Source organism: Cavia porcellus, unplaced genomic scaffold, assembly GCF_034190915.1.
Source record: "Cavia porcellus strain 051 isolate PalLab524CR breed Dunkin Hartley unplaced genomic scaffold, mCavPor4.1 scaffold_9, whole genome shotgun sequence".
Lineage (NCBI taxonomy): Eukaryota > Metazoa > Chordata > Mammalia > Rodentia > Caviidae > Cavia > Cavia porcellus.
The window spans coordinates 57,331,868-57,403,956 of NW_026947492.1; the positions used below are offsets into that span (position 1 = coordinate 57,331,868).

General features: G+C 35.3%; 1 protein-coding gene and 3 pseudogenes across 1 annotated transcript; 1 reads left to right on the forward strand and 3 right to left on the reverse strand.

The window, feature by feature from the left end:
- Nucleotides 1-29,389: 29,389 nt before the first annotated feature.
- On the reverse strand, nucleotides 29,390-30,187 carry Cavporv1r-ps628 (vomeronasal 1 receptor cavPorV1R-ps628 pseudogene; annotated as a pseudogene).
- Cavporv1r-ps629 (vomeronasal 1 receptor cavPorV1R-ps629 pseudogene) lies at nucleotides 40,003-40,608 on the reverse strand (annotated as a pseudogene).
- A 6,957-nt stretch (nucleotides 40,609-47,565) lies between these two features.
- Cavporv1r608 (vomeronasal 1 receptor cavPorV1R608) lies at nucleotides 47,566-48,480 on the reverse strand. The gene has a single exon (NM_001167464.1). It carries the CDS (start codon nucleotides 48,478-48,480, stop codon nucleotides 47,566-47,568), a length of 915 nt encoding a protein of 304 aa, NP_001160936.1.
- Nucleotides 48,481-69,892: 21,412 nt separating this feature from the next.
- Cavporv1r-ps630 (vomeronasal 1 receptor cavPorV1R-ps630 pseudogene) lies at nucleotides 69,893-70,342 on the forward strand (annotated as a pseudogene).
- The last annotated feature ends 1,747 nt before the right edge of the window (nucleotides 70,343-72,089 follow it).

The window sequence follows — 72,089 nt, forward strand, 5'->3', positions numbered from 1 at the left end:
GAACTCATGCACCGTTTTTTGAAGTTCGTGATTCCAAATTTATATTTCCATTTTATGATTTTCATGAATTCTTGGTATTTCTTTAGTATTTGTTGTATTCTGCTGCTTTGTGGTTATTCACATATCTGAAGTGTTGGAGATCTAATTGTTTTCACTGTCTTTTATTAATACTAGTAAAATATTAAATGATTATAATAGTCACTTATACATATATAATTGACATCTAAGGCATTATTGATGTGAATTTTCTGTTGCTTCTCTCCTGCTGTTGTGAACTTAGATCACATATTTGAATCATGCAGCTGTTAAATTTGAAATCAAATAGTACTTGAGGGTAAAGTTGCATTAAAACTGCATGCAAGTTAGAGACTGCCTTTACTATGGCCTTTGTCACTCATCCTGCCACTCATTTCCCTCCTTAAAGACCTTCTTAAACTGGGCACAGTGTGGCATGCCTATAATACTTGCACTTAAGAGGCTGAGCCAAGAGAAGTGTTGTGAATTTTAGGCCACACCAGGCTCATCAGGGAGGGAAGGGCAATGTGAACTGCATAGTAAGACCCTGTCTCCCAAAAAGAAAACCAGCAATAACAAGAAAATTCAAAAAATGTATTTCATTAATAAAGACTCTCCATTCTGGTTTGACTATTGTCTCCTTTGGAAGTCCTGTAATGTTTACAATGCTTAAGTTTTATTGGTCTTGTTCTCTACTGTTTTGTTCAACTTTATAATATCTAATGAGATAGACAATTCTTTTTAAGGAAACAAGAGACATTGTTGATAACCATTGTTGATAACCTTGTACTCTGTTTTATATCATGTGCTATGTCTATCCTTGGTTTTGACTGACAGCTTTGTTTTGCCATATTTGACTTTATTCTCTCCCCCCCCCCAAAAAAAGTAATAAGAACTAAGGAGTAATAAAACCCAAAATGTGTAAATTTTGTTGTAAAAGACAGGGAAAAAAAGAGCTCTAAAGGATAAAACAGCAAGTGTGTTTATGGGTGTTAAATAGCTGACCATATTAATGTTTTTGTTTGGATCTTTGAACACAACTGTTTGCAGTCTCACTGTTTGAATGTCCACACTGTATGCTTTGATACTGTGATTTGAGCAACTATCTCTAAGATGATACTATGTAATCTATCAACTGATGATTTCTTACTTTTTTTTTGTAGTTCTGTATTACTTGTACCCTTACACCGCTTTGTTTTGTTTTGTTTTTTTCTCTTTTTCCTTTTAAATAAAATTTAAAAAAAAAATAAAGACTCTCCAGTTCCACCATCAAACAACTGCTGAATACTCAGGGAGCAAAAATTCTGTATGTTCATCTGTCAGGTCATTAAATATACTGTGTGTGTTACCTTCAACAGCCTCATAAGCACACAGATTTTGATTTGCTGAGTAACCCTTTTTAAATAATTCTTCACATTTGGAGTGGTAAATTACTATTATTTTGATAAGTACTTCTAGATACTTAAATGAATCTTTGTCTTAATTTATCCTGAACTTAAAGCAAGAGGTTTTAAGACAGACTTGTAGGGGTGGACTCTGGAGTTCTGAGGAGGCAAGTGGGCAGGTGCCATTGATTCCAGAGGCTGGGCTGCATGGCTTAAGTGCCCTATGCACTTTCTCCCCAGTCCAACTTATTTAGGATCCCCTGCTCTGTTCAGAGAGGGATCTTTGTGGTGTCCTGGTGCTCCAGACCAGCGTGGCACATCCTAGGCCAGCCTACAGCAACCTCCCCACACCCTGCAGTGCTTGGCAGACTCTGGAGTTCTGAGCAGACAAGCAGGCGGGTGCCATGGGTTCCAGAGGCTGGGCAGCCTGGTGTAAGTGCCCCATTCACTTTCCCCTGAGTTCAACTAGTTTGGGACCCTCGCTCAGCCCAGAAAGGGATCCTTGTAGCTTCCTTGGGCACCAGACCAGGGTGGCAGCCTCCTGGGAGGGACTGCAGTAGCTTCCCTGTGCCTAGCAGTACTTGACAGACTCTGGAGTTCTGAGCAGGCAAGTGGGCAGGTACCATTGTTTCCAGAAGATGGGTGGCCTGGTGTAAGTGCTCCATGTATTACCCACCCAGTCCAGCTAATTTGAGACCCTGCCCACTCAGCTTGGAGAGGGAACTTTGAGACTTCCCGGGGCACTGGTCCAGAGAAGTGGGTCATGGGTGGGGCTAGGGCAGCCTCCCCACTCCCAGTTGTGCTTGGAAATCTCTGGAGTTCTAGGTCACCAGGCACCATCAGTTCCACAGGCTGGGCTTGGGCCAGCCTGCCCCATTCCCAGAGACCCTCTCTCAATCCAGGGAGCTGGGTGGCCAGAGTCCCAGGAGCTGAGGGCATAGAAAAGCATCTCCAACACACCCTTGGTAAGACTTGGAATAACACTTGATACACTTGAAACACAAAAATATAGGAAAGTGACAAAACGAAAGACCAAATTACAATCTCAACCCTTCAGCTCATTCAAAGAAACTATAGGAGCAATGTACATAGAAGAAAATTTAAGCCAAAGACCTGAAATATTGGACATAATAGCAACTGAAATAAAGAAGCAACTCTGGGAAGCTTTAAAGGAATTCAAACTAGAAATAATCTCCCACATAAAAGAAGAAATGAAGGAGATACTGAACATATCTAAAGAAGATACAGTTAAACAACTGGAGGAACTAAATAAAAAGGTAGAATCCGGGGATGAGCAATATAAGAAACACACAGAATACATAAAGCAGATGCACAGCGATATACAGGAAATCAAAAATTCCATTGAAAGCTGTAAAAACCACCTCAATGAAAATAAAGATAGAATTTCAGGCCTCAGAGACAAGATTGCAGCTAGTGAACAGGAAAGGAAAGATCTTTTAAAAATAACAAGGAAACATGAAATAACCATTCAACAATGCAAGATGATGCAAAGAAAAACAACATAAGATTTATAGGGATTAATGAAAAAGAAGGAGACAACATAAAGCATGTCAAGAGGATATTTAGAGAAATAATAGCTGAAAATTTCCCAAACATGAGATCAGAAACCGACATCAGGGTCAGCAAAGCATATACAATTCCAAATAGCCATGACCAAAATAAAAGTACACCCAGACATATAATAATCACCATCTCAGAAATCCAACATAAGAACAGAATATTAAAAGCTGTCAGAGAGAAAAGACAGATCACTTATATAGGAAAACCGATCAGAATCACAGCAGGCTTCTCAGCACAAATAATGAAGTCAAGAAAACATGGAGTGAAGTATTCCCGATCCTAAAGGAAAATGATTTCCAGCCTAGACTGATGTATCCTGAAAAACTGTCCTTCAAAATGGATGGAGAAATATGATACTTCCATGACAAAGAACAGCTGAAGAACTTCCTGATCACCAAGCTAACCCTGCAAAGAATATTGAAAGACAAATTCAATACACTTGGGAAAAAACCACTAAGCAAAGCAGACAATGAAACAGAAAAGAAAGATAAAGATGCAACAGCAGAAAGAAAACATGTCAATAATAAACCAACATATAACAGTTATAACCAGTAATGTAAATGGTCTCAATGCACCAATTAAAAGAAACAAGCTGACAGAATGGATCAAGAAACAAAACCCAATCGTATGCTGTCTACAAGAAACACCTCTAATCCAAAAGATACTCACAGACTGAAAGTCAAAGGATAGAAAACAATGCTTCATGCAACAGGAATCCAAAAAAAAGTAGGAGTGGCTATTCTGTTTGCAGACAATGTGAACTTTAAACCAATAATGATCAGAAGAAATAAAGAAGGTCATTACATCCTGGTTTGGGCAAAAATTCAAGAGGAAGAGATAACTGTCTTAAATATATATGCACCAAATTCCAGAACATCCAGTTATATAAAAAAAGTATTAGAAAAATGAAAAATCAAATTATCAGTAACAAAATTGTAACAAGAGACTTTATCACACAATTGGCACCAAGCGACGGATCAACCAGACAGAAAATCAGCAAAGAAATAACAGAACTGAACCAAACCTGTGAACAAATGGACTTGATAGAGATATACAGCGTATTCTATTCAACAACATCAGAATTCACATTCTTCTCAGGAGTACGAGGGTCATTCTCGAAAATAGAACATATATTAGTTCACAGAACATATTTAAATAAATGCAAAAGAGTTGAAATTATCCCTTGCATATTATCAGATCATAGCACTATGAAATTAGAAATTAATGATAAAAGAATCTGCAAAAATCCCACAAACACGTGAAAACTGAATAACACACTCTTGAGTAATCAGTGGGTCACAGAGGAAATTAATGAAGAAATTAAACAATACTACAAGTAAACAAAAATGCAAATACAACTTACCAGAATCTGTGGGATGCAATGAAAGCTGTCCTCATAGGAAAATTTATTGCACTGAGTTCCCACATCAGAAAAACAGAACGAATACAAATAAATAACCTGTCGTTACACCTCAAACATCTAGAAAAAGAAGAGCAAGTCAAGCCCAAAGCCACAGAAGAGAAGAAATTATAAAAATCAGAGCAAAAATCAATGCAATAGAGACCAAGAAAACTTTCCAAAGAATCAATGAATCAAAGACTTGGTTCTTTTAAAGAATAAATAAAATTGATAAGCTTCTAGCCATCCTTATTTTAAAAAGGAAAAGAAAAGCTCAAAATCATGCAATAAGAAATGAAAAATGTAAAATCAGTACAGACTCAATAGAAACACAGAAGATCATTAACACCTATTTTGAAAACCTCTACTCTCAAAGGTTTGATAACACAGAAGAAATACACAGATTCCTAGAAACATATAATGCACCAAAAATAGGTCAAGAAGATGTAAAGCTGCTGAATAACCCACTCTACATTAAGGAAGTTGAAAATATAACTAAGCCCTTATCTACAAAGAAGAGAGCGGGCCCAGACAGATTCACTGCAGAATTCTACAAGAAATAGGACTACAAGAATACAAAGAAGACTTAATGTCAACGCTCCTCAAACTCTTAAATAAAATTGAAAGGGAAGCAGTCCTTCCTAAGTCATTCCTGGAAGCAAATATTATTCTAGTTCCAAAGCCTGAGAAAGATCCAAATAAAAAAGAGAACTACAGGCCAAACTCCCTAATGAACACAGACGCAAAAATCCTCAATAAAATATTGGCACAAAAGATGCAGCAAATCATCAAGAATATTATATACCATGACCAAGTGGGATTCATGCCAGGCATGCAGGATGGTACAAGATACGTAAATCAAAAAATGTAATCCACTATATCAATAAAAGCAAAAGTAAGAATCACATTACCATTTCTATAGATGGAGAAAAAGCCTTAGATAACATTCATTTATGATAAGAACTCTACAGAAAATTAGAATAGATGGTCTTTACCTCAATTTAATAAAAGCCATCTATGACAAACCAACAGCCACTATCATACTAAATGGCAAAAAATTAAAGGCCTTTACTTTAAAATCAGGTACAAGACAAGGATGTTCCTTATCACCACTCCTATTTAATGTAGTACTGGAAATACTAGCCAGAGCAATTAGACAAGAAATAAAAGGAGTAAAGATAGAAAAAGAAGAGGTTAAATTATTATTGTTTGCAGATGACATGATACTCTACTTAAAAGACCCCCAAAACTCCACTGAAAGATGTAGATATAATAAATTCAGAAATGTAGCTGGATACAAAACCAATACTCAAAAATTAATAGCATTCCTATACAATAACAACAAAATCACTGATAGAGAAATAAAAGAACCCACACCCTTCACACTAGCAACCAAAAAAAAATGAAATATTTAACAATTACTCCCATGAATGAAGTGAAACACCTATACAGGGAAAATTATAAAACACTGAAAAAGGAATTGAAGACAATCTCAGAAAAGGGAAAGACATCCCTTGTTTATGGATAGGAATAAATAATGTGAAAATGGCCATTCTACCAAAACTGTTATACATATTAAATGTAATTCCAATATAAAAGCATTGACATACCTCATAGATCTCAAGAAACCAATTTGAAAATTCATTTGTAGTGAGAAGAGACCTAGAATAGCAAAGACAGTTGTAAGCAGCAAAGGCAAGGCAAGAGGCTTAACAATCCCTGACTTGAAATTATACTACAAAGCAAATGTAGTGAAATAAGCATGATACTGGAATCAAAACAGTCTAAAATCAATGGAATATATTAGAAGATATAACCAAAATTACAAACACACTGAACTACCTTATCTTTGATAAAGGGGCCAAATATGTTCACTGGAAGAAGGACAATCTCTTTAATAAATGGTGTTGGAAAAACTGGCTATCCATAAGGTGAAAACTAAAACTAGACTCATGCCTATCACTAAGTACTAAATTAAAATCTAAATGGATCAAATATCTGAGTATTAAAACAGAAACACTAAATCTATTGGAAGACAAATTGGGTAAAAACCTTAAAGACATAGGAGTAGGTAGAGAATTCATGAATAGGACTCAAACTACACGGGAAATACTTCCTGGAATCAATAACTGGGATCACCACTTATTAAAAGGTTTCTGCATGTCAAAAGAAATCTTCATCATAGTGAAAAGAAAATCCAGAAACTGGGAAAAAGTCTTAGTGAACTGCCCCTCACAAAGGATTTTGTCTTAAACATATAAAGAATTTTTAAAAATCAGACCCCCTAATTTCAAAGATCCAATCCAAAAACGGGCATCTGAGATGAATACACACTTATCAAATGAAGAAATGCAAATGGCAAATAGATACATGAAAAAATGTTCAACATCATGAGAGAAATGCAAATCAAAACCACACTGAGATTCCATCTCACTCTTGAAAGCATGGCCAGCATCAAGCAAACTCTCAACAACAAATGCTGGAGAGGCTGTGGGGAAAAAGGAACTCTCCTGCTCGTTGGTGGGAGTGTAGACTGGTTCAACCATTGTGGAGGTCAGTCTGAAGATTTCAAAAAGCTGGGATTGGAAGTCCCATTTGTTCCAGCTATTCTACTTCTAGTCACATTCCCAGGATAACTTAAAACATCACACCACAGTGATATACGTGCACCGATGTTTATAGAAGCACAATTTGTAATAGCCAGGTCTTGAAAACAACCAAAGTGTCCATCAACTGAGGAATGAAAAAAAGTTGTGGTATTTTTATACAGTGGAGTACTACTCAGCTATAAAGGAGGATCACATTGAGATATTTATAAATAAATGGGCACAGCTTGAGACCGTACTCATAAGTGAAATAAATCAAACTCACATATAATGAATACCCAATAGTCTCCCTAGTGTAAGAAATGATACAAATGCATAAAAGTATGTGGTAATCATAATTCCCATTTATATGGTTTTGAAGCCTTATAAAGTTTTCACTCACTAATTGGAATGGTTTTATTCTGGGCTGTTAGATATTATTGTCTGTGATCATACAAACAGTTATTTTGAAACAAGACACCTTAACAGCTATTACTTATTTAGTATCATCTTGTTTTGAGGTCCCATCAAATTGTTGTTCTTCTGTCTCAATTGCTTTTATCATGTTGTATCTTATTAGATGTTATCATATATAATATAAACAAAATTTTTATAGGCAAGATGATTATATAGAAATCATTGTTCATTTTCTGTTAGCTGGTTCTAAATACCTTGTAATACTTTCATCCTCTTGAATGGTTTCACACTCTCTTGATACGTTTGATACTATAGTATAGAAAGTTATACTCCAATATTTCAAGGTAAGAGACACTATAGTAACTAATATTAAGTCGGGTTATCTTGTGATGAAACACTATCTTGCTTAAATTGTTCTGTTCTAATCCTTTATTGTTATGCTGTTATGTCCTCTTTTATCTCAATTTCTCCCCCTTTTAAAAATTTTTTTATTTTATTATTATTTTTAATTAAGGGAAAGATTTTAAAAACAGCTTGATATATTATAGTAGCTTTTTTGATTTCCTATTAACATGATTTGAAGCCCCATATTGCTCTCACCATCTTGTTTTGAGTTATTTTACTCTATTCTGTTCTGTTTGATGTTATCAATTTTGAGGGTATAGGCAACTACTTTGAAAGAAATAAGATTCACTATGATGCCCTCTCTGGTTTGACTGTTATATTCTTTTGAAGTTCAGTAATGTCTCCAATGTCTAGGTTTTATTGGTTTTTCTCTGTACTGATATTATAGCTGATGATATAGGCAATTCTTTTTAAGCTATCAAGGGACATTATGGTAACCATTGTGGATTAACTGATATTCTGTATTTACATCATGTACTATGTCCATCCTTTGTTCTGACCGACTCTGCTTTGTTTTGACGCATTTGGTTTTATTCTTTTCCAAAAAAAGTAATAAGAACTGTGGGAGTAATAAAACCCAAAATGTTTTAATGTTATTGTAAAAAAGAGAGGAAAAGAAAGTGCTCTTAAAGACACAACTCCAAGTGTGTTTAAGAGTGTAAGATAGATGACCATATTACTAAGTTTTTGTTGGATCATTGAACACAACTGTTCACAGTTTCACTGTTTGAATGTCCATTTTGTAATCTTAATTTTGTCACTTGATTAACTATTTCTAAGATGACAATATGTAATTTATTAACTAGTGGTTTCTTACTGTTTTTTTTTTTTTTTTTTTTTACTTCTGAATTACTTGTACCCTTTTACTGTTTTGTTTTGGGTTGTTTTGTTTTCTCTTTAAATAAAAAAAAAATAGAAGAAAAAAAAAGACTGACTTGTGGGACCATCTACATCAATACTACACACAGGACATACGTTTAGGAACAAGACCTTCAGAATTACATCACACAGATACTGCATCACACAAAGAATATATTTTGTGACAGTCCTGATTGTGGCATATATGCATTCTTTGTTGCTTCTAAAATTCTATGATGTCAAAAAAGTAACTAACAGTATTAGTTCTGATTTTGAAATGGAAATATCACCAAAACTTGATATTGAAGACATTATGCTATTTAAAAAGATGCAGAAATATTTACACTTACTGTCTCTTGTTGTCTTAGTTACATTTTAATGATAGACGAGACAAAATACCTGAGACTCGAAGTTAGGGAAGGAAAGATTTGTTTCCCACAGTTCTTGGAAGTTTTAGTCCTCCAAGGTATCATGTGTGGTGGGGGGCAGCCTTTCATGGCTGCTGCAAACGGCAAAAGCAAAAGCAAAGAGAGATACAACTTCCTGCCATTACACTGGCTCAGCCCCTGGGTAGGTAAAACACTCATCACCAATCACAAACCAATCACAAACGCTAGATTTGGTATTGTCTATGATTGTTTGAAGCTTGGTGTGGGGCCACAGCAACACAAATCACAACAGTTGTCTAGCCAAAAATACACAATTAAAGATTGAAATCATATTATACTGTACCTAATACTATCTACCTTCATATTGTACTGATACAAACAGATTTTTGTAACACTGTGTAAATTCAGCAAGAAAAATTGTTCAGATTTTTGTAACACTGTGTAAATTCAGCAAGAAAAATTGTTACCCTTACTAGATATAAAATATTAATTTATATTTTGATAAAAGCATGTTCACTTGTAAATTTCCAGAGAATTTTTGACTACACATAAAACCAACATTTGCAATGAACTGAGACAGAGATATTTTTGTTTCATGAACAGTTAAACAGATCACAAAATTAATATTTTTAAGACACTAAAGACATCAAATTTTTCATCCAAGTTTCATGTTCTTTTTCTCCATTTCTTTTTTCTCTTTTAAACATTTTTTCATTATTATGAAGGTAGTGAAATACAACAGAACAAGACAGAACAAAGCCAACTGAGACAGTGGAGTAAAACTGGTACAGGATATCACAACAGGTTACTGGGATAGCAGTAATAGGTGCTGTAGTATATCTCAATATCTTCACAATAGTTGTCCACTCAATCAGTTATAGCAAAATAAAACCAAATTCAGAACATTACAGAAGTTATCATAACAGAATATTGAATAGAGCAGTACAATTAATCAGAACAAAGCAAAATAGTAATAATGTTATTGCCTTCAAAGAGATGGTAGCAGGCAATCCCCCCCCCCCTATTTACTATATTGCATATGGCCAACATCCCAAGAGATGCTCAGACCTCTGGCTCCCATTTTTTTTACTTTTTTAAAATAAAGGAGATTAAAATAAAAGAGGACATAACAACACAGATAAGAACAGAAAAATTTAAGCAACACAATGTTTCACCACAAGATAACCTGACATGTTAATGGGGGAGGATGAGATGTTTGATTCTCAGCCAGTGTGTTGGTAGGCTCACTGCTGCTTACCAGGGAGGCAAGTGGGTTGCTTGGATTCCTAAGTTTCAATATGGTGTGGATCTCACAATATGATGGCTGATTCTCCCCATGGGGCCACTGCTGGCCCAAGCCACAGCTGCATACCAGGGAGGTGGGTTGGTGAGTTGGTTGCTTGGTTTCCCAGTACCCTAATTTCCAACATGGCATGGATCTTGGGAGACGCTGGCTGATTCTACTCCTGGGGTAGCAGCTGCTTGCCCGAGCCATGGTTATTTACCAGAGAGGCAAGCAGGTTGCTTGGTTCCTCACTGCCCTAAATTCTAACATGGCATGGATCTTGGGAAATGCTGGCCGCTTCTCTCCATTTCTTTTTCATAGGGTTCTTGTGGTATAAGTGAAATATAATACACTATATATGTATTAATTTCATATATATTTCAAATATCTTTGTACTGCATTTGTTTATAAGTGATATAATGAAAGTTATGTGAGTTCTGAATTAACAGTCTATATGGATATATATTCTGAAGAATAAAAACATTTCATAAAATTAAAGACACATCCCTTTCAAACTCTACTCCATCCAGCTCATACCTGTCTAGCACAGCACAGATAAAGAGAACAGGGGACAGGAGACAAACCCTCTTCCTCATGAGGATACTGTAGGATACCCTTCTATAATAGAGTTTTGTGGGTTGATAATGCTGAGAAGTCTCCTTGCCAACCTGAAGTCCTGAGTATAAATTCTCATTTAACACATTGAAAGCAGCAATCTTCTCTCTGAGAACCTGGAAATTAATACATAAACTAATAAATCAAATCAAAGTAACATACAATATGAGATCAGAGGTAGCTCCTCTGGAAATGACTCACTGGAAAAGAGGGAGGAGAAAATAGTTTGGTATATAGGAAAAGCTAAACCTAAACAGAAAAAGACATGGCAAAGTGAAATCTGTGCATTGATTTTTATCAAACTTTTGGAAGCACTCAAAACACACAGTGGAGTCTGTCGTAAGAAATGCAATAAGGATTGCAATATAGTCCATATTCCCAAAATATTCCATTCCTGGATCATCATGATCCAGGAATGGTTCCCTTGATCCATAGTTTTATTTCTGTGATTCCCAGCACTATGGGAAATCCTATGGTAGAAGTTACCACAAATGGTCCACAACTAGATTAAAAAAAAAAAAAAACTCAGGTCTACACACTGTATCCAGTGGCGGAATATATCTGATATCAACAGGAGGAGAACAAGTCTCTTCAAAAAATTAAGTTTAGATCCCTCTAGCCTTGTGGGGGAAATAAAAGGAGGCAGGGAAGAATCCTTTCTCTGCTGAAAGGCAGGGAAGAATCCTTTCTCTGCTGAAATTTAAGCACAATTAGCATGTTCCTCGGGGATCAAATGATTTATGCCCATCATTTAATGAGGTACCTTAAGTGTAAGAGGGGAAAACACCATTTCTTATACTGCCCCTATCAGTCAACATCACATCCTTCACCATCTTCAATCCTTCCTTATCTAAAAGAAGAAAATGAGAAACAGAACCTAGGTGTGAGAATCACCAGAACTGTGGCTTCCAGTAGCTCTGTGGGCCTATTAGTCAACAACCTCCAGTGTTTGTCTGGAGCTGACGTCTTGGATGAGAATAAGGGAAAGACTGCTGACACCTAAGTTGAAGACAAAATCATCACCAACTAGATGGTCAAACCTGAGTACACAGCATTTGTGAAAAGTACTTCCTGTGGAAAATTTCAGAACTATGAAATACATGAATTGAAGTCACCTAAACTCAAAATAAGAATGAAAATTATCTATTGTATATTTAACATATATCTCATGCTTATTCTTCATTCAGGTATCTTTTTTGTTTATTTTAAAAAGCAAAACAAAAAAAGATAAAAATAAAACAGAATTTCAAAAAATTATAAGAAAGTTACACTACTTAATATATTATATATTTTTTATTTTAAAAGTGCTTGTTCAGGTTACAAGATCTAGGAATAAATGATGATCAAACAGTGACAGCACAAACTATTCTTTTTGATGAACTAGCAGATTATTAGTATACTATGTACCTTCCATACGTATATATGTATACATTACATATATCTATGACTATATCATCTATATCTACCTACATACATGTGATATTTTTATTTATTCATTTTTCCTTAATAATTTAAAGGAAAGAAAGTATTCAGGTATATTTTTAATGCCTGGTAGTTGCATGCATTGAGAAAAATCAGAGGAAGATAACAATAATTCCAAAGTACAGAAATGTGGCACTTTGTCACATATATGAAGCTGTTATACAATCGGGTTTTTCTACTTCATCTAGACCAGTTTCATTTTCATTTAATATAGTAACTCTTTAATTTATTAGCATGAAAAGGAGTGCAGTGCACATTTATCAGTCGACAATAAATGCTGAATTAATCAGTGATGGCTTCCAAATCTAACAGCCATATATGCAAATCAGCACAGATTTTTTTCACTCATGAAAATGTTTCAAGCATATCAGTTATCAATGAAAGCACAAAAGGCATTTTAAAAAATGAGTATACAGGAAAAAATATAAGAAGAGGCAGAAAGGCCATCTCCCTCATCAAATTCTGGAAGATTCTATGTTTAAACAGTTTTTAAGAAGTCATGATGAATTTTTATTTTCATATTCTTTATTGTTACTGTCACTGTATTTCAAGAGTCTGGATCCATTGATAGGAGATTTGTAATAGATAGAGCACACAATTAAGTGCTAACATAAGTTGAAATTTGTTTTGTTCAACTTTATAATATCTATTGAGATAGACAATTCTTTTTACGGAAACAAGAGACATTGTTGATAACCATTGTTGATAACCTTGTACTCTGTTTTACATCATGTGCTATGTCTATCCTTGGTTTTGACTGACAGCTTTGTTTTGCCATATTTGACTTTATTCTCTCCCCCCCCCAAAAAGTAATAAGTACTAAGGAGTAATAAAACCCAAAAAGGTGTGAATTTTGTTGTAAAAAAGAGAGGGGAAAAAAGAGCTCTAAAAGATACAACAGCAAGTGTATTTAGGAGTGTTAAATAACTGACCATATTAATGTTTTTGGTTGGATCATTGAACACAACTGTTTGCAGTCTCACTGTTTGAATGTCCACTTTGTGTGCTTTGATACTGTGATTTGAGCAACTATCTCTAAGATGATAATATGTAATCTATTAATTGGTGATTTCTTACTGTTTTTTTTGTAGTTCTGTATTACTTGTACCCTTATACCGCTTTGTTTTGTTTTGTTTTTTCTCTTTTTCCTTTTAAATAAAATTTTAAAAAAAGAAATTTGTAAAATAGCACTTACACAAGAGAAGGCAGTAAGATAAAATGTTAGTACTTATTTTGTGCAAATGAAGTTAAGCATTCATTAAGTATTGGATGTTTTAAGCAGATAACCTTATTAACTATTGAAGAATTCAAAATGTTTTGAAAAATTTAAATATGCAGGTTATTTCTACAATTACAGACTTATTTATGAAGATGACAGAAAAAAATTGAGAAACTTTAATGAATAATCATTGATAGTTTTCTCTTCCACAAGGGAAGTAAATGCAAATTTAAATAATTTTAGTCAAAAGTGGCAAAATAATAAGCTCCTTGAAGATTAATCTAGGGAGTAAAATCACAGTGACTGAATTCAGAGATACTAGTACATAGTTGAAATTAGTTTAATATTTCATATGGAAAAAGTACATGAATTTATGAGTTTTTGAAGCAGAAAATATTCTAATAAATTAATTACACATTGTATCCTCTGAGCTCTATGGGGATTGGAGGTGAAGAGCTCATGTGAAGCCACCCAACTGCTCACACAGACATCTCTGGCCCCTTCCATAGCCTGCCTAGATCTTGCCCACCCAACTAACTCACATGCCTTGAATACAGAGGCAGTCACCTACTGGAATGTGTGAAAAAGTTCAGTGCACCTGAGAGCCAGCCTAGTTTCAAGTAAAATAATATTAAGTTATCTGAGCAGGCTTGTAATTTTTGTGTCAGTAGAGAGGTCAATAGATTTCACCAGGAAGGATAAAGCATGGGTATGGAGGGCCACCTGGATGACTTTTCTGAATAAAGAGCAATTATCTCCATTTTGGCTATACCTGGCCCTAACTCCAAGTTCTGATATATACAGAGCTGGCCAGCAAAAATTCTTTATCCCTTTAGTTAGCTCAAAGCAATGTAAGGTAGGTTTGGCTGATGTGCTCACACATAATCTTTAAAGCTAGGAAACAGTGGCTGTTTTCCCACCCCAATTCCCAAAAAGCATAGTTGAGCTGGATGGGAGTGAAAGCCACTACTCCATGCTGTCAGCTGGGATCCAGCCTTGAAGTAAGAGGCTATGGCTTTCCAGGGCAGATTAAGTTTACGCATCAGAACTGAAGCACAGGCACCAAAGCATTAGATGATACCTCTGTTGTGTTAGGTAGATTGCTCTTTCTACATATCCCTCTTCCTGCACATTGCAAGGGTGATCTCAGGCCTGGTCTAGCCCAGCTCATAGCAATCATGTTTTTCCTGCCATTCTCACTGTCACTCATTATCAAGCCTCTCCCTTCTTCATGAGTTAATAAAATCCCAGTATTACCCTTGGTCCAGGACTTAGTTCTCACCACTATCTTGGCTGGACTTAGGACACCTTCACTCCCCTTAACTATAAATATGTCTTAGTGTTTTTATTTTCACTATGGGTTGCTCTGAAGGTGGCAGGTTGAAATTAATATATTGAAATTTCAACAACTTTTCCATAGAATTACATGTATAAACTTCCCAGACTGAGATGAGTACTGGGAAAGTTTCTCTATATATGGGGTCTCCAGTGGACAATTTAGCAGTCTCTTATTTTATTTCACTGTTCATTAAACATAGCCATCCATTGAAAACTGTGCTCAAAATATTTTTTCTGAGTTCCCCTGGCACAAAAGTATGAGGGACAAAATGACTCTTAATCATGGAGACACTATCAATTCTTGCATTTTAATTCAAATTCAAATTATTCCAATTAATCAAATTAATCCAGTGAAGTTTTACTGTTTGCTCTGGAGTGAGACTTCTAGAGTCTCCTGTGAGTTCCCCTAAAGTCTCTTCTATGAAGAATGTGTCACAGATGACTGCTTTCCTAAATTATTCTCACCTGGCGTCTATGACATCCAGGAATAGGCTCTGTGAGTTTCAACTTCTCAATTCCAATCAGGGTGCTACGTTTAAATGTAAATATTAAAGAATAAAATGGAAAATTAAAGACAGGATTAGGAGATGAAGTCTGAGATAATCACAGTCTAACTGAACAAAAAGAAGCTGCAACAGAGCTCAAGTCATTCTCCATTGCTAATAGAAACTGAGTGATCAGTTCTCATTCTTGCTAAAATGACAGAAAAGTTGAGTAATTTTTCCAAATGAAGCTATGTGGAAACACGCTTCATTCTCAATTGCACATTAGGCAAAACTGTGTGTAGAATTGTGAGACATGGAACAAAATGAAACTTCATATCTGTAGAAAGTACGAAAGAAGATTTTTTTTAGGTGGAACCATTGATGTCTCAATTATAAGTGTAAGGTGCTAGAATTTTCAAACATTATCAATATGCTATCTATTAGTACATTTATAAAATGATAACATCTATGACATCTCTCAAAAAAGAAATTTAGAAGGCTTTCAAAATATTAAAACTAACTCATATAATATCAAAAACTTCAAAATTTTTAGAGAAGAGCTGGGGAGAGAAGGACACTTGTAGCAAAGTCTCAAGAAATTTCAAACAGGTAAACAGATGTCAGAAACCATGTAGTGGGTGGATAAAAAGTGTATTAAAGCTTCTGTTATTAAACAGGTACTATACATTCTAACAAATTAGCAATTAGAGCCAGAGAAAGCAAACAATATATGGAAAATACTGTGTAAAAATTTGACCACAATTGTCAAGCTTGATAAAATACATCAAGCAGGACTCTGAATGGATGCTTCATAAAACAGTGAAAGAAAATGATGACTAGCACAGCACAGCAAAATAGCTGACAAACTAAGAGAAAGGGAAACCTAGTAAGAGCAAGGTGGGAAAAAATGGCACAGTAAAGCAGATGGAAAACACTGAGCAAAGTCTTAAAAAAAAACAGTAAAGCCCAGCAAACAACTTATGAACTATCCAAAATTATTTTTATTTTTGTTAGTACATATTGGCAGTACACGATGATTACATTAATCATTTTGTTCCATAAATGTCTGTATCCTGTGAAAGTTTAAAGGTCAGAGTACAGCAGTGATAATTTTTAGATGGGTTAAAATGGGGAGTATTGATCACAGACAAAAATAAAAGATGTATAAGGACACAGAACAAAAACTTTGTCCAGATGCAGATAAGTTGTAAGTTATTGGAAACTAGATGTACTAGAAAAAATGAATAATCGTTTAAATGTGTGAGAAAATATCAAAAATGGCTTAAATGTGTGAGAAAATATCAAAACAGCACCTCCTTCCTGAAGTTTGTAATAGCCAGGAAACTTCTTAGATGAAAAAGAATAACAATGCATTGTGGGACATGGATTATATAATTAACAGACAGTTCAGAATACAAAAATCTCTTGAACATAGTTCTCCAACATTTAGGTATCAAAAGAACTATCAAAAGAACTTAAAATTTATCAATGATATGGGAAACAGTTTTCTGATGTTGGTTACCTAAAAACTATCTTAGATATTTACACTGAAAATTTCTTAGAATGTTTATATAGATACGTTAAACTATCATGGATTTTATATATATATATATATATATATATATATATAAATCTTGGTCACATGTTTAAAATGCTTTAATCAAAAATGCATTCAATGCACCTGACCAACTGAACTTCATGGCTTACGAACAACCTTATCCATGCATAACCATGTGACGGCTTAGATGATGTCACTTCTTGCTTCTGCCCACATCACTAGAGTACCTGCTTATTGATAAGCTGGAGAAATATCCGAATTTAAACACACAGCCTCCTAAATGCATACTGCTTTCACACCATTAAAAAGTCGAAAATTCTTTAAACTGATACATTATAAGGTGGTAACCTTTTCAATATAAATTAATTTTTAAATTTATAACCTTTAAAGCCATGTTAATAATAAATCGTTCCATTTTATGAGCTAAAAGTGATTCTGTGATGACATTTTTGCATTTCTTGCTACTCTCTTTTATGTCTGTCTTTAGGGAACAGAGTTGCAGTCCTTTAGTTCTTACTATATGCAATCTGTTAAAAAGTACTACAGTGGTTAATGAATGTGGAAAAATATGATAAACATTTAAGTGAGATAGGAGTGGCACTGGCCTCACCTTTCAGGTAGGCTGTACACAGATTTGTATGCAATAAATTTTGATAATCATGTGTCCCTTCCAGTAAGTCTCTGGTTGGGAAAGACCCACCAGGCAAAGGAATGAGACTAGGCAAGATAGATTGGAGAGCAAATGAAGTGAAGCATTTCACAATGACCAGAGAGTTTTTAAAAATCAGTTGGGCATATTAATAATTATTTTCAGTGTTAGATATACAGGATTACTCTTTGCCTTCTTTAATAAGCTGGCACACAACTTTCTTCCCTTTCTCAAGTGTCACACTGAGCATCCCCTTATTTTCTGCTTCTTCTCATTTTAGGAGCTCCAGGAATTGAGCACAAGGTCTCTGCTGGAAGCCTCAGTGTGCACAGCCCACATCAGCTTGGCAGGAGGGAAAGAGTGCTGGGAACTAGACTTGCACCAGGAGCTGCAACACCCACCAAACTAATGCAAATGCTGTGAGGATTCAGTCACAGACAAATTTATTCTAGTTCACTTAGCCTTTTAATGGCTTTGCTTTTCAGAATAAAATAATATCAAACAAATTTCATGTAAAATGACAATAGAATTTCAGTTTATTTTAAAAAACCAGGAAGGGGTCAAACCCTGGATTTTCAGTTTAACTGATGATAACATCTGCCTGATCATTGAAGCATCTGAGTTTGTGACCCTTGATGGCAGCACCCCATCAATTCCTGGATGGGTATTCCCAGAGCAGGCAAAGAGTTCCACAAAGGTAGGCAATGTCTCTTTCCTGCGATGTCCAGGGCTTACTGTCAAGCATATGAAAAAGGAAAACTGCATAAAAAAGTGAAAGCTTCCCAAAAAACAGGCAAAGGAAACTACATGTTCACTGTGATCACACAGCAAATAATCCTAAATTGCACCAGCAGTCTGTTGACAACACTGTGGAGAAATGTATGCTCTTAAACCTGCTGAAAACTGGTAAACAGAATAGCCTAGTGTCAGGGAATTGGTCCTTATTTCCTAGAATTTTAGGCGTTGTTAGCCTTTGTCCAAACAATAGTCCTTGCAAGATGGCACCTGAATAGATATCTCCAGGAATATAAAATGGACAGAAACCTAGAGCAACTCACTGTATCACTGTTTCTAAGAGCCAGTGCCAGGAAACAATCAAATATCCACCACATGTTCAGCCTTTCTACATCATGGATTATTAAAATCTTGTTGTGCATTCCATGAAGTGATTCACAGATTGTAGTATCAGGTTAAATTAGGACCGACAGGACATATACCACTCTATATTTTCTGTAAATAAGGGAAAAGAACATATCCTTGCCAATTATGACCACAAGAAATTTAGACAGCAGAACTGGAAGCTAATCAAATTACATGCCCACAAGTGGTAAATGGGAAAGACAAGATAGAACAGAGATTAAATTCAGACCAACAGTATTTTCCTATGGGTTTAAATTTGAACCCTATGAAAACTTTACACATTCAGAAACTAAAATTGAATGCAAAAAGCCAAAATTTGCATCCTCAAGTTGAGTAAAGAAAAGAGGAATATTCCACAATGACTCAATCATTAGGCCTCTCCTGTTCGGAAGCTAAATGATTTTACCCTTTATTCATTATGACTTTCTTTTAGACCAAGTTATACAAGCTTTTACCTGAAAGATCATGTTGATATTGACCTCATGGTTAGAGCAACAGGTAAGCACTCAGCAAAAGAAGCAGCCTGAACTCATTTTAAAGCTGTGACATAGACTTCGTAGGATACCACACAGTTATTGCCCACTTAAAACTGCAGATCACAAGGACAGGGGCCCATGAAGAATGAATATCATGCTGTGTTCACAGAAAATAATAATAATACTCACCAAAAATTTCTTGATAGGAAGATACACACATAGAAGGCTTGATAGTTCTTCCTAAATGACGTTTCCCAAAAAGACTTAGAGCTGAGCTAGGCTCTATCTTGCCAATATCATGCCAGGACTTCTACTCATCCTGCTTCTGGCTAATATGTGACTGCCAGTCTTTCAGTGCACCAGGCTGTCTCTGTAAGTGTCCCCCTGAACCAGGGTCTAACCCAATCCACTCCCCATGTCCATCTTCTCACCTCCCTTAAGGATTGGCATCTGGAACACATGGCTTGCAGAAAGCATAGACCTGTGCTGCCCCTGACCAGTTCCACGCCCATGGATTTCACAACCTGGTCAGTCACTGCCAACTCTGAGCCTGTTCTGCATTATGCTTCCCCTTTGTTTGAGATTGCAGAAATGTGGATCACCCAGTGGACCTGATCTTGGAAGAAGTCTAAGTCTGACGTTGATGGGTTTTTCTTTAAAGGTAATCTGTTTCTTTTCTCTGATGACTTTTAATATTCTGTTCTTGCAATGAATTTCTGGGATCTTGGTTATTATATGTCTGGGTGTAGCACTGTTTTGGTTGTAGGTGGCTGGATTTCTGTATGCCTCACATCTTAATATCATTTGTATTTCTTTGCATTTACCCTTGATTATTCACTCACATTTTTTATTATTAAGTTATAGGTCCTCTTGTGTCAACTTCTAGCCTTCATATTATGGCTCTGACAAGAGCCATACCTATGGCTCTGACAAGAGTGCTATAATATGGTTCCAACCAGCTCTGTGGAAAGTACCACTCATGCAAGTTGGGCCACTCCAGTGAGAGTGCATCTTGCTCCAGCCTTCCGTCCACATTTTTCTTTTCTTTCCTTTCCTTTTTCCTTTTCTTTCTTTTATTCTCTTTTTCTTTTTCCTTAGTTTCTTCCAGGGTCATGAGAATTCCTCTCTTTCATCTCGTCTTCTCCATGGTGAATTCTAGCATCTGAGCTGTTTCTCTCAGAGAGGTTCTGTACCTGGTTTCATATCAATCTGCCATCTTCGACAAATCCTAGAAATGCAATTTTCTAACATCTGTAGAGTACATAGTGAAAATCTTAGAACATTAAGTTGAAAATCATGAAATAAAAGATGGGAGAAAAATATCAGCATGACAAAAGCTAATACTTATTTTGTAGGAATGAGGCTAAACTCTCTGGATATGAAAATTAGCTGAACAAAAGTTATCATTAAATATGATTTGACTATGATACATAAACTGAACTACAGTAGTTAATTATTCAACAGTTTTAACTGCCTTACAAAGATAGAACAGCTAAAAATATCCAATGAAGAATCATAATGAAAGTTTCTCTTCAAAATAGTGTAAACATGAATATGAAAGATTTATTCTAAACTGTCAAGACAATGTGTTCCTTAAAATGGTAGTAAAGCGCCTTAATTTATAGAAAACAATACATATTTAAAATTAGCTTAGCATTTCATCTGAAAAAGTCTACTAATTTTATGTGTCATTAAATAAAAGCACTAAAATTTCCCATTGCACTGCAGAGTGAAACTCCTCCAAGCTGTATGATGTCTAGAGCTGAACCGTTCATCTGGGTTCATCAAACTTCTCAATCAGAGGCCTCATCAGTTGCCTGATTGCTCATCTAATTTCCACTCTTGGAGTACAGATCCACTTACCTACTGGAATGTGTGAGCATTTTGGTGAACCGGAGCATATCACCACAATTTAAGAGTAAGGCATCAGTAGTTCGTCTTTCAGTAGGCATCTAACTTTAGTATCTAAAGACAAGTTACAAGATCCCTCAGGAAAGGACAGAAACTTGCAGTCCCCAATGGAACATTTCATCTTTATTTTAGCTGTATTCTCCCCTGGACCATAGCCACCTGGGGAGAGTTGAGCTCACAACTTTTCTCCAAATCTCTCTAACATGTAAATGTGAAGAATTCTGGGTCATAATCATACAGAATATGAGGAAAATATTTTGGGAATATTGTATCCTAGTTTTACTGTAACTTAAGAAAATAACTTTACCATGAATTCCACTAAATTTTGCAATATGCTGGAGAAAGCAAGTGATACCCAGCTCTTCTTAGTTAAATTAATGAATAATTGAAAGAAAAAGCAATATAATAAATGCAGGAAAGTGAGAAACATTACAGGAGATGACATTGACAAGGTGAAATCAAATAAAAATGAATGCAAATAAGAAATGTTTGGAAAGCTTACAACATTTTTATATATTTAAATATTCCATGAGAAAAATTCTATCATGGGACTGTAACAATATTTTTGATGACACAGAAACTGAAGGCTGTGTTAAGTACTAATACAAAGAGCTGAAAGATGTAGAAACACACAAAGCAAAGTTTTCTGGAGTGTCTATGAGGTACGTGACTAAAACACAAATGTACAGCTGAAAAAAGAATGAAGATGATTATATATAAGAGAAAATGTCAAAAACATGTTTTTCTCCTATTTTAAAACTTCCTAAAACTCACAGGACTGGTTAGGACAAAACATGGCATAATTATAATACAATTCAAAGGACAAAAATAGAGTTAAGTATATACTTAAGTGGGTTTACCTTTAAATGTAACATAATTGAGGGCTCTAGGATAGGTTAAGGACACACATATTTTTATTCCTTGAGAGATATATTTTCAACTTTGTGGTTCAGTAGAATTTTATTGGGATAAGGACTCACTATGTAGCTCAAGGTGGACCTGAATCATTATGTAATCCAGGCTCACACTGAACTCATGACAATTCTGCCTCAGCCTTCCAAGTGCTGGGATTACAGGAATGTGCCACCACAGCTGGCCATCAGGAGAATTTTTGACACTTAACATTTACAGTAACATTAACCCATTTATATGTGCTATATCAAAATGTAGATGAAGTAAAAACTTCTGAAAATATTTATATAGGTACTTTTTAAATTATCATGGGTTTGTACATAAATAAACCAAGCATGAACCGACAATATTGGAAGTAAAAAAATGTACTCAGTCCCCCTGCTCTACTGAACTTCATTGCTTAAGAACAGGACATGCCAAAGAGCATCAGGTTATTGTCTCATGCTCTGTTGGCTGTTGGGAGCCATGGGTCACTGCACTGCCAAGCATCAGTACACAGTACCAGAGCCTGTGCATGTTGATATGCTGGAAAAGTCTAAATATAAAGTGTAATTTCTACTGAATGAATATTGCCTTCACATCATCATAATGTTGAAAACCTATACTGAAAGTTTGTAACTTGGAGACTATATGCATATTTATTGACTGTAAAACTATGAGGTTTGAAATTAAAATAATATTGGCATAAGTTATTCTATTTTTATAAATACAAACAAATTCTGTGGAATGATATATTTATGGTTTTATCAAACTCTTTTAAGTCTGACTTTAGACAATGGATTCATTAGTTCATTAGTTAGATTCATTTAGTTCTTACCACAAGTAATACATTACAAATATTATAATGGCTACAGTGTATGTAAAAATATGACCTCACGTGAATGTGCCATTGACAAATTGTGGTATTGTCCTAACTTTTAAGATATGCAGTTTACTATTTTCTGTGCAACACAACTTGAGGAGAAGAAGGTGCTTAAATGACAGTCTCTAGATGAAAAAATCACACCATACTAACATGAAAGATAATCCACCTGGCTTGGCTGGATAGAAGATAAAGTAGGATACTTCAAAATCATAATAGTGTCAAAGTAAATCAAGTGGGCATGTTAGTAAGCATATAAGTGTACAAAACAGTAAACACTTAAACTGACAATGAGAAAGAACATCAAAGGAATAAACTGACACATTCACATTCTTAAACCACAGTACTGGTAAATACAACAAACAGAAAAAAAAACCTAACTAAGGAAAGCAAGCTTTCAAATGACAGAGCAATCTCTGTGACTTGATAGTTATAAAACATTCAGCAGCCAGATGGGCAGATACACATCTTTTTAAGTACATACCAGAAATCAGTTTCCCCTCAAAACAAAAGCAAAACTACTCAAATTACATTCTAAAACTCCTTATAATTATACTGAAAACATAATCATGTAACAAGTGGATTTTTATCAAAATTTAAACTGTAAGGACAACACTTTCAGATAGTTTTTTTTCAAAAAAAAATCCAAAGACAGTGAGAAAATAATCTAAAAGTAAATGAAAACTGAGAATGTGTAGACAGGTATTGTTTATTGTGATAAAGTATCTAAGTAAACATATAATTCATAAATTCTTACCTTAAGAAACAGCAAGATTAAAAATAAATGCTTTACCCTTTGAAAGCATTTTTTTCTGGTCCCCATTCATGTGTTGAAGTTTTTACCTCCTATGTAATAGGGCTTGAAGATGGGAGGTATTTAGCTTAGATTACATACTTAATCAGAAGTGTGGTGACTCTGTTATGGGACTAATGATGATATAAGAAGAGAAGACAGAGATTTGGCTCTCAAAACTCACTAAGAAATGCAATGCAAAGATATAGTGAGGACCTGGTAGTTCACAAGCTAGGACATTAGCCCTGATCAGACATTGATTCTTTAGGCACCTTCCTCTTTGACTTCCAGCCTGTACAGCTGTGAGCAATAATGTCTGTTCCTTAAGCCTCCCATTCTATGATACTTTGTTAGTACCAAAGCTAAGAAACTCTACTTCCAGCTTATAAGACAGAAAAAGAAAACAAAATTGAATAAAAATAAGGAACAAATGTAAAAATTAAAAGTAAGCATCAACAAAATAAAAGGCAGTAAATCAAGAGACAAAATCAACAAAGTTTTATTGTGGCTCTTAAAATAAATTACTATAGTTGATAAACTTCTTGAAAAATGAGTGAAAAAATAAACAGAAAAACAAGAGACCCATATGAATAATAAGGTAAAACAATCAGGGCATGGAAAAGAAAATACTATGGACTGTTTTATGATATAAATAGAAAGTTTAGATATAGTGGATGCCAGGTGTCAAAAATGAAACTAATGTAAAACAAATACTTTTAGAAAACTAGAGGAAGGAGCATATTTCAAATCTTGTCATGAAGAAGGCAAACTTTTGTCAAAGGTTCAAACTGTTATAAGGTGAGGACATTATAGTCCTGTGTTATCCATGAACATAGAAGCAATGCTCATGAATCCAATATTAATATAATGAATCCAGCATCATGTTAAAAATCATTATATGTAAGATTAATCCCAGAAATGTATGCATGGTCTATATGAGAAAATTAACATAAAGCAAAACAAAAGCATAATAAAGAAAATATATGATCTTAAGAGATGCATGAAACATTTTAGTTAAAGTGTTTGTAATTTTAAGAATACAAGCTCTGATGATTGTCTTACTTTTCTTCTTGCTGAGAGACAACAGTGCATACTTAAAAGTTAAAAGGGCAAAAGTTTATTAAGACTTACAGTTTGTAAAGGTTTCAGTCCACAGTTGGCCAGCTCTAAGGCAGGGTGGCATGGCAGAGGGGCATCATAGAGGAGAAACGGTCTATGGCAAAAGAGGGCAGGCAGAAGACAGCAAAGAGTAAAGCAGTGAGCCATGGCTCTCCCTTATATTTTATCTGGACTTCCTGCCCTGCAGCACTCAAATCCAGGATGGGCCATCTTTAATCTTTAATTAATTTCAGCATTACTTCCTTAATTCTATCATCACACACCCTACATCTATCCACTTTTGAAAGGCTCCACCTATGAACACTTGAGGCCTTCCTGGGAGACGTAGATACAAACCATAACCACAATGAAATTACTTTGGACTCCGTTTCTTAGCAAATTTCAAGTTTCAAAATAATTTGTTTTTACTTGAACATTAATATTTCCTATAATAGCAATCCCAGCACTTGTATTCTGAGGCAGGAGGACTGCTACAAGTTTGAGACCAGCCTGGCTGCAGAGGTTGTTCAAGGCCAGCCTGAACTGCACAGTGAGACCCTTTCTTAAAAAGACCGAAAAATTTGCTATCATCAAATTTGGAACAAATGATGTCACCAGAACCCATGCATTTTAGAATTTTCTGCACTTTAACAGCTCTCCCTGTTTTCTCCACCCCTTGATTCCCGATAGTCAAACTTGTATTCTCCATTCAATAGATTCAGCATTTTAAAAAATATCTCACACAGAATTGGTTTCATGCATTATTGTCTTTCAGTGTCTGGATTACTTTACTTTATGTACCATAATAGAAGGGAGCCAGTGGCAGCCATGTGGAATGCTGGAGGAGAAATAAGAAACCAATTCACCCTTCCCATTAGCTGGCTAGAGCACAGGCTGCAAAACAAGAAACTCTCCCCAACCCCGTTTCCCATAAAAGCTGATTCAGAACAACACAGGCTGAGTTGATAGAAACTGAGGCACAAAACATCTTAATACTTGTTCATTTGATTGTTTTTACAGGAGGCCTAAAGCCTGTAGTCTTGAGCATCTACTGAGAGGTTAGCAATATGCAATATAGCAACTATGGCGTATTTCTTTCTGTGTCGTTTTTCCAATCCAGTATTTTTCTCATATGTTTTGTATTGTTCCATTTTATTGTTTTGTTGTATTCAAAGTTCTGTTTTGGTTGGTTTTGTTCTGTTTTGTTTGATTTTATTATGTTTGATGGTATGGGCAGCAATTTTGAAGATAACAAGAGACATTATGGTAGGCAGTGTTGATTTCCTATTATCCTGGATTGAAGTTCTGTATTGCTTTCACTATTTTTTGAATGACTTTATTCTGTTTTACTTGGTTTGGTTTTACTCTCTGTAAAATAAAATTTAAAAATTAACAATAAAAAGCCCCAATTAATGATGAGTATATTAACTTAATTAGGGTAATAATTTCAATGTATTTTTGATTAAATGTTATATTGTATACATGTGATCAACTCTTATTTTTTAATTATATTGGTCTAAATTTAATTATAAATAAATTCATACAATTATGTATTTTTCATATACATATAATTATAAATGCAAAACCAAACAAAGCAAAACATTTCTAATAAATTAGAAACAGGTGGGAAATTCTTTAATCTTGTAAAGGATATCTCTGTAGGTAAAGAAATGGAATATATCATTGTGTGTGCTGCCATAACAAAATCATGATGAATGGATAATCTACAAAGAAAGGAAATTTATTTTCTGAAGTTCTGGGCATTGGAATTCCAGATCAGTGCTTTGGCCTGATCTGCCAAAAGCATTCTTGTGGCCTATAGTCTCCTCAGAAATTGCATCAGTCAACTTGGGGAATGCTATGAGATACTGAGGGGCATATCTGTCACCTTTTATCTGTTGAACATACCTCACCAATTCTCTTGAGTGCATTCCTAGGAAGTGCATTCCTGAGATTTGGGTCATGTAAATGTGCAACTAGGGTCATTTCTATTGCCAAGTAGCTTTTCCAAAATGGATATATCAGGTGATACTGCTGCTAGAGGTGCTTCCAACTCCTGCCATTATTTTCAATCGTTTTTAAAATAAATTAAATAAAAACATTATAACTCTGTAGAGTAAACATACATTAATATTTTGTATATGTACATTTCAGCACCTTTAGTTACATTCTTCTGGTTGTGGGACCATCACAACCATCTATCACACAAGTGCATTCAGCTGACAAAACTGAAACTGTGTCCATTAAGTAGCAGTATGCCAGTTCTCCATAGTCATGCTCACTAGAATCCACCATTCTACTCCCTGTACCCATTTGACTACACTAACTATGTCATATAAGTGGAGGCATGTAGTAGTTTTTTTTGTTTTGTTTTGTTTTGTTTTGTTTTTTATGACTGGCTTCTTTATCTTTTTAGTCTTTTTGTTGTTATTAGTATGTTTTAAACATACAATTATTACAGTTATATTGGAGAGCTGGTATATATATATAAAAATATTAACAAATTTTACATTATCCTTCTGCTCCTCCATCCTCCTCCATCTCCTAGTTTCCTTATGATTCTATTGCCATAATGTTTTCACAGTTCATTGGTATTTTACCAGGTCAGAGAGTCTTTCCTGCTCTATACAATATTGGATTAAATGTATATAAAAATGCAATGTTTTGTTCATTTGTTCATCTTCTGAATGCCCAACTGGGTGGTTTCTATTTTTGGTGACTGGCCCTATGCCTGAGGATTCCACCAACCTCCAGGTGCCAGCTAAGCATGCTGGAGCTGCACTGAGGGCCCTTTCCACCTTCCCAGCACAGGGCACCTGTGGTTCCTAGCTACCTTTACCTTGTTGTTTTTGAAATTAAAATTTGTGCATCTTAAATTTTATTAGAAAATACTACTGGATATTTTATGATAACACACTCTTAGGTGATGTTCTCCTCTCCTCAATGTGGAGAGTTAAAAAATATAGTGGCATTGATTGATAATAACTGAATATACCTAATGATGATGAGAGAAGTAAAATAGAATATTTTGGGATATGTGAAATACTATTTATCACTTCCTTTACAGCACACACTGATGAGTGATTTTGACTTCACTAGACAATGTAATATATGTACCTTGAGTAGCCATAGAGCTAGTCATTGAATTATTTGTGATCATGTTCACTCTGGGAAGAATTATCTCATTCTAAAGAGTTGTATTGGGAAATCACCTAATTCTTATTTGGATCCAGACTCTTGAGACCAATGGCAATTCTCCTTTCCTGTTCATTAATACTGAAAACATGTGTAAATAATATTTCTGAAATCCCTGTGGATCAGGACAGTAAATGTTTAAATCTTCAGTAATGGATAAATTCTCTTAATTTGAACTAATGCACTGGCTTGAGAATTATTTCTCATGCTGTTGTTTTTAAGCTATTTAGGTTAAATAAAATACAGAGTTAAGCTACTTTTTAAGCAAATTAATTACTTAATTACATATGAATGGAAATATACAATACATAACTGATCCATGTTCACCTCGCTGAGATAATAAAAAGGATTTTTACATTTCTGATTGGAATCTCTAGGAATATAAGTGATTTTTCTCACTTGTCAAGGACAGGAAAGTGCACATATAAGAAAGTGAGAATTGATAGGACCTTTACATAAACCAGAATCTCAGAAGACTATAATTTATTTAACTGTCTATTATGCATCCTGATTTCAAGAAATTATAATAAGATACATAATTTTTATCCTGATGTATACACAAAAAGATTAAATGCAAGGAATAAGTTTGTTAATAGGACACAAATTTTACAATAGAATAATTTCAAATAAACAAAGGTGGAAACAATCTTGTGATCAAAACCATATGATGCATAACCAAAGTGTGTTTTTGGCACACAAAGGAATGTTATCCTCCTTAATAGGCAAAGATCTAGTGCATAGTTCAATATGGATGAATCATGTAGATATTATACTTAATTAAATAAGTCAGCCACAAAGGAACACATATTGACTGACCCTACTAAACAGAAGGCAAAACAGAATAATCGCGTGAACGGTATTCTCTTCTCATATAGAGAAATTACAAATATGTTTTTAAATAATTTGTTAAAGTAATAAAAATTCAGAGGCTGGGGATTTAGCTCAGCAGCATAAGCGCTTGCTTTGCAAGCGCATGGTCATGAGTTTGATCCCCGGTATGGATAAAAGAAAAAGTAATCAAAATTCTTTTATCCAGATTTCATGTTCTCTTTTACTAATAATGTTTGAAAGGAATAACTGAAATGAAACAAACTTTATACACATATGCACACATACACATTGATAAATACCAACATTTATAGATTCAGTGAAACTACAAACTTTTTTTACTGATTTTTAATGCATTTTAAGCTCCTTAGTATCCAGGACTATTTGTGGAAAGGCAGTAAAGTACCATCTCATTTAGAGTGTAAAAGCAAGTGAGAGTTCTAGCTCTTTATGTATAATTAGAAATATTCCCATTATCTTTAGTTATCCTGTTAAATTACCTAATATATACTTGTCATCATCATATATTGAGGGTAATATGTTTAAAATAAAAAACATAATACCACATATGCAAATGATTCCATATAATTTCATAACATTTGCTCCTCATCAAAAGAAATTTCCATCACTAAATAAATGAACATTAACTGTCTTTGAAAATGTGAATGCGAAACACTTAGTCCTTCTTTTTTCAGTAAAGATAAACACCAAAGGACTGATTGTGGCATAGCCATTGCCAACCAGCATCTGGATACAATGATGAATCTGGTTATGTTTCCAGAACACTCCAAAAGTGGAGGAGATAACACAGTCCAAAGCATAGGTGACAATAAAGACAATCATGAACAACAAAATCATCTTAGTGGCCTTTTGTTCTGGGGATGCCTTTGGAGATAAGTTGGTTCTGTAAGACACTGCATCTGTCTTTTGTGCAAGTTCAAAAAAATCACCATGTATACACTAGAGAGCCCCATTAGTCATATTACAGAAATTTCCTGGAAAATCATCAAGGAGAAAGTTATATACTTAACAAAGTAACTAATGGGCCAACAGGAGCAGGACTGAGTGACAAACATAAGGTTATGGGAAGTCACATTAGGGGTGGCAATAATGGAGAATAAGAAATGACCATTTATAAGCATTTTGAAGACCCATAAAAAGAGAAAGCACCACAGGTTCTGGTACAGGGAATTCTGTTTAACTTTGCCAGACAGGAGCTTCTGGGGCTGAGGGTGATGGTCTGGAGGACACTCAGTAGGCAGGTGGTACAAATGGACAGATCCCTCATTATCCTATGCAAGTATATAACAGATTTACATGTGATATCATCCCCTAATCCCTGAAATCCAAAAATGTCTATTGCTATAAAACCAATTACCAGCATTATAATGTGAATAAGGACTAAATGGCCAATGGTGAGATCAATGGGCTTGGGTCTGTGCTCCAGAAGAAATATGAAGACATAAAAGAGAAGCAGGACTGAGTCAGCTGTGATCCCAATGCTGACTTCAAAGAAGTACAGGTATTGTATGTTAATAAACCTGAAAAGTTTGCTTTTTTATTTGTACTCATGGAAAAATAAGCATATAGAAGATGTCTGAGGAGATAAGCACAGAAAATTGTCACAGATATTACCTCTTTCATCAATCTAAACCAACACGATGATTTATCAAATTACATGGATTCATCTTGATGTGTCATTTTCCCACTTTTGTAGTGCATTTCACCAACAATCTCCTGGACTTCTCATAATCCTATCCCCTGTCCCTCTTCTTATCAATTACGGATCTCACTGCTAGGCTCCCATATTAATAATAATAAAGTTGTAATATTTGTATGGTATTTTCATATCATTGTCTCACTTTTAGTTTTCAATGACATATTGTCATTTATGTCATTTATATTGTTATATTATTTATATTGTTATATTATTTATATTATTTATATTGTTATATTGTTATATTATTTATATTGTCATTTATGTCATTGAAAACTAAAAGTGAGACAATGATATGAAAATACCATACAAATATTACAATTTTATTATTATTAATATGGGAGCCTAGCAGTGAGATCCATAATTGATAAGAAGAGGGACAGGGGATAGGATTATGAGAAGTCCATTTGCCTCCATATTTGCATTCAAATATTCAACAAAGTTTCCAGGGTTTTATCTCTGCAGCATAAGTGCATTCCTGGAAAGTACAAGGTCACAAATTCCATCCCTGGTACCAAAAAAGGATTATTTTAAAAAAGAACCCCCCAAATATTCAATAAATTAAGGTGCCTTATGATGTGCCTATGAAATAGAATAAAATATTTTAATTTGGTTATTCAGCCATCTGTGAATTTTTTTGCTTACATACTGTTATAAAAGAGTCACAAAGAATCTTGTAATTCATATATCTACACATGGCATACAATTATGTCCTAAGCATCTATTTCATATGTCTTTGACGAGGAGGCTAAACATGTTCACTGGAAGAAAGATGGGTTATTTAATATATAGTGCTAGAAAAACTGTATTTTTAAATGCCAAAGAATAAAACCAGCACTATAAGTTTCCATATGCAATAAACTAAAATCAAAATGCATCAAAGTTTTAAACATGTAAAACAGAAAAACTACGTATGTTGGAGTGGAGAATAGGTGGAACACTTGAAGACGTAAGTGTAGGCAAAAATTTTATGAACAAAAATCATACTGCATGAGATATATTACAAAGAATGAACAACTTGGATCTCATCTTATTAAAAAGGTTTTGCACAGCAAAGTCACTACCAGAATAATAGGACATCCCAATCAGAAATTTTTGCTAGCTATTCCTCAGACAAAAGACTAATATCTAGAATAAAGAAGTAAAAAATCATATTTCCCCAAATTTAAAGACCTAATCCAAAATTAGGCATTCAAAATGAATGAACAACTCTCAGATGAAGAAGTATAAATGGCAAATAAATATATACAAAAATGTTAAACATCACAGGTCATTTGAGAGATGCAAAATAAAACAATGCTGAGATTCTACCTCACTCCAGAAAGAATGATAACTATCAAGTTACAAGATATATAAAAATCATGTTCCAAAATTAATATTAGTAGATATATAACAATATTTATATATTTTAAAAGAATGAGATAAAATAAAGTATGAATTCAACATTTGTCTTTTATGTGATTTTCTGAAATTCAGCCTACAGATTAATGTTGCTTTCAGTAGTTAAATGAAACAATATAACATTCTAAAAGAGTTCAAGGAAAATCTTCAAGCCTTCTACAAATTAATGAGATAGGAAGATATTGCTTTAAGATTATTCAGGAAAGTGTGTTGCTACAAATAAAATGGCTAAAGTATGGCAGGTGTGTGAAGATGCCACACGGTAACACAACATGTAAGGTACCATGGAATCAGTGCCCATTGTCTGAAACTGGTAAATCTTCCTTAGTTGAACTTCCTTCAGAGAACTAACCAAGGAACGTGATAAAATATGCAGTCATGATCTCCCACTTTTATTAGCTCTATGGAGAGATGACAAAAATATGGTGAATCATTCAATCATCTCCAAGATTTATGAATCACAAAAACCTGTTTGATAAACACATAATCCAAATAACTTTGTAGTATATTGTATATGCAGAATAAAAAATACTTATTTATGGCCATACTGCTTTATAAGAAAATATATTCTGGAAAATACAAACATCCCATGAAGCAAAGGTAAAGACAATCCTTTAGCACAGCAACTCCCAAATATGCCTCATCCTGCTCATACCTGCCTACCATAGCACAGCATAGTTAAAAAGAGCAGGGACACAGGCAGAAAGTCTGGGCATTAGGAGCATGACATAGGAGTCCTTCCTGTACATAACTCTTAGTAGTTACGGTGCTGAAGGCACTTGGCTGACCTAATATACCAAGGGCAAAAATGTCATTTTAACACTAGAGGGAACAAGCTTCATTTGAGAGATGCAGGTTAATAAATCCATGAACAAATCAAAAACACTTACATAAAGAGAGGCTTGAAATAGCTCATAATCAGATGGTCACACTGGAAAAGAGGAAGAGAAGACCAGTGGATAACACTAGGATAAACTATACATATATGAATGAAGAAGTGTCAAAAGGGAATCTGTGCATTGGAAAGCTCTCATGAGTCACAGACAAGCTTTTCTCAGGAGAAATGTAATATATTCCCACTAACACCATGGCTCAGGAAGGATTCATTTGAAATATGGTGCTGTTTATGCAAGTTCCAATGCCATACATGTTAATACAAAAGGTCATTCTAGGGAAGAATGCTAATCTGGGGCCTGCGTCACTGGTAGGAGAAACTGGGAATCAGTGGGAGGAGAAAAGGCCTCTTCAGCTACCTGCACTACAAGTCTGGTTGTTTCTGTCCTTGCTGGTAGACTAATTACAGAGTTTATAATCAAAGACAGAGAGGAAACGTCTCCTTTCTCAGCTGTAATATAAGCATATTCTGTAGTACTCAGGGATGAAATGATTTATTTTCAGCACTTACCAAGGTACCAGAAGTACCTTTCAGAAATCACTTTGCTTTCTCATTACTCTACCCTATAAGTTAACTTTACATAACTATCTTCAACATTGACCTTATCTATAAGTGAAGGCAAAAAGCAAAAAACAGGCTCAGAGGTGAAATTCACCATGCACAGAGCAGTAGGCTAGTTATGTATGGATATTGGTTAATATACATTATCAGTGAAAAGAATTGCTGCTGGAATGCTATAAAGAAAATGAGAGAATAACAATGGCACCTAAGGGGAAAACCATATAACCATCAACTATGCTGTCAGTCCCAGATACACAGCATTTTTCAAATGTACCAATTCCAGGAAATTAAAAATTATTTCAGGACTGTTTGGCTACTAAGGAAAACCACCTTTGCACAAAAAAAGAGTGAAAATTATCTACCTGTGTAAATTTGAATGATTATAAGTTATACTTTTGAGTTCTTGCTTATCCCTCAGTATTGACAAAATTAAAATGTTTGCATGGCTTTTGTGAAAAACAAAGAGAGAAGGGACTCACTATTCTATGTGAAGAAACAGAAAAATACTACAGGCACTTTGTTACAAGTACAAAGCTAGCATTTTTTTTTTTTTGTATTTTTCCTTTTTATCAGTACTGGGGATCGAACTCATGACTGCCTGCTTGCAAGGCAGGTGCTTGTGCCGCTGAGCTAAATCCCCGGCCCCCCAAAGCTAGCATTCTTTAAAAACAGAAAAATTCGTTTCCAAACGTTTTTCTGCTCTACACATTAAAGGAGATAAGAGTCAACTTTTATTCTTATGAACCAATTTTTAGTTTTACTTGTCATCACATATTTTGGGGTTGATTGCCAAATAAGAATTTTAATTGATGTGCTTGTGTTGCGAACATGATAAAATACTTAAGTCGTGGAGAGAAATCTAACACCTGCTTATCGAAATGCGGGCAGCTGATAGTGTCTTGTTCAAAAATTTCCCAAGAAATGGATCTCACATTATTAACAAAAGCTGAAAATATATTTTGTAAAAGTGGGTTCTCTGAGAAGTATGAAGAGAATTAACAGCCTCTTCATCAAATTCTACAGGAATATATTCTTATGCTTTTTAGAACTCCAGGTGAAATTTCTATTGTCATCCCCCTTTGGTTCCTCTGTTTTTAATATCTCTGTCACCCATATTTCATTATTCATGGAAATGAGATTTCCTAACAGCTAGAGCACATGATAAGATACTTAAAACATTAGGTTTAAATTTCTGAAATGAATGGTGGGAGAAAAAAAAACTAGCATGACAATATGTTAATACATATTTTATAGGAATAAGAATAGTCTCTCTGGATATGCAAACCCTTTGAACAAACAACTCATTAAATATTAAATCAACATCTTTTTTCTTAATTCAGCAAAAAATTTGCATACTTGTAATTGCCTTACTATTTCTGAAAAAGTCTACTAATTTCATGAGACATTAAATAAAAGTACTAAATACAGTCACAAGAAATTTCCCACTGCACTGAAGAGTGAACATTCTCTAAGCTGTATGATGGCTGGAGTTGAACTGTTCATCTGGGTCCACCAAATTCCTCATGCAGAGGCCTCACTGGCTTCTACTCACTCATATAATTATCTACTCTTCGACTACAGATCCACTTACCTACTAGAATGTGTGAGCAGTATAGAGCACCTGAACAGAGCCAACATAATTTTAAGAGTAAGGTGTCATTAGTTCATCTCCCAATAGACCTCTAACTTTAGTGTCTGAAGACAAGTGACAAGACCCCTCAGGGTGGGAAGAACGTTGCAGTCCCCAGTGGAACGTTTCATCATTCTTTTACCTGTATTCTCCACTGGACCATAGCCATCTGGTTAGAGTTTGGCTCACAAATTTTCTCCAAATCTCCCTGACATATTAATGTGAGTAATGATGTGTCATAGTCATGTAGAAGGTGAAGTAAATACTTGGAAAGTATTGTGCATAGCAGTCAAATATGAGAAAATGATTTCAACATGATAACACAGAGAAATAGAATGAACTCAGCATGATACACAGAAAAAGGAAATGATGCCCAACACATCTGAGTGAAACTGCTGAACAATTTAACAAAAAAAGCACAGTAAATGCAGAAAAAAGTGATATACTAGGAAAATCAAAATGAACGGAAACAAGAAACAATATTTATATACTTTAAAATATTTTTATGAATTTAAACATTTACAAAAATATATTTCCCCATAAGAGTATAATATTATTTTTGGAGAGATAGAAAGCAAAGGCATTAGTACTAATATTCAGACATGAAAGATATATAACCATGCTAACAATGGTTTCTAAAGCAAGCATGTAATGTGGTTAAATAACATAAATAAAATATGCACAGAAATAAAAAAGAATTAAAAGAGTTTTATGCATAAAATGCTAAAATCATATCTGTTTCGGTTAATTTTCTCTCTTGCTGAGACAAAATACCTGATCTCCAAAATTAAGGAAGGAAACATTTATTTAGCTCCAAATTTGTGGAGGTTTCAGTCCATACTCAGCTGACTTTAAGGCAGTGTGACAGAGCAACAACTCATGGCAGCTGAAAGACAAAAGCAGTAAAATCAAAAAGGATGAAGTACAAGAGAAGAGTCTTTCTGTCCTTTATATTTTATGTATGTTACCTGTCTTAGGGTGGGTGTAGCACTTACATTCATAAGCCCACATTGGTCCATGAATCAGTTCAGAAACTCTAGAAGCCTACTCATAATCATGTGGCTTTGGGGGGACATCCAGACCCAAACCATAACATTCTTCCCCTGGGCTTCCAAAGACTTGTGCACATCTTTTATCAAAAAGACATTTAGTCCATCTCTAAGAGTTGCCAAAATTCTAACAGTTTTAGCATTACTGAAAAGTCTCAAGTCTCTTCTCAGATCTAAGGCAAACTCTTGGTCATTAGATCTTGTGCAAATGAAAAGATAGTCAAACACTTTCAACTTTCAGTGGGACAAATAAACATTACCATTCCAAAACATACAACAGGGGAATACAAAGGAATTAGACCAAAACAAGTGCAAAATCCAGCAGGGCAAACATTAAGTCTGAAGTAACCAGCAGCAAGTTGTGAGCTCCAAAGTGTTTGTGAGCCTTTTCCCTTATGGCATTTCTGGTGGGTTGTAGCTTCCAAGACTTCTCTCTTAGGCCCACTCAATCCCTAGAGCCTTTCTTGGATGAATCACATTTGTGGCTTTTCCAAACTCCTGAGTTCTCTACTGCAACTACACACTCACAGATTTGGCTTCACATTCACAGCTTCACATATTACTTTTTCAGGGGCACACTGCCTGGCTTCCAGTCCTTTTTTTGAAATGTAGGTGGGATTCTTTTTACACTTAAAACTCTTGGATTCTGTATGCACCTAAACTCAGAGCCATATGAATGATGCCAAGATCTTCTGCCAGCTGGAACAGTAAGGAGGTTGTCTTTTTTCTTGGCTGTAGGGAGCAAGTGCCTGGATCACTGAGCACTCTGAACCCAACTCTAAGGAACAAATTCTCTATGTCATTGCTTTTTAAAAATCCAGTGTAAGCAACTACCACCTTTGAGAACATAGTGTGACTGCTGACATTCTGTAATGTGATATTTTGTGTCTTCCTGGACACTCATTGCTGCTATGGATGGCTGTGGCACTTTTCAGGGGAGCTCTGGTCCTTTTTTTGAGCTTCATTTCCAGGCCTCTGTGCAGATCCCTCAGCCTACTTGTACAGATTATTCATCCCATTGGCACAGATTTTCTAGCTATCACCACTGATCTTTGGGCGTTCCCAGTGCAGACCAATGAAACAGACTTTCATCAGATATTGTCATGGCTCTAGGTCTTGATCTGCCTGCATGCTACATATTGCCATTAGGTCCAGGCTCTCATCTAGATTCTTTGGGTCTTTAGTGTGTGGTTAGATTTCCTGCACTTTTTGTGTGACTTTTTGGGTGAATGTTATAAAATAATTCTATAAATTGGGTACTCTGTATTAAATTGTTTTTCTTACAAACTCTAGCTACAACAGTCCTTAAACTCCATGGAGCCACATATGTCAATTGACTATAAGCATGCATCAATTTTCACACATCTTGCCAGCGCTGTGCTAGACTGGGACTGCTGGCCAGGCATATGGTAGATAAAATCTCCAGCAAATCTCACTTCTGTGGTTTTGAATGCGTACTTGGCCCTGACACTACCTGTGACAAGATACCATAGTATATTTCCTCATCACTGGGATGAGAATGGTTTATTTTAGGTTATGTTTACAGTCCATGGTCACCTAGTTTCAAGGCAGAATGGCATGACAGAGGGGCATCATGGAGGAAAAACAACTCACTTTTTAGTGTGTGCATGTATGTCTACCATTCTGTTTTTTCAATCTTATTTGACTTTTTAATCTTAAAAAGGTAATCTTGTCCTTCAGTTGTCATTTGGTAATGTCCATTTCAGTAATTTTTTTCATGGCTATATTTCTGCCAAACCATTTATGTATATAACCCTTTGTAATTCATTTAGAATTAACATACATTACTACTTTATATTAACTATAAATACTTTGAAGTAAAACAAATTCATGTACATCATCATCAATATATTTTTATTACATTTCTATATGAAGAAGTGCTCATTAGACTAGGTTAAGTTACTTATCCTGTGTAGAGAGTGGCTGAAGCTAGAGATCAATCACACATGTGGAGCTAAATCTAGGCCAGCCTTGAGAATATGGAGAGACCAAAGTGAGCCATGCAAAAAAGCTGTTCCAGCTCTGGAATAGCAAGGTGCCCAAGCCAGCAAGGCAAACAAGTTTCTAGACAGAGGGGTTGAAATTGAAATCATCCTTCTGAATTTGCAAATAAATTTGCTACCTTGGTTGAGCAGTTCCTTTTCTCCCATCAGGAGAGAGAGCTCTCCTGTCTTCAGTTTTCATTTCTTTACTTTATATTCCCATCCTCTCACTGTCCTTTCTCCTGGAAACATCTAAGCAGTGCTGACATGCAGCTTATGGTCCCTGAACAGGGAACAGAATAATAATAAATAGTAGGTGAGAGAACACTTCGCATTGTGCTTCATAAGAGGGGAAAGTGTGTTGGTAATGGTCAATATTCATCACGGGAATGAATTGATGTTGACATCATCAGATGTTAAACTTGGGGCAAGAAATGGGTTCACTAGGGCCAAAGAGAAATATTGGCTTAAGAAAAGGAAAACAAAAAGCTTAAGAGAAGCCAAAGAGAGAAATAGGTTTAAGAAAAATGAATGAGAAAAATAAGCTTAGAACAACATAAGCATAATAATATATTGATTTAATCAGTCATTAAACATGGGACAAACAAATTTTCAAGAACTACAAGTGTTTATGGAACTGTTTGTTATATTTTTGATTTCTGAATTTACTTAATTTTGTGTACTTGCATTGAGGAGTGCTTCAATTGTTGTAAGTCTGTTGGGACAATCACAGAGGATATGACTTGGGGCATTATGTTAAAGTCAAGTCCTAAAAGGAAAAATGACAGACCAAGTTACCCTGATAATATAAACTGAGGCACAGGTAGCAATTTCTGACTTCTTAGTTCAGGGAAGATTGCTATATCAGATGTTGCAATTTCAATCCTTCATAAAACATAGTCATCTTTGAAGTTAATTGTTCAACAATTGACCTATAAAAATACAAATAAATGATATGAAAAGGCATTAGTAGCCCACAAAAAACAGGCTATACTGCCTGAGATGATTCAGATTCATATAGACACTGACTCCTCATAATGTGCAGTATGCAAACTTGGCAGCAGCTATCACTCAGGTTATACATCTGCAGCCTAGAAGAAAGGGAAAAACAGAGTTACTGGTTTCAGTTGTGAGGCTTAGAGGCATTTTGTCAAAAACTGCTCTGCTCCACCTGTAGGGGTAGCACATTCAATATCTGTTCCTTCAACAAAGGCTTCTACTATCTGTCCAAAGTGTAGAGGATGGCAACATTGGACAAATGAGTGTAAATCAAAAACTAATGTGGAAGACTGACCTGTTCCAAAAACCTTCCAGTGGGGCCTTCCATAGTCCTGCCAAACAGTAGGCAGGATCAGCTATGGCTCAGACAACTTCCCTGAGACTACACAGTTCTGCCTGGCAGAACAGGCTCCTGGTGGTAATGTAATGTTGATAAAATTAATACTGTTTTGTAAGAATTGTTAAACCTGTGTTGTGATGTTTAAGTCGTAAAATGATAAAAAAAAAAAAAAAACAAACCAGCCATGTCTTTGTATCTGGAAAGCGATTAAAAAGTGTGTCTGGTTACCAAGTCAACAAGAAATGGAATAGTTGATACATTATGTCAACTTGAGAAATTTAGAAGCTTGTCTGAGTGACTAGGTGGAACAGGACACAGTCCTCACTTTGTAAACATCATTATCATATGCAGCATTCCTTCTCTTGCACAGGATAAGGATACAGAGATAATGTGCATACTTCACCCCTTGGAGGAGAGTAACTTGCTTACAGCATAGTGGGGAAAAGGAGACTTATGCTTTCCCTCCTCTGCTTTTGCTGCTTTTGCTGTATTCCACTTCCATGAACTGTTACCTCCTCAGATGTCATTCAAAAGGTTTCTGTTTCCCATGCCACTTTCCTGCTCAAGAGGAATACTACAAATCCATTTAGAGTGCCGTGAGATCTATAAAGGATGTTTGCTGAAAAGTCATCAAAGAGAAAGTTATGCACTTCAGTAAGTCACCAATGACCCAAAGAGAGCAAGACTGAGTGACAATATATGAGACTATGTAAGATCACATTAGGGGCAGCAATTGTGAAGATTAAGAAATGACCACTTATAAGCAAACTGAAAAATCTATAAAAAGAAAAAGGAATGCAAGTTTTGATACAGAGATTTCCATTTGAACTTTTACAGACAGGAGCTTCTGGGGCTGAGGATAACAGTCTGGAGGACACTGAGCAGGCAGGTGCTGCAGACAGCAGGCCTCTCATTATTTAGTACAAATAGATAATAGGTTTACATGTGATACCACCCACCTAAATTATTTCACCCAAATGTGTCTATAGCTATGAAGCCCACAGTTAGAAACATGTGAACAAGAGCCAATGACCAAAAACCAAATCAGAAGGCTTTGACCTGTGCTCCAGAAGAAATATGAGAATGTGAAAAGGAAGCAAGATGGTGCTGGCTATGATCTCAATGCTGACTTCAAAATGGAAGCAAACAAAAATCACAAGTTGCATATCAATAAAACTGAAAAATCTGAGAAAATTTATGTAAATATCTCCCTTCACAATAGCATCTAAAAAATGAAATACTTAGAAATCAATGTAACTAAGTGTTTAAAAGACCTATATGCTGAAAATTATGCTACACTAAAAAAGAGATGAAAGAGGATATTAGAAAATGGAAGGATATTCTTTGCTCTTGGCTAGGAAGAACCAACAGTATTAAAATGGCTATACTCACCAAACTCTTATACAGATTTAATGCAATCCCAATCAAAATACAAATAACATTCCTTACAGATTTAGAGAAATAGCTGTGCATGACACCAGATATAATAAAATCAAACAAAACAAAATAAAACCTGAACTAACAAAACAATTAAAATGATACAGAACTTCAAGACAAGATTATAGGGAATTTAAAATGGCTACCACCTTCAAAAGGAGATTTCTCATAGATACTATACTACATATTTTTATCCTCTGAATAGATAACCAGACTAGTGGCTTTAGATATAGAAAGTCAATGAAACACTAAATACTACAAGCACTGAAAATTGTGTTTTACCTGGATAGCTATCATCACAGCCTACATTTCTTGGGATCAGCTGGTTGCTTACAATGTGTTGCGGGGGCCAGTGGGCTCTTCTTGTTTCCCAGTCCATACATCAGAAAGGGCTGGCATCTGTGCATGATGCAAGTGTGCAGAGAGGGGTTGCTTCCTGATGATTTTTTGTTCTCCTCCTTTGCAGTCCTGAATGTCACTGACTCATGGGAAAACGCTGGTGTCTACTTTGGATATGTTGGTATTGTTTGGATGGGTCTTTAAAGCTGTATTTCTTTCAGTCTCATTTCTTTGTGCCTCTGTTGTTCTACTGTCAAATAGTCTGCCTCTTCACTATCTCAGTTTGGTGTTGAGCCAATCAGGAAGATTTGCATTGTTTAATTTTACTTTTAAATGTTCCATTTGGGTAGATTTTATAATGTATTCCTCTATATTGAGAAATTCTATCTGGTTTTTTTCTACAAATTTTCCTTTATTCTTATGAACTATGACATGTGGTACAAAAATATGGATGTTAAAGTTTAAAACTATTACAACATAGCACACATTGCCATTATTCACCCTTAAAACACTCCTCATTGAATAGAACATAACCATCATCATTTCCATTTTTCTGAAGCAATTTTTAAGTCTCATTTCATATCTATTCTTGCATTTTCCTGATTGTTTCAATGTCCTGAGTCAATTCAATACAATAATTTTCATGGTCATTTTGAGTGTGAAAAAGCTGAAGTTGCATGTGCCCAATCTAGTGAATAGAATGGGTGAAGACATACAGTAATGTTTTTATATGTTTTTGCCTTTGTGTTGAATGGCACTCACAAAAGGATTTGATAAAACCTAAAGACACTCCTGAAAGAGGACAATCAGACTGACTTAGAAAGAGTTTGAAAAAATGGGGAAAATGTGTTTAAAATCATAGAAGTATTTGAGAAGGACTAATAACAATGTGTCTTTTGTAGTCATTAATTTTTAAATTTAAAAATTCACATTATATTTTCATCAAATCATAAAACCACTTACTTACAATAATTTAACTTCCAATATTGGACTTGGCATCTATTGATGGTCTTGATTCTTTAAAATAGATCTCATTGGAGGTTCTGGTAAAGATGACAGATAGATAACAGCAGGCTACAGAGACTCCCTGAGATAGCCAACTTAGATTCCAAAAATAATACAGCATGGGGAGTTCCGAACACAGGGAGATGGATCCTCCTGACCCAGGAACAAACTAAGCTGAGAGAAACCAATTAAACATGCAGTCCCAGTGCTACTACTGGAACAGCTAAAGGCTCAGTACTCCAGATGCAGTGCTTGAATTCACGCAGCTGAGAGTTACTGAGACTTACTTGTCTATAGGAATATGTTTTGTTCTGTCCTGCTTTGTTCTGTTTCTCCCTCTAATATAGAAAGGACAGAAATACTTGTTAAGACTCATGCTTGCATAAAACCTATAAACAGTTTAAGAGAACTGATCTTATGACACATGATGAAATAAACAAATATTTTGAAGGAAAAAAAGGCACTACCGTACCCAGTGCTGATTCTGAGTGTCATGATGTGAAATCCAGCAATACTATTATTCTTTGTTCAGAGTGATTTTAGTCTGCTTTGGTTTGTTTAATCTCAACATAAATGAAAATATGTATAAATGTGTGTGTGGCTCAGTGTATAGGATTGATAATCATATTACTGTTTTTAATTAGGTAGTTGAACAGAACTATTTGCAGTTTGAATTCTCATTTATATGTTCCAATTTTGTATCTTGAACAATTATTTGTAAGAGCACAATATGTAAACATCAACTACTGTTTATTTTTTCTTTGAAAATATTTATTATTTCTACCTATTTTCAGGTTTGTTTTGTATTTTTTAAATAAAATTAAAAAAAATAATAAAAAAAAGCAATAGATCTTATTTTCTAGGTTTCATATATGCTGGGTAATTTTAGTAGTTCCTTTTCACGGAAGAATCTCATTTCTCCATTGATTATGAAAGATAGTTTCTTGGGGGATATAAATCAAGGTTGGATGTTGTTTCAAGAGTTTCTTTTAGCACTTCAAGCTCTCCTTGACTTAAGTGTTGGTGCCAACAATTCTGCTGTAATTCCGATGAGCTTTCCTTTATACATGATTTTTTTTCTTTCCTCTAACAGCTTTTAATTTTCTGTTCTTGTGCTGAATTCCTGGAATTTTGATTATATGTGCTTTGGTGTAGATTTATTTGGTCATGGTTAATTTGAGTTCTTTATGTTTCACTCATATGTATGTCAAATTCTCTTTCCATGTTTGGGAAATTTTTCAGCATTACTTCTGTGAAAAGGATTTTTATGTTGTTTGTACTGTCTCCTGATTTCTCATTGACTTTGATCAATCTTGTATTGTTCTTTTTCATCATCTTCTAGCTGTTGGATTGACTTTTCATGTTCTTTGATAGTTTTAAGAAATCTTTCTGTCCATGGTTGCTAACTGAAATCCTGTGTTCTGGATTTGACATTTTATCCTTACTTAGTTCAATTGATTGCATATACTTTAATGAAAGTTTTAATCTCATGGGTATCTGTTTGAATCTGTTTCATGGCTTCCATTTCTTTCCTATGCTAGTCACTCATGGTTTCTATCATTTTCCTAAGATTCTGTAATTGTTTTTGTGTCCACTCTACATTCATTGAGCAGGTCATTAATTTTGCTCATCATCACTCTTTATTCAAGAGATCATTTCTGATATGATTTTGTCTGTGGCCTCATGCATCTGTTCTTTTTATAGCTACTGCCACCATTTCAGAAATTTCAGGTAAGTGGCTCCTGAGTTCCTCTACCTCATTGCCCTTGAGCTTCTCCTAGGTGGGCTGAAGGTCTGGAGTTGCATTTTACTTCTGTATCTTGTTATTTTATTTTATTTTATTTATTTTAGTTTTCTTTCTATGTCAATGCTTATAAATTGCTTATGGCAGGTAACTTAAGCCCTAGTAATTGAGGCTTCCTCAGGAAATATCTATTCCTCAAGATATCTTCTAAGTGTAGCTGGATCATGTTTTTGTGTTTTTCCTAAGATCATATCTTCCCAGTTTATAAGGGATTCGGAGTTGCTATCTGCTTAACTGAGCACCCAGGCCTTTGCTACTGGACTATGGTGATGATATGCCACCAGACAATCACAGTGTTGTCATACAATGGATAATGACAACCTGGCTAATGTAATACAACTAGCAATAATTATAACATCAAACAGTTTAGAGATGGACAAAATGTGCTATTAATTTCATATCTTTGACCATAGGAGCAAGACCTATAGTTATACAACAGAATCCAAAATAAACCAGGAAATTGCATGAGAGTAATTATTCTTTAGTAGAGTGATTTTACCCTATGGTGCAGAAACTTAAGAGGGATAGGGGAGAAAGCAGAGAAATAAATGAAGAGAAATGTAGTAGAGATAAGACTGGAAAACAAAGTATGACCACCAAGGATTTGGGACACCTAAGAAGAGAAGAGAGAATGAAGGAGAATGTAAAAGAATATCAACATGAACAAGAGAAACTAGAGACAATATTCACTTACTTGAAAATATCAATAAATCAAGAAAGACAGTTGAAAACAAAGAGAACAAAAACAAACAATTAAAAAAGCAATAAAAATAGAAACCTAAATAACAAAAAAAGATGGAAAAAATGAAAAGACAAACAAAGAGGAAAAATGTGCTCTGATGTCCACAGTTCTGTGGTAGAGTTCAAGTCAGATCCTGAATCCGTGGTGTGGAACCCCACCAAATCCAAAGTAGAATTAGGTTGCAGGGCCAACCCTGGCCTCTGGTTGTGGTGGCTGGGGCCTGCCCATATCTCCTACCCTGTTTGTCTTCATGTCCCTCTCCTGGTTGTTATGGTGCCCTCAGACAGGGATAGCCCGAGGTTGCTTCCAGTCTCATGTACAGTTGACTCCCCCTGTTCACTTCAACTGGTGCATCTCTATCTTCTCACACTACTTGTTGTAGGATGAGGGAGGGTGGCAAGGTGCTATCAGTCAGTTGTCTGCTTCTACTGCTGCTGTCCAGGCAGCCCAAGATTGATCTGTCCTGCTTTAATCTCCTCTCTAGCAGGAGAAATGCTGACCTCCCATCATCACTCTACCAAATTTAAGGCTGCTTAAATTTCATGAGTCTGCCTCCCTCTCTTGAGCCACTAGTCACAGGGCAGGACAGGACATGCTGTTTCACTTGCTATCTTCACTGCCACCACTGCCATCTCTAATCTTGCTGTGCCTAGAGGTTCCAGTTAGTTGCTATGCTACACGACAAAACAAAACAAACCAGAAGATGAAAACTGAAAGCCTGTTGGAAGAAGTTGCTTGGTTACTCATCCCTAAATGTGCTGGCAAAATTTATGGCCAGGTTGTAGTTGGAAGAAGTTTTTTGGTTACTCAACCTTAAGTGTGCTTGCAAAATTTGTGGCCAGGTTGTAGTGACCACTGTGTGGTGGAAAGCAAAAGCGGCCAGAGGCCTTATATTCCAAATCTGTTCTGTGTTATTTAAGTCAGCCACACTATTGCATTCCACCAGTTTTTTTTTTTTTTTTAATTTTCCAGAATGACAATTCCTGCTCCACATGCAGTTGGTAATCACACTGGCAGCCCTGTGGACTGTTCTGCCACTTTATAATGGTCTATGACTGTCTGTGTTTTGTTTTATCTACAAATATCTTACTTCAGATTGATTTTGGCCTCAAGATGTGTGTCCCTCCATTTCTTGCAATTACTTGTGCTTTTAGTTGATTTTCTCTGAGTAGCTCCAACATGGCTCCTCCTTTGTGTAGCCATGCTGAATCCTCTACACTGGGGGATTTGAATTCACATCTTAGGACTGTGTATTATATTGTGTTGTTAGTACTTCCCCAATAGTTAGGAGAATATTTTTGTTTTAGAAGGCACTCTTCATTATTTGTTTCACATAGTTGCTTCTTTTCCATCTTTTATTTGTGTTTGTTCAAGCCCAGTTATTTATTTAAATTTGGTGCATATGAATCTGGGTTAATACAGACACTTGAGTTGGTATATACTAAAAGACAGGCTTAGAGATCTTTTCTCTAGTTGAATGCTCTCTCTGGGGTTCCCTTCTAGACTGTAAAGATCTTTCTTATTATGCTCTTCCTTTTTCTCAATAGTAGTGATTTCTGTTACCAATGCGTAGTCAATTCATGAGAGAAAAATAATATACATGAGGGAAAAGTGGGAAACACACCTGTAAGATACAGCTGCATGTGTTCACTTTTTTCACAACGGTCTGTTTTTCTTTATTTTCCAGTTCTTGTGTATGTTCTTACTAAATACTCTGTTGCTTCTAACATGCTGCTATAACAAGGAGAATAAGTGTAATGATTTTACTTTGATTATTTTTCTATTTTTATTTTAAAAAGCAAAACAGAGAAAAGGGTAGAAATGATACAGAATTTCAAAAAAATAACTTTAAGAAATCATCACTAGTTTCATTTAATTTTTGAAAATGGAAAAAGCACCAAAACTTGATATTGAAAGCACAAGTTATAAAAAAGATACAAGAATAGTTATGATTATTAATTTTTTGCCTTTAACATAAAAGCAAACAATTGGAGATTTGAATGTATGTGATATTCTGTCACTACTTCCTTTTTATGTTACATATGTATTTTTTATCAGAGTATATAAATTTAGTAAAGGAATAGATAACAAAATTTAATAACATTCTGTTATTATGTTCTGATAATATTGAACCATATCTAGAGAATTCAGACAATAATAATTTTACATTGAGGTATATGTGGATTTTTTTACAAATCTAATTCTTTGAATTTTGAGTGAAGCTATGTGCATTCTCAGGACTCTAAAATACATCACAGACATACTATTTAATAAGCTACTAAAGTAATTAAATTGTTCATCAAGGTTTTATATTCTAGGTTTCAGTTTCTTTTTTAATAAAACTGTGAAATAAAAGTGCATTTGAAAACATACACACTGACAAATATTAACATAACACATATAACACACATAAAACTATAACCACAGTAAGCTGCAAAATGTTTAATCTGCATGTTCGAAATGTTTTCTTTCTCTTCTCCTCTTTAGGCTACTCTCAGACAATCAGTAATACATGTCCTGGTCCTCAGACTTTGATGACAAAAGGAAAATATTGTTTTTTATAAATATGGTTAAAATTACAAGCCTACTTTTTCACAAAGAAATAAATTCTCTGCTATATACTTCTCACTAGCACACATTAAAAGAAGACATGTACAGAAAAAGTGTAGTTTAAATGTATTCACATAACCTAATGAAAACTCAGAGTAGTTGCTCATCATTAAAGAAACTAAACATCATGGAATAAACCAATATTTAATATCCCTACATGGGTTTTATGAAGTTGATCACTCTTTTTGCAGTACTAATGAGTACCAAAGGACTAACTGTGGCATATCCATTGCCAACAAACATCTGAACAAAATGACGAATTGGGTCACGATCCGATAGCATTGCAGAGGTGGAGGCCAAAACACTGTCCAAAATGTACATGACGATAAAGAAACTCATGAGTAACAAAATAGTGTGGGTGGCTCTTCGTTCTGCAGATGCTTTTGGAGACAGGCTGGTGCTGTGAAGATGCTGGGACTGCCTTTTATGCCTATACAAGAGAAGCACCATGTACCCACTTGAAAGTGCCATGAAGCCTATAAAGGTCACGTGCTGGAAACTCAGAAGTGAGATAGATATGTATTTGAGTAAGTAACTACTGGGCAAAAGGGAGCAGGATTGAGTGACAAACATAAAACTGCGTGAGGTCATATTGGGAGTGGCAATAGTGGAGATTAAAAAACGAACACTGATGAGTATATTGAAGATCCATAAAAATAGAAAGCAACACAGATTCTGATGCAGGGATTTCTGTTTGAACTTTGCCAGACAGGAGCTTCTGGGGCTGAGGGTGATGGCCTGGAGGACACTTAGCATGCAGGTGGTACAGATAGAAAGACCCCTCATCAATCCATACAAATAGATAACACATTTACATGTGATGTCATCCCCTAAATACTGAAACTCAAAAATGTCCATGGCTATGAAAGCCACAGTTAGAAGCATTACTACATGAATCATGGCCAAGTGACAAATAGTCAGGTCAATGGGCTTGAGCTTGTGCTCCACAAGGATTGTGAGAACATGAAAGAGAAGTAGGGCAGTGTTGGCTATGATTCCAATGATGACTTCCAAGAGAAATATGTTTCGTATGTAGATAAACCTAGAAAGTTGGCTGATTTCATTCATCTTCATGGAGAAAGAAGCAAATAGTAGATATCTAAGAGAAAAAGCACAGAAAATACTTCATCACAAAAATTATCTCCATCATCTTCTCAACCAGCACTTTATCTTATTCAAAATATGTGGTTTTAGTTTGATGTATCCTTTTCTTACTCCCATATCCAAGCATACTTCACAAGCACACAGCTGAGCTTTTTCCCCTGACCCACCACTTCCCAATCACAGTTGCACTATGGGTCTGCTTACTGGAGCCCCACCTTGAAAATGTTATATTATAAAATGTACTTTCATATTTTGTCTTTCTATTTTGAAAGTCTGTTCTACTCTCTAATTTTTCTGCATCTGCTTTCACTTATTCAGCAAACACATATTTACTCATGTGTCATGCCCAGAAAAAACAATGAAACACTGTAATCTAATACTTGTATGTGTTTGAAATTTGAGGGTAACACACTGTATAAAATACATTTAGTAAATGACATATGCATATTTTCTAAACTTCTGTTTAGAAATTGCAAAGCATATTTTTATACAGTTCAAAGATATAACATTAATAGGTATCTAAAAGCATTTAAATACATTTTTAAATTACAAGGTGAAATAAATCAAAATATGAATTACAAATTGTCATTTAGTATAATTTCTTTGAAATTCAAGTTAAAGTTTAATTTATTTCAAGCAGTTTTGCCTATCATTTATGTAACCTTGTAAAATTGGTCAAGTTCTACTAACGTAGAACAGTGACACAATTTAAGATAGTCATGATCATCCTCTCATGTTAGCTCCCATAGAGCACTAAGAGAGATGGCAGAAAATAGCACCAATCATCCAAATGTCCATAGTATTATGGATCACACATTCTGTATTAGTGAAGCACAAACTTGAGACATCTTTCCACTGGTACAAAGAAAGCTAAATTGTGAGTTCTGTAATATTAACATAATATATTATAAGAAAATGTATCTGGAGAACATAAACATTTCATGAAAACAAGACAACAGTCCTTCTCTACCATATCCCCTCCCAGTATTTCCTTATTTGGCTCCCACCTACCTAGCACAGCACAGTTTACAAGATCAGGGGACAGGACAGGAACTTTCTTCATCAGGAGGATGATCTAGGACACCCTCCTGTAACACTCAGGATTAATGATGCTGAGAATTCTCCTGGCTGACCTAAAATATGAGCACAAAAATTTCATTTAACACACTGGAAGAAACAAGTTATTTTCTGAGAGGCTGCAGATTAATAAATAAATGGCTAAATCAGAGGAGGTAACCATTCAGAAGGAGACATGGGGAAAGAGAGAGGAGAGGCTTAATAGGGAGCATAGGGAAAAACTGAACATAAATAGAGAAATATATATCAAAGAGAAGGTTGTGCATTATTTTTGGCAAGTCACATTTGAGAACTCGCATAACTCTTAGTGAAACTGTCACACCCCTAGGGGAATTTAAGACTGTCCTGGTTACTGTAAACATCATGATCCAGGAATGATTTACTTGAAATGTTGTGCTATTGCTGCAATTTCCAGACCTCTAGACTCTCCTGTAGTATATTTCATAATCAAATGGCTAAACAAAGAGAAAACGGCCAGATTATATACCCCTGCCAGTGGCAGGAAAGATCAGATACCAATGGGAGGGCAGACCTTTGCAGAACATGGCACAAGTTTGGTGCCTCTGGTATTGTGGCTGAAATAGTTGCAGGGTACACAGGGAAAGCAAGGAGGACACATGTGCTTTCTCACCTACAATATGAGCAAAATCAGCATGTTCCTCATGGATGAAGTGGCTTTTGTCTATACTTTTTATATGAAAAGGGAAAACCTAGGTTTCTTATACTGTCCACCATAGGGCAACTTCATACCACTGTCTTCAAATTGTGCTTAACTATAAAGAAGGGAAAAGAAAAGACCCTGGGAGTGAGTCACCAGAAAAAATGAGAGTTTGTTAAGTTTGTGGCTATGCTGATCAAAATCTTCTCAATTTCACAGAGCCAGAGCTGGAAAAATAAGAGAATAACAGAGAAACAACTGACACCTCCGATGAAGACAGTCATCACCTTTAAATGGTTGACTAAAAGTACACAGCATTATCAAACAGGCCATTCTCAGGAGAAAAAAGAACAAAGTTTCATGGCTATATGAGTATATGAAAGTAGCACCCCCCCCCAATAAAACAAACAGATTTCACAAACTTAGAAGACACATGTTTAGCTCAGGTTGCTTGTTCATTCTTGGGCATTTACACTGATAAAATGTATCCATGTATTTTGGGAAAAATCAAGAGAAGATAATAAGTTACAGAGCAACAAACTAGGAAAATGTTAGAGGCCCTTTGCCACAAATGCAAAGCTGTCATTCCACAGAAATAGTAACTACTCTGCATGAGAAGGTTTTTCTGCTCAACTAAAAGGTGTAATGAAAGCCATATTGTACTCTTGGACCTGGTTTTTGCTTTTATTCATCAACTTATCCTTTTTAATTTTTTACCAAGGGAAGAAGGTTAGCTTACTTTTATGTATTGACAATAGATGCTTAAATAATCAGTGTTACAAAGAAGAATCTAACACTCACATATAGAGATCAAGGCAGCTCAAAATATTTTGTCTTAAATTATTCTACTCACAGAATTTCTAACATATCAATTATCAATGAAAGAAAAACACATTTTTTAAATGAATATGCATGCAGAAAATATGAAGAGACTCCAAAGCCATTCTCCTAACCAAATCCTCATAGATTATATACTTAGACTGCTTTTAGGAAGCAGGGAAAATTTCCATTGTCATCATCTTATTTTTTTTTACAGTGAATGTCATTTCAACACAGATTTCCTGGTCCACAGACAGTAAATTCTGTAACAATTGGAGCTCACAATTATGTGCCAACACAATTAAGTTGAAATTTGTGAATTAATAGAAGGTCAACAAAGGTCAGTATGACAGAATATAAAAGTAACTAGGAAAGTGGTTAAGCTGCCTTTATGAAACAGATGCACCATGCAAAGATCATTAAATATTCAATAATTTAAATTTTTCTTAATAAACTGAAGTATGGTAGTACTTATTTAATTGCAATTTTAACTTCCTTATAGAAATGACAGAAAAACATTGGATGAAGAATCATAGGGAAAGTTTGTCTTAAACTTTTTAGTATAGAGTTAAAGTTAAAATTTTTAGTCGAAAATCTTTCTGAGAATTCAGTCATTTAATTCATGGAAAAAATACAGACTTAAAATTAATTTAGTTTTATACATGGGAAAATCCCTTTAATTTTATGAATCAGTAAATCAAAACAATAAACACCCTAACAAGATACTTACATACTGCACTGCACAATGAACCATTCTCTGAGCTGTTGATGGCTATAGCCAGATGCCCCTTCTAAAACCACCAAACTCCACACAAAGAGACCTCCTCCTTCAATTTGCTGCCTAGGACCTTATTCACCCAACTTCTTATACATCCCTTAAATCCACAGGTACTTACCTACTGGGATGTGTGGAGGAGGTTGAGGATTTAAAACCAAGTCTAGTTTAAGCAAAAGATACCTTTAGCTCATTTCTCAGCAGCCTGTAATTTTAGTGTCAGTAGTTTGATGACATAATCCCATTGGGCAGAACAGAAGTATAGAGTCCTCATAAACATTTCATCTGTCTCTCAACTTTATTTTATTCTCTGCTGAGTATAGCCATCTGGGAAGAACTGTGCTCAAAATTTTTCTATAAGTTTCCCTAACACACAAATATGAGGGATACGATAGATCATAGTCATGGAGCCAATACTAATTCTCTCATTTTAAAAACAAATTCAAATTGGTACAAATCCAATGTATACTTATAATTCCTGTACTCTGGAGTGAGACTTCTGGATGCTCCTGTGAATTCACAGGGGTTCCAAGTGTCCTTTCCCAAAAATGTGTCTCAGGCACTTGCTTGCCTAGTCCTCAAAGTTAGGTTTACATCAGTAAGTTAAACTTAAATGTATACTTTTTAAGAATGGAAATTAAAGACAGAAATGGAAAGTGGAATCTGATATTATCTCAGGTAAGTTACACACAAATGAAATGGAGTTAGAGCCCAGTCAGTCTCCACTGCAGATACAAACTGGGTGATCCACATTCATCCTTACCAAGAAGTAAGATGAGGCTAGTACTTTCTCTGAATGAAGATACATTGAAATATACATCAGTATCAGCACGCTGTGGGCAAAACTATGTATAGAACTGTGATACATGGGACAAAATGAGACCATGTTATCTGTAGAAAATATAAAGAAACAGTGCTTTAGCTAGAACCACTGATGTCTCAATTATAGTGTCAGAAAATAGAACTTTAAAATATTATCAATATTATAACTATTAATACAGACATAAAAATGACAGTGTTTTCTATTTCTGTAGATAAATAAATTCATGAGAAGCCTTACAAAACACAAAAACTATGGAATATAAACAACTTAAAATTTGCATAGAGGTGCTGGGGAGTATGGGATGCTTGGAACAAAGTCCTCAGGTCAATGAATATCAGAAATCATGCAGTTGATGAGAAACAAAGTATTAAAAAGATATTACTTAAATAAGTTACTACACATTCTAATAAATCAGCAGTCACAGCTAGAGAAGCAATCAACATGAATAACTTACTGGAAAAACATTTGGGCCAAGTTGTCAAACTTGATAAAATACCAGAAAAAATCTGAAATATTTAAACATTTAATTTTCATTAGCATGTATTTATAGTGCACAATGAAGACATTTATCATTTTCTTCCATATGTTTCTGTATCTTGTGAAGGTATATTTTAAATATGAGACTGTGTCAGTGATATTTTTTATAGACAAAAGTGGAAGCCATTGATCATCCACAAAAATAAAATATGTAGTAGGACACAGAGCAAAAGCTTCCTGGAATGCAGGTAAATTGTATGTGACTAAAAATGGATATAGACAAATCAAATCAAATGATTTAAATACATGGGAAAATATAAAAGGGGTCTCCTTCTTAAGCTCATAATAGTCATGGCACTGCTTAAGTAAAAAAGGATAACAATCCATTGTGAGCCATGAAACTTACGTCTAAATAAAACATAGGTCATATTACAAAAGTAAGATAAAAATGATAAAATGACAAAAGCTTACATTTTACATATAACACAATATTAATTTAATTAACTTGGCTAAGATATGGACATATATTTTAATCTTGAGCATAGTTCTCCAGCTTTTATATGTAATGATAATTTATACCCTTAAAATTTATCAGTGCCATCAACTAAAATGTGCTGATATGAGCTATATCAAAATTTACTATATTTTAAAACTTTTCAGTATTCACACTGAAAACTTTTAAAAATATTTATACAGATACTTTAAATTACCTATATAAATATATGATATCATAATCACAAGCTGAAAATACTATAATCAAGAAAACATTTAACCCACCTGATGTACTGAATTTCAAAGATTAGGAACAGGATCCACCATAGAATATCAGGTTTTCGACTGCGTGACCGGGAGACTGCTGAGAAGCTGGGTCCCCCGGTACTTCCCAGCATCACTGGAGTATCAAGGTGCTGGTCTCCAAGTACATATTCTAAGAAATGATCCAAATTCAAACATGATCCCTTCTGAATTCATGTTGCTTTAATACTATTACAAAATTGAAAAATATTTAAACTGATGCATTACAAGTTTCAGTCATTTCAACATGGATTTTTAAAAATATAAAATTTAGAGATATGTTAACATATATAGGAGCTTGACAAGAAGGACACTGCAAGTGCAAGGCAGCACAAGGCTGCACTGGAGAAAGTCAAATGACTCAAGATCAAGGTAAAGAGGCTCAAAGCCTTTGGAATGAACAAAGCAAGACTAATTTGAACAGCTACCACTGGCCCAAAAGTTTGCTCAGAAGTGACTACAGACAAAGGAGAAAACACATGAGCATGCTACAGTGACTACATGAAGAGACAGAGGTAGTTTGGAAAGTGACCAAAGAAGTCAAGAAGGCTCTAAAACATCCCAAACATAAGGCAATACAGTCTCACAAACAGAAGAAAGAAGTAGAGTGACTAACACAGTTGACAGTGGCACATGCCTACACCAGGGTAGAAATGGAACTAAATGCACAAAAAACTACAATGGCACGTACAAGAGGAGATAACACAGTGGGAAAGACACAACAGTAGATATGCAAACATGAAAGAGCTACAACATTTGTGGCAGAGTTCAGAGGCAAAGATCTAAGCCAAGACCCAACAGGCAAGACAACAAGCACAACAGGCTACACATCAGAAAAGAGATCCACATGATGTGCCCAAAGTTAGAGACTGCTGAGCCCCAGTGTGGTAGGACTAATGATGAATGATAGGCTCTATGTACATAGACAGAAGAAGCAGAAACTTCAAATCCACAAGCACAACACTAAGTGTTTACAGAGCCAAATGCTAAAGAAGAGCCAACACAAGCATCAAGCAGAAACAAAATTTGCCCTGAACGTGAAGGCTAAAACTGAGATGACAAAAATTCCTCCCCAAAACAAAAAACAAAACAACATGCAAAAAACAAACAAACAAATCTAAAGGTTCTCTAGTCACTGGAGGAGTTACAACTACAAGCAAAGAAGTAGAGAGGCAAATATGACAGAGACAAAACCAACACACCAAGACAACCATAGAGACAATGCAATGTAACACAGAGGCAAAGCTATAAGGCAATCCTGTCTCCTTTTCAAAAAGACTACACAGTTAAATCATTCTTTTTTTTATTTAAAGAGAAAAAACAAAACTAAATGAAGCAAGACAGTAAGAGATTAGAAGCAACACAGAATTTCAAGAGAAAAAACATACAGTAAGAGTTCACTAGTTAATAGATCACACATTGTCAACTTACAAACAGCTGTCCATTTTACAAAATTAAAGCATACAAAGTGGAGATTAATACAGTGAGATTGCAATCAGTTCTGTTCAATGACCCAAGAAAAACTCAGCAATATGGTTTTCTTTCCTACACATTTAAATAAACTTGCAGTTATATCCTTGAGATCACTTTCCATCCTCTCTTTTTTACACTAACAATCGAGCATTTTAGTTTCCATTACTTCCACAGTTTTTTTAACCTTTTCTTTGAAGAGGAAAAGAAAAAAGATTGAAAAAAAAGGCTAAAAAAAAAAAAAAAAAAAAAAAGACGGACCAAAGAAAAACCCAATGTGACAAAGCAAAACAGAGTCATTTTAACTAAGGGAGAACTAAATTAAAAATAGTGCGATAGATTATAGTAACTTTTTTTTGTTTCCCTATTAACCTGATTTGAACCCCTGTAGTGTTCTACAGGAGAATGGACATAGCATAAAGTGAAAAAATAAATAAATAAATAAATAAATAAATAAAGGGGGCGGATTACTAGGTGATCAACAATGGTTACCATTATGCCTCTTGTTATCCTAAAAAGAGTAGCCTATATCAGCTAGTATAAAAGAATTGAACAAAACTGTACATAAAACCAATAAAACCACATTGGAGCACTTACAGGATTCCAAAGAAGATAATAGTCAAATAATAACAGGCATCATAGACTATCTGGTTGCCTTCTAAATGGTTGCCTATAAGCTCAAACTTGATACTATTAAGGGAAACAGAATTAATAAAATCAGTCAGAACAAGATATGGAGAACATTACAGGGGTTCAAATAAGGTTAATAGGGAAACAAAAAAGTTACTATAATCTACCGCACTATTTTCAATTTAGTTTTCCCTTAGTTAAAAGATACTAAGGAATAAATTAATTTAAAAAAAAAAAGGAAAGAAAAAGGGGGGAGACTGAGATAAAAAAAAAAGAACGTATCAATATAACAACACCGGTCAGAATCGAAAAATTTAACCATCTTTGTGTTTCACCCCCAGATAGCTTGACATTAATAGTAGTTATCATAGTGACTCTTTCCTTGAAATATTTGAGTCTAACTTCGTATACCATAGCATCAAATTTATCAAGACAGTGTGAGACCGTTCAAGAGAATGAAATTATTGCAGGGTATTTAGAACCAGCTAGCAGAAACCAAACATCAATTTCTATATTATGTCTTTGTCTATAAAAAACTTGCTTATACTCTCGCATACATTAAGATATAATAAGGTACCACATGTTAGAACCAATGGAAACAAATGAACAAAAACTTGATGGGCCTTCAAAATAGGATGATATTAATTCAGTGCTAGCTATTATGCTCTTATTCTCTTCAAAATAGTTATTTGTAGTATCACAGACAATAAAATAAAAACACCCAAATTAAAACCATTCCAAGTAATGAGTGAAAACATTATATGGCTTCAAACCAGTGTGACTGGGAATCATGATTACCACGTACTTTCATGTATTCTTATCGTTTCTTAAACTAGGGAAACTATTCGGTATTTATCCAGGTGAGTTTGATTTATTTCACTTATAAGTATGGTCTCGAGGTGCATCCATTTATTTATAAATGTCTCAATGTGATCATTCTTTATAGCTGAGTAGTACTCCATTGTATAAAAATACCACAACTTTTTTAGCCATTCCTCAGTTGATGGACACATAGGCTGTTTCCAAGATCTGGCTATTACAAATTGTGCTGCTATAAACATGGATGCATATATGTCACTGTGGTATGATGCTTTCAGTTCTTCTGGAATATGCCTAGGAGTGGAATAGCTGGGTCAAATGGTGCTACCAGTCCCAGCTTTCTGACAAATCTCCAGACTGACTTCCACAATGGTTGCACCAGTCTACACTCCCACCAACAGTGCAGGAGAGTTCCTTTTTCCCCACAGCCTCTCTAGCATTTGTTACTGGTGGTTTTCTTGATCTTGGCCATTCTTTCAGGAGTGAGATGAAATCTCAGTGTGGTTCTAATTTGCATTTCTCTAATGACTAGTGATGCTGAACATTTTTTCATATATCTATTTGCCGTTTGTATTTCTTCATCTGAATTGTTTATTCATCTCTGATGCCTATTTTTGGATGGGGTCTTTGAATTTTGGGTTTCTGATTTTTTTTTTTAATTCTTTGTATGTTTTAGACAGAAGTCCTTTGTCTGAGGGACAGTTCACTAGGATTTTTTCCCAGTTTGTGGGTTTTCTTTTCACTATATTAGAGATTTCTTTCAATGTACAGAAACTTTTTAATAAGATGTGATCCCAGTTATTGACTCTGGGAAGTATTTCCCGTGCAGTTGGAGTCTTGTTCATGAATTCTCTACCTACCCCTATGTCTACAAGGTTTTTACCCAATTTGTCTTCCAATAGATTTAGTGTTTCTGTTTTAATATTTAGATCTTTGATCCATTTAGATTTTATTTTAGTATATGGTGACAGGCATGGGTCTAGTTTTAGTTTTCAGCATATGGAGAGCCAGTTTTTCCAATATCACTTGTTTAAGAGACTGTCATTCTTCCAGTGAACCTGTTTGGCCCCTTTATCAAAGATGAGGTGGTTGAGTGTGTTTGTACTTGTGGTTGTGTCCTCTAATCTATTGCATTGGTCTTCGGCTCTGTTTTGATTCCAGTAACATGTTGATTTTACTACAGTTGCTTTGTAGTATGACTTCAAGTCAGGGATTGTGATGCCTCCTGCCTTGCCTTTGCTGCTTAGAGCTGTCCTTGCTATTCTAGGTCTCTTCTGGTTCCAGATGAATTTTAGGAGTGATTTCTCGAGATCTATGAGGTATGTTGATGATATTTTTAGCGGGATTGCATTGAATCTGTATAACAGTTTTGGGAGAATGGCCATTTTCACAATATTTATTCTTCCTATCCATGAGCAAGGGATGTCTTTCCATTTCCTGAGATCATCTTCAATTTTATTTTTCAATGTATTATAATTTTCCCTGTATAGATCTTTCACTTCTTTCGTGAGAGTAATTCCTAAATATTTCATTTTCTTGGTTGCTAGTGTGAAAGGTGTGGCTTCTCTTATTTCTCTCTCTGTGATTTTGTTGTTAGTATATAAGAATGCTTTTGATTTTTGAGTATTGATTTTGTATCCAGCAACATTGCTGAATTTATTTATTATATCTAGGAGTCTTTCAATGGAGTTTTGGGGGTCTTCTATGTAGAGTATCATATCATCTGCAAATAGTGATAATTTAACTTCTTTTCCTATCTTTATGCCTTTTATTTTTCTTTCATGTCTAATTGCTTTGGCTAGTATTTCCAGTACTATATTAAATAGGAGCGGTGACAGGGGACATCCTTGTCTTGTGCCTGATTTTAAAGTAAAGACCTTCAATTTTGGCCATTTAGTATGATACTGGCTGTTGGTTTGTCATAGATGGCCTTTATTATGTTGAGGTAAAGACCATAGATTCCAATTTTCTGTAAGGTTCTTATCATAAATGAAAGTTGTACCTTATCAAAAGCTTTTTCTGCATTTATAGAAATGATCGTGTGATTCTTACATTTGACTCTATTGATATGGTGGATTACATTTATTGATTTACGTATATTGAACCATCCCTGCATACCTGGAATGAATCCCACTTGGTAATGGTGTATAATCTTCTTGATGAATTGCTGCATCCTATTTGCCAATATTTTATTGAGGAGCTTTGCATCTGTGTTCATTAGGGAGATTTGTCTGTAGTTCTATTTTTCAGCTGGGTCTTTCTCAGGTTTTGGTAATAGAGTAATATTTGCTTCCGGGAATGATTTAGGAAGGATTGCTTCCCTTTCAATTTCATTGAAGATTTTGAGGAATGTCGGCATTAGGTCCTCTTTGTATTTCTTGTAGAATCCTGCAGTGAATCCATCTGGGCCTGGGCTCTTCTTTGTAGGTAATGACTTAATTACATTTTCGATTTCATGAATAGAAATTGGGTTATTCAGCAGTTTTACTTCTTCTTGACCTAGCTTTGGTACTTCATATGCTTCTAGAAATCTGTCTATTTCTTCTGTGTTATCTAACCTTTGAGAGTAGAGGTTTTTGATATAGGTGTTGATGATCTTTTCTATTTCTATTGGGTCTGTAGTGATTTCACCTTTTTCATTCCTTATTGCATAAATTTGAGCTTTTTCTTCCCTTTTTAAAATAAGGTTGGCTAGGGGCTTATCAATTTTATTTATTCTTTCAAAGAACCAACTCTTTGATTCATTGATTCTTTGTATTGTTTTCTTAGTCTCTATTGCATTGATTTCTGCTCTGATTTTTATAATTTCCTCTCTTTTTTTGGCTTTGGGCTTGACTTGCTCTTCTTTTTCTAGCTGTTTGAGGTGTAGCATCAAGTTATTTATTTGTATTTGTTCTGTTTTCCTGATTTGGGAACTCAGTGCAATAAATTTCCCTCCGAGGACAGCTTTCATTGCATCCCACAGATTGTGGTAAGTTGTATTTGTGTTTTCATTTGTTTGTAGGTATTGTTTAATTCCCTCTTTAATTTCCTCTGTGACCCATTGATTACTCAGAAGTGTGTTATTCAGTTTCCATGTGTTTATGGGATTTATGCAGTATCTTTTATCATTAATTACTAAGTTCATAGTGCTATGATCTGATAACATGCAGGGGATGATTTCAACTCTTTTGCATTTCTTTAAATATGTTCTATCAGTTAATATATGGTCTACTTTAGAGAATGACCCATCTACTGCTGAGAAAAATGTGTATTCTGTTGTTGTGGGGCAGAATACTCTGTATATGTCTATCAAATCCATTTGTTCACAGGTGTGATTCAGTTCTTTTATCTCTTTGCTGATTTTCTGTCCTGTTGATCTGCCCATTGGTGTCAATGGTGTGTTAAAATCTCCTGTTATAACTGTATTACTGCTAATTTGGTTTTTCATTTCTGATATTACTTGTTTTATATAACTGGGTGCTTTGGAATTTGGTGCATATATATTTAAGATAGTTATCTCTTCCTCTTGAAGTTTTCCTGTAACCAGTATGTAGTGACCTACTTTGTCTCTTCTCATCATTATTAGTTTGAAGTTCACATTGTCTGCAAACAGAATAGCTACCCCCAATTTTTTTTTGGGGGGGGGGTTTCCTGTTGCATGAAGTATTGTATTCCATCCTTTCACTTTCAGTCTGTGAGTATTGTTTTCAGTTAGATGGGTTTCTTGTAGACAGCATATGGTTGGATTTTGTTCTTGATCCATTCTACCAGTCTGTTTCTTTTAATTGGTGCATTGAGACCACTTACATTAAAGGTCTCATTATTGTTCTATGTTGGTTTAGTGTTTTTTTCCTAAATGTATCTAGACTGTCTTTCAGTATTCTTTGCAGGATTGGCTTGGTGATCATGAATTTCTTCAGCTGTTCTTTGTCGCAGAAATATCTTATTTCTCCATCAATTTTGAGGACAGTTTTTCAGGGTACATCAGTCTATGTTGGAAGTCATTTTCCTTTAGGGTCTGAAATACTTCACTCCATGCTCTTCTTGCCTTTATTGTTTGTGTTGAGAAGTCCACTGTGATTCTGATAGGTTTTCCTTTATAGGTGATCTGTCTTTTATCTCTGACAGCTTTTAATATTCTATTCTTTTGTTTGATTTCTGGAATGGTGATTATTATATGTTTGGGTGTAGTTTTATTTTGGTTATGACTATTTGGAGTTCTATATGCCTCATTGATCTTGATATCAGTTTCCAATTTCATGTTTGGGAAGTTTTCAGCAATTATTTCTCTAAATATCCTCTTGACATCCTTTGTATTGTCTCCTTCTTTTTTCATTTATCCCTATCAACCTTATGTTGTTTTTGTCTGTGTCATCTTGCAGGTGTTGTATTGTTATTTCTTGATTTCTTGTTATTTTTAAGAGATCTTTCCTTTCCTGTCCACTGGCTGCAATCTTGTCTTCAAGGTCCAAAATTCTATCTTTGCATTCATTCAGGTGATTTTTACAACTTTCAATGTTGCTTTTGATTTCCTGTCTATCTCTTTGCATCTGTTTTATATATTTTGTTTGTTTCTTATATTGTTCATCCAGAGATTCTATCCTTTTGTTTAGTTCCTCCAATTTTTTAGCTGTGTCTTCTTTAGATATGTTTAGCATCTCCTTCATTTCTTTTATTATTTCTTCTTTTATCTGATATATTATTTCTAGTTTGAATTCCTTCAAAGTTTCCTGGAGCTGCTTATTTCTTTCTCTTACTATTGTCTCAGGTATTTCAGGTATATGGCATGTATTTTCTTCTATGTACATGGCTCCTAGGCGTTCTTGGCAGGATGAGTTGGGTGTTTGAGATTGCATTTTGGTCTTTCGTTTTGTCATTTTCCTGTATTACTGTCTTTCAAGTGTTGTTTCAGAGTTTCTCCTGGTTGTGTTGTAAATTGACTCTTATGTCCTGGGCTCTAGGGACTCCTCTTGTAGTAGCTCCTTCCTTGGGCAGCAGAGCCCCTGGATTAAAAGAGGCTTGCCAGGCTCCTCTCAGGGAGACCTAAAGCTTCCTCAATTTGCAAAGTTTCAGGGCCAGGCCGGATTCGCCTCTGCTCAGCCTGATGCGCACCTTCTAGTCCCCAGAGGTGGTAATATGGGCCCCGGGTGGGAGAGGAGGCAGCAGGGCCAGCCTCTGCTCAGCTGGATGCGCACGTTCCTGTCCCCAGCTGTGGCAGTATGGGTCCCGGGCGGGAGAGGAGGCAGCAGGGCCAGCCTCCGCTCAGCTGGACACTCACCTTCTGGTCCCCAGCAGTGGTAGTTGGGCCCTGGATGGGAGAGGCGGCAGCAGGGCCGGCCTCTGCTCAGCTAGATACGCACCTTCTAGTCTCCAGCGGTGGCAGTATGGGCCAATTAAATCATTCTTTACAGGAAAAACATGTAACAATAGTCCAGCTGAGAGAGAAAACAAAACAGGTACTGCAGCAGACAAAATCTAAATGTGCTCATGAAAAGGTTGAATGGGGAGTACAATGCAGACTAAAAGCTGGTGAACACATGAAGTAGCACAAGAGAAGGACTTGCCACAGGTCAAAGCCAAAACAAAAACAAAACAGGAGACTGTATTCAGTAAACCACCACACTGGAAGTGGAGAGATGGAGCCGTTCTTTTGGGAAACTGACTAAACAAATCAAAAATGTCCTGACTCAGACCCCGGCTTTATAACTGTCAGATATAAACAGGCGTTCCTTTCTATACGTCCACCAACAAAAAAATGCCCATACAAGTCTTACCCCAGGTCATGAGATTCTGACATCATCTAATAATTACCTCTCAAAACAGACTCTGTAGCCCTAGGATGGCTTCCATGCTTGAGGATGCTTGCCGCTACCACATTATTGAAGCAGAAAGCAAATAAGCTGACTTTGGAATGTCAACTGACCGTTTGAGTACCACGAGCAGTTGAAACTTTAATGGACTGGAGTGGGGGCACAGTTGATTGTCAAATCCAAGGATGATTCAATATCAGAGGCTCTTATGAAAAAGTTCCCACATAACCCTGGGGAAAGTGTGCACTCTTAACCCAACCACTTTGCTCCTAGTCAGACTGGGAGCCCTCCCTGCTACATGGCTGTATAGTTGTGCAAAATGGGTACACAAACAGGATATGCAATGGTGACTGCGGTACAGGGCCAGGCTCTACCTACCATAACTTAAGCCCAGGAAACAATTAACAGTCTTGACAAAGGCTCTTTTGCTGGCAAAGGACAAAAAAGTTAACATTTACTATCATTCTGAATATAAAAAAGAGAGCTCTTCATGGATGTAGAAAGAGATAAAGTACACAATTTTTTTTACAGTTCCTAAATGCTGTATGGGCCCCCAGGACAGTGGCCATTAGACATTACGGAACAACAGAAGCCAGGAACAGAAGACTGGAACAACAGAAGCCAGGAAAAAAAAAAAACAGACAGAAAAACAAAATAGGTTACTGTAACAGTCCCACAAAGAGGATCGTTAGCTATGTCCCTCATCCAGAAGCTGCTCCTCTGATAGACTCAAAATTACTCTCAAAAAGATAGACAGAATTAGTCTGGAAATCTAAAAGTTATATCATGAAAAAATGATAAAATTCTCTGACAAGAGTTCTAAACTACCCCATCTAGAAAGTTATTGATATATGTTGATGTCTGGTTGTACCTTATCAGGATGGATAAGAGCTTTCTCCACCTGAACAGAAAAGACACAAAAGGTGACCAAGGTACTGATGGACAATATTATCCCAATATCTGGACTGCTTCTGACACTGGGGCCAGACAGTAGGCCCATATTTGTAGTTGAGATAATCCAGGGGCTCACTCAGTTGTTAAAGATGAAATAAATGTTTCACAAAAATTACTGGCCATAGACCTCAAAAAAGTGAAATATATAAATCAGACACTCAAGCAATTGATGAAAAAACATATTGCCAAAAAACTACTTTAGATAGGACCCAGTCCTGCCCATGTTCATCATATGCGTTCAATACATTCCCCTACTAAACAAATGAGACATTCTTCTTACAAAATTCTATTTGCTTAGATGCCCCCAATCCTAAGGCAAATTAAAGGAGATCTCTGTAAACAAAGAAAATTGTCTCTGAAGAGATACATAAAGGCTTTGGAAGTAGCAATACAGAATATTTATGGTTGAATACAGGAAAAAAATGCCCATAAACCTGACAAACTCAATACTCCCATTCAAACCTGGGGACTTTGTTTTAGTTAAAATAATACTAACAACAATGTCCAAAAACTCTGGGGCACATATGGGATGGGCCTCATAGTAAACTTATCTACCCCTACTGCTGTTAAAGTTACAGAAACTGTGCCTTGAATTCACTACAGTTAACACAAACTAATACCCAAGACAGGTGGACCAGCTGAAAGGATTCACACAACCCAAACCAACAGATCCTGTGATGACATTAGACCACACTTGGAGACAACAGCATTGCTCTAGTCAACCCAGAAGCTGACCTGCCTATGTCTCTTTTCCTTTTTTAAAAATAATTCTCCTTCTGCTGAGTAGGGAGACAATACCCTATAATAAGGTAAATGTTAATGGCAGTGATGTTATCTATTAAATTATTATAGAAAGCATCAAAGGGAGGAATTCATCAGAACTTAAAGAACAGTATCCCTTTATCTCCCCCCGCCCCCTTAGCTATATCTTCTTGTTCTGCTACAGGTAAGATTGGCAAGTATGTCCTATAAATAGAATTTATGTCATTTTGTTCCAGTAGAATTCTTAAGTCTCTGTCTTCTTTCAAATCTGTGCTATTAATTGCTCTGTCTTGCTTCTGTATATTTGCTTTCTCTGCTTTCTGCCAGTTTCTGGAGACCAATCCCCTCAGCCAAATGTATAAAACTAGAACCATTCCTTTGTTATAGTACTTGGATTTTGGGCATGAGTTCAGCTGAGTCAATATGCATCCAAAATTTTGGAAACAATTGGTCTTTCCCCCTACATATCTCTCATCTCTGGATTCCGCAACAACTGAAATAATTAAAAATCCAGAACAGGCCCCTGGGTACCAGCACCACCTCCACATGGGTTAGAGATGTGGACTGGATAAATTACTTCACAGTGAGAGATGCAAAAGCCATCCTTAGAATCAGGATCCCAAGACCACCCTCACTACCTTTTCCCAGAGTCTACGGCCAAACTGAGAACTGTGTACTTTGAACTCACTATTTTTACAGTTCCTACATTTTAGAATGTGAACCGTGCTGACCTTATTCTAATGGTCAAGGAAGTGAATTCTGCCTATAGTTCATCTTTCACTTTGAGAAACCAGCTCTTAGCTTCATGCATAGAATTCTATTCAGAACCTATTCAGCTACATTAATTCAAAATTAAAATAAAAAGAAAGGGATTTAAATGGGCTTCATTATCTGTAGATTAAAAATTCAAAAGATAGGTTAAGCCTATATTAAGACAGATTCATAGGCTAAATCTCTCCATGTACCTTGGAGATCTCTTTATTAAAAGCATCTTAACAATACTCTTAGCACCTACAGTTGTAAACAGGAATGACAATCCTTGATATTATTGCCTACAAGCATACCTTGTGTTTCTTTGATTCAGTTCCCCCTCCACCAACCTAGTGCCCAGTTTCTGAAAATTCTTTTTCACCTTCAAGTGGGGTTTTAAATTTCCACATGTGTGAGAGAGCATCCAATACTTCACATTCTATTGTCTAGCTAATTTTTCTTAACAGATAATCTCTAGTTCCACACATTTTTCTGCAATTGACAAGACTTCATTGACCTTTATGACAGTGTGACTTTCTCTTCATTTTGTCTTTCTTCTGCCTGAATGGCAGTTATATCCTGATTTGTTTATGAACAAGCACAAACCAATATGACAGAGGGAGGCTCTACAAAAGTTTACTGCCTTGTACACGCAACATCTTACACAGGAAGAATGTGACAAGTCATCCACAAGGGATTGGCTGCTTCATTATCATGCTATGTGATTTTCATCTGCAGTGCTATTTCATGGTTCAAAATGGAATCATGTGACCAATTATTACATTTGCACCCCACAGAGTTAGACAGGGAAACCATTTATCTCTCAGTTACCTTTATTTAATTAAAGTAGTCAGACCACTAACAGAAAATCTTTATCTGCATCTCACTGATCAGAATATCTTTGTTTCTGATGGAAAATGGCATTTTGATGTGTACAAGAAGATATATTTAAATGTATTTTTTTGTTATTACTGATTGTGCCCAGTATTTCTAAGCACTAAAGTAAATGATGTAACTGATGGGATGTAGCATCACAGAGCAATAAAAAATCAGGTGAGATGTCAGTGGTCTTGTGTGAAATAAAAGTGAAAGCTTTTCTTCCTCTATCCATGGTGAGAGTATTTTATTGACAATAAAACAAAAAGCTGATGAATGAGTGGGCATTGAGAGAGCAGTAAATAGTGCTTTGGCAGAAACTGGGATCTAGAACCCAGCTGTGAACATTACAGATAGAAATTCTTATGTGAATGTGCTCAGAAGGAGAGGTCTGGAAATCAGAATGGGCCCCCACCCGTGTACCAAATGCCAGGACACTAGCAGTGCCCAGCTGCCTTTACCTTGTCATGAACCAAATTAAACTTGGGGGAAAAAAGCAAAAAGCTCCATTATGAAATGCTACTATATACTTAGCAGTAACTTAGCTGTATTCTCAGATGATGACCTGAACATTCACTAATTTCATATGTGGGGATTTAAAAGAATTTAATTAGTCAAAGTGTAGCAATCACTAAGATTAGTAATATTCTCTTTGCCTTATGAACATGATAAAAGTAAAATAGTGTTTTTTGGTAATGTGAAGTTACTAGTTATTACTTCTCTGATAACACAGATTTGATAGCTAAAAAGAAATATCGCTTAATAGCACAACATATGTAATTTTGGAACTGACAGAGACAGTCCATCATGGCCATTTTGGTGATATTGTCCATTATTGGCTACATCATGTCCTGCTCAAGAATTAGTACAATCACAGGTCAAAATTTATACAACTTACAATTTATATAATTTATTTAAGTTGCATATTTATATACCATAAAATTATAACTTTCTTACTTTTGAATGTCATTTTCAGCCTTTGTCAAAACCTTGGTTTATGCAAAACAACATTTAAAATATGTCGGGTTTTTTGTGTTTTCTGAATAAACTGATCTTGGAATGGTTGCATCTTCAACAACTTATACCTAGTATATATCAATTTTCTATTTATTTATTTGCTATATTAAAGAGAAAAAATACAGAAAAGAATAACAAAAAACAAGAGACATATAAACAAAATCTACAACAAAAAAACAGCAATAACAATATATGCTTTTAAAACTAGATGATAGGAATTTAACAATGGTTGTAATATTACATATTGTTATCTTCAATAGAGTTGCTTAGATCACCAGATACAGACATATAAAATTGATCTAAAAGAACAGTATTAACTGTATTAACTATTCTTTTCCAAGACCTAACGAAGTTAGTAGTGTAATCATCTTAGTTAGTTTATGCATATATAAACAAATTTATATCTTTTTCCTTTTTCCTTTCTTTTCTCCTTTCCCCTATCCTAGTTATTTTTCTGCTTTGAATAGTTTCTTACCCTTTTACAGTATCTACTGTAGATTTTGAATCTTGTTTACACTTTAAGTTTCTTACACTAGGGATACAATACAGTATTTATAATGTGAATCTGATTTATTTCACTTGTAAGTATGACCTCGAGTCTCATTCATTTACTTATTAAAGCCTGGATAAAATCCTTCTTTATAGCTGAGTAGTACTCCACTGTAAAAAATACTGTATCTTTTGTTCACCCATTTCTAAATTGATGGGCATTTGGATTGTTTCCAAGATTTGGCTATTACAAATTGTGCTGCTACAAACATGGATATATATATCACTGTGGTATGATATTTTCCATTGTTCTGGAAAAATGCCCTAAAGTGGGATAACTGTGTCAAATGTGACATCTAATTCTAGCTTTCTGAGAAACCTCCACAGTGATTTCTACAGTTGCTGCCCCAGTCTACACTCCTAGGTAGTGACATGTTGGGCACAGACCCCCACTCCTAGGAGACCTCACTGAGGGTTCCCAGATGTCTGCAAGTCACTGGGCACAGGCTCCTATTACTAAAGAATCCTGGATGTCTGACAGTTGCAGGGTTCAGATTCCTATTTCCACAGCTCTCAGAGATGGTGTTTGGCTATGGTCAGGCATCTTGACCCTACAAACCTCACCAAGGGTTCCTGTATGTCTGCTGATTGCTAGGCACAAAGTTCCAGCATCTAAAGATCTCAGAAATGTCATCTAGGTATGGGTGGGCCCCTGGGCACAATTTCTCAGTTCCCAAGAGCCTCACTGAGAATCTCTTATGACTTTGGGGCCTTGAACACAGACTCCCAATCCCCACAGGCCTCAGAGATGGTATTCAGATGTTTGTGCACTATTTTAAAATCAAGGCCTGAACAAGAAATGAATGATAGCACAACAAAAGCCCTGAAAGAGTTTAAATCCCCCAACCTTGCTCAATTATGTAAGAAAGAAGTGATGGGGGCCAAAGGGGCCATTACCTTCTAGACAAATGCTTAGGTATAACTGAACCACAAGTAGCTATCCCCAACTTTTCAGCTAAGTTTCCAATTTATTATCTTAGCATTATTAGTAATATTTCCTTTTCAATGTCCATGCTTTTTATCTATGTTTCTCCATTTTTCTAAGGGTTTAAAAGTTTCATAAATCTGATTTAAGAAGCAGTTAAAATTCTCTTGATCTTGATCTTGATGTTTTAACAATTGTCACTTTTAATCTTTAACTTTGTTCCTTACTTTTTATTTAATTTTATTTTTTATGTCCATAAACTAGAAGTAGAGCTTCTTATCATGTAGTGCTATAACAAATACCATAGCTTCTGTGGCATAAAAACAGACAACATTTCTCATAGATCTAGAAGTTGGAAGCCCAAGCAGTAGATTCACTAACTGGACAAGATTCATTTCCTGGCTTGTAAACCACCATGTGCTCAGTATGCATTCACATGGCTTTTCTTCCTGGGTTCCTGAGAACTCAGTCTGTACCTTCACTTCCTCCATCACAATTAATCTCACCCAGTGGGTCCCACAAAGTAATCTGAGTATCTTCCAAATTGTCACCATCTTGGGCTATTTCCTTGGGTGTTAATATTCCAACATGTGAATTGCAGAAAACATAGCTTAGACAATCTTTCAGTGTATAATATATGATATTAATAGCATTGTTAAAATTCCTATTTCTTGAGTAGAGCATTTAAAAGGTATACATTTTCCTCTATATAAACATAAGCTAAGTATATGTAAATACTGTGAGATTTTTATGCATTTTAAAACTATTTTACCATTACTTTTATGGATTTTTTGTTCCTAACGTATGAAGTTTAATTGGCAAGGTATTATGAATGCATTTTTGCTTTACACAATTTCAACTTATGACTGGTTTATCCACATATAATGCCATGATAATTTAAAGAGTACTCAATTAGGTAGCAGTTTAAAAATTTTTCAATGTGAATGTCTAATAAAGTTTTGATATATCATATCAACAAAACTTTTATATGATTGACAAATTTTAAGTGTTAAGTTCTTCTGATGTATGAAATCTGGAGAATAATTCAAGAGGTTAAAATGTATATCTTTAACTTATCCTGGGATCCTATATCAATATTTTATATAAAATATGACACCCTGGCAGTACATTACTTTTACTTTATACTTGTAACCTGCACTATATTTAATTCTGTAGATGTTCTATGACCAACGCTGAATTTTTTCACATTTACTAGAACATGTTTGCAGTACATAACAATTATATTCACTGTAGGGGATTGGTACACAACACATTTCATTTCCTTCACACTTTGTCAACTCCCCTTTTATTTTCTGAACATCAGATTCATATCTTTTTCTTATAAGAGCTTATAAAGTTAATTGTCATGTATACAGATTGAAAACCAGACTAACAAGACAAAGAGCATATGCACAAGCCTAAACCTACTGCTCTGGCTATTGGTCACCTGGTCTTTATTCATATAGTAATGCTTCTAAATATGATTTCTTTAGTTATAGACAATTTCAGCTATCAGAATTGGGGGGATGATGTCACATGTACTTCTGTTATATATTTGATTAGATTTGTGTGGGTCTTCTTCATCTGTACCACCTGCCTGCTGAGTATCTTTCAGGCCCTCACCCACAGCCCGAGAAGCCCCTGTTTGGCAAAGTTCAAACAGAAATACTTGCATCAGAATGTGTGTTGCTTTCTCTTTCTATGAGTCTTTGATATGTTCAACAGTGGTCCAATCTTAATTTCCACTGTTTCCATTTCCACTCCTACTGTGACCTCACATAGTCTTATGTTTCCTACTAAATACTTCTCTCTTATTTTACCATTAGTTCTTGCCTTAACAATATATTTTTGTTGCTAGTGGCTTTCAAGTACTTGCCTTGTATAGGGCTGTTCATGAATTCTCTACCTACTACTCCTATGTCTTAAAGATTTTTTATCTAATTTGTCTCCATCAGATTTAGTGTTTCTGTTTTAATATTCAGATCTTTGATCCATTTAGATTGAGAGCCCTTGTATAGGGTTCTCAAGTGAGTACATAGTGATTCTCTTGTGCACAAAAGGCATTCTCAACAGGTTTACAGAAAAAGCCAGTATGCAAAATCATCCCTAGAACAAAGGAATGCCAAGAATATTTTTCTCCCCTTGAGTTTCTATTGCTTCGTATAGTTTGGTTTGTGTTATCTGGCCCACATCCTCAATTGTGTAAAACACTGGCCCATTTCATCTTTGGGTCTTGATGCTGATTGACAATAGCTATGCTACAAATGGTGCTTTGGTTCTCATCAATAGTGAAAGACAAATGATGAAGTTCCTCATATTTGTGTTGAGAAAGAGACTAAATGATCTTTTCCTTAATAATGGATAATTTCTCACTGAAAGAGAAATAAGAGAAGCAACGCCCTTCACACTAGCATCCAAAAAAGATAAATACTAAGGAATTAATCTCACAAAAGAAGTAAAAGAGCTATACAGGGAAAATTATAATACCCTGAAAAAAGAAATTGAAGAGGATTTCAGAAAATGGAGTGACATCTTTTGTTCATGGATAGGAACAAAAAATATCATGAAAATGGCTATTTTCCAAAAACTGTCATATAGATTCAATGCAATGAAAATGCCGTTAACATACTTCATATACGTAGAGAAATCTCTCCTAAAATTCATCTGGAACTGCAGAGATCTAGAATAGCACAGGGAATTCTAAGCAGGAAAGACAAGGCAGGAGGGATCACATTCTCGAACTTGAAGTTATACTACAAAGCTACTGTAGTAAAATCAACATGGTCCTGGAATAAAAAAATCTGAAGATCAATAGAATATATTAGAAGATGCAACCATAACTGCAAACACACTCAACCACCTTATCTTTGATAAAGGGGCTAAATATGTTCACAAGAAGAATGACAGTCTCTTTAATAAATGGTGCTGGAAAAACTGGCCAAAAACTAAAACTAGACACATGCCTATCACCATGTACTAAACTAAAATCTAAATGGATCAAAGATCTTAATATTAAAACAGAAACACTAAATCTGATGGAGACAAATTAGGTAAAAAATCTTGAAGACATAGGAGTAGTAGGTAAAGAACTCATGAACAGGAATCAAACCACATGGGAAATACTTCCCAGAATCAATAACTGGGATCAAGTCTTATTAAAAAGTTTTTGCAGGTCCAAAGAAATCTCCAGAATAGTGAAAATAAAATCCACAAACTGGAAAAAAAATCTTGGTGAACTGTCCCTCAGACAAAAGACTTTTGTCTAAAACATATAAAGAATTACAAAAAATCAGACTCCCACAATTGAAAGACCCTATCCAAAAATGGGCAGCTGAGATGAATTCACAGTTCTCAGATGAAGAAACACAAATGGAAAATAAATACATGAAAATATGTTCACCATTATTAGTCATTAGAGAAATGATAATTAATACAACAATGAGATTCCATCTCACTCCAGAAAAATGGCCAAGATCAAGAAAACTACCAAAAACAAATGCTGGATAGGCTGTGGCGAAAAAGTAACACTCTTGCACTGCTGGTGGGAGTGTAGACTGGTGCAACCACTGTGGAGGTCCGTCTGGAGGTTCCTCAAAAAGCTGGGA

Coding starts and splice junctions, on each gene's coding strand:
- Cavporv1r608 (NM_001167464.1), bottom strand. CDS start 48,480: ATGAATGAAATCAGCCAACTTTCTAGGTTTATCTACATACGAAACATA.